Source organism: Ziziphus jujuba, chromosome 5 (assembly GCF_031755915.1).
Source record: "Ziziphus jujuba cultivar Dongzao chromosome 5, ASM3175591v1".
Lineage (NCBI taxonomy): Eukaryota > Viridiplantae > Streptophyta > Magnoliopsida > Rosales > Rhamnaceae > Ziziphus > Ziziphus jujuba.
Genome location: NC_083383.1, coordinates 16,694,129 through 16,766,217, shown reverse-complemented (window position 1 = coordinate 16,766,217; position 72,089 = coordinate 16,694,129). Strand labels below are relative to the sequence as shown.

The following is a 72,089-nucleotide window of genomic DNA, read 5'->3' as shown; positions in this document are numbered from 1 at the left end:
ATACCTAATCCTCAGATAAAATTTCATTCCTTTGTTAAGAGTTTTAGTGAAGCTCAAAAAAGTGCATACAGGTGGACCTTACTTTAAAGAAAAAGCGAAGTGCACCTAATTATTTAAGCTTGATTTTATGAACAAGCATATTGATATTTCAATCTTCGAAAAATATTCTAATGTGACAGGTGCTACAAATTTATTATTTTTTCAACTGAATTTTTAGGTTTTAATTATTTATTGAAGTATCACCCATAATTTAAAAGTACATATATATATATATATATATATATATATATATATATATATATATATATATATATATTTGTATTTTAATATTAGGATGTGAGTTATTCAAACTTGTATTATTGTATGAGAAAACAAAAGTTTTTAACGTTAGACCGTTTTAGAATTATCTCATAATATGTCAAATGTTATATGACCCCATAATATTTAAATTATTGTCAGGCCTGCACCAGGATCAAAAAACAAAAAAAAAAAAATCTTACTTACCAAAATTCCCATAATAAATCCATTTAATCATAACCTTGCTCCATAATTTTAATATCAACAATAATATCATATGAATTAATACATTAAAAAGTCTAATTTTTTCAGTTCACACCATAAAAAATAAAAACACAATAGATTGATCATATAAAGTCCATCAGAGCCAACTAAACAAAAGTTGAAAATAAATCGAAAAAATAGAATAATTAGCATTGAGTAGAAGAATCCCAATGCTACAAATAAAAAGAAAATCATAACATTTAGACTTTGAGACATACGAAATCTTCTCTTAAGGTCCTCCAACCAACTTCTCATGTTGCAAGAACCGACGAAACCGGTAGACAAAACGCTAGACAAAATGCTAGTGTAGCCTGAAACAAAAAGGTAGAAATATGAGTACTTAGAGGTACTCAATGAGTGATTTGGTAGTTTAAAAACAAAATAAATAATCAAACACCAATAAGAATAAGAATAAGAATAAGAATAAGATTGATAATAACAATAGCAATAATCCTTGATAGAAATCCTCAAATTTTAAATATAAAACAAAAGCCCAAAAATATTTTAGTTAACAAATGCCAACCAATCACGCAATTCATTTGAAAATAAATATAACTATACCCTTTGCTTAGCAAAGGCATCTCCACACCAAACTGAGCCCAGATGAACAAGCTCCAAACTGCATCATCCACCGCCTTATTTCCAATTTGCATTTCTACCCCTAGTCATTGGCTGTCCAAACCAAGCTAGCATTAAAACCCAACACTCATACCACCAGAATCCTGATCATGTAAGAGCTTAATATTCAAACATGTCAAATCAATATCCAGTATTAATAATCAAATAGCATCAATGTAATTATACCTGGCAATTCGGGTTGGTGGGTCGTGTTCGTGTCAACCTGTTTAATAATCGGGTCAAAAATACCTAACCCGAACACGACCCATTTATTAATCGTGTCAGGTACCTAAAACACTAACCCGACCTGTTTATAAACAGGTCAACACGACACGACCCGTTTAACACGATTATTTTAACGGGTCGTGTTGACCTATTAACCCGTTAACCTGAAATTGACCTATTAACCCGAAAACTAACCTATTAACCCGTTAACCCGAAAATTAACCTATTAACCCGAAATTTTTTTTATTTTTTTTTTATTTTTATGTTTTTGTTTTATTAAAGATGTATTTTTTGTTTTTAAAAATTAGTAATAGAAAATTATTTTTATAAAATTTTTAATTTATAATATTTTTTAGTTATTAAATATTATATTAGTGATAGAATATTAATTTAAAATTAAATTTAAATGGGTTGTAATAGGTATATAATCGTGTTAAACAGGTCAACCCAAAAATGACACGATTAATAAATGGGTCGTAACGGATCAATTTCGAGTTAAACAGGTCAACCCGAAAATGACACGATTAATAATCGTGTTAAACGGGTTGACCCGATTATGACCCGAACCCATTTATAATAAACCCAAACCCATTTATTTCGTGTCGTTTTCGAGTCGTGTCGCCGTGTCATGATCCAAATTGCCAGGTCTAAATGTAATGCCACACTCTCTCTCCACCAAAATTTCCGCTCGTCACAATTTATCCTAATGTATTGGTCACCGATCTTGTTCTTTTTTATTTTGTATACTTTAGGGCTTATATGTCTTATAATATATCTTTTTAGGCCCAGTTTGTTCGCTGGTACGCTTCCAATCAAGTATAGACTTTGATACCATTTATAACATCTCATTTTTTATTCATTGATATTATCCTCAATTTATCCACTGTACTCTAAATAATATAAAATAAATGAAATTTTTTGTTCAAACATCTTAAAAGGTCATCTATCTTAGGATTGACCTCATTGAAGCATGCTTAACTCCAAAGTTATTTCAAATCCTAAAACCAACAGTTTTGAAAAGACCTTGGTTGTGAAAAAAGTATCTACTTTACATTTAAAATATCACCGTTCCACATCTAGTGATGTAAGATTAGACATCAGGTGGCCTTTGTAGTAAGGTAGCTTATCAATGCTTCGTATCCGTCTATACTTACCCTAACAGCATCACATTAGTTCATCCCTAGTTGTCACAATCTGTCCTAGTATATTATTTACTTATCTTGCCCTTACTTGTTTTGCATCCTTCAAGGATCAAAGGTTTTATTATCAAAAACCAATATCAATAATCATATCTAATATAGGAGAGAGCATAACATAAATAATAACTTTTCAAAACCACACATTAAAAAATCATCATACGCAGGCAACAGTTCTAGAATCTATAATATTCAATTCATTTAATAATTTTCCAAAAATTTTTGACTCTCAGATTCTCCAAAAATTAAATAAAATACTAAAAGTACCATTCTACTTAATATGCACTGGCAAATCCACTCTTGGACCTTATTTTAATATAATTTAAGTTTAGTTTTTATATTTTACATATTTGACCCTCTATGGTTTATTAGCTTTCCTTATCAATTAAGCATTACTTTATACAGTTTGTAATTATCTATTAGTTATCATTAAACTAATTGAAATAATAAGTTAGTTGTATAAAAGTTTGTGACTTAGTTGTGGAAAACCAATTATATATATTAAATCTCTTATTGTATATTAAACTTTAATTTTTATAGTGTATAAGAATGTGGGTGTTTTACGATCACATCGATAAATAAAAACAAATAAAAATCTCCTACTTCTTTGCACTTAATTGCTGTAACTTAGCATTCTATGTAGTTTGTAGTTTTTATAACTTTCTTTTCAAACATACTTTTACTCATATTTAATAAAACTAAGTAATTTAATTTATGCTTATTTCATTTTTTTCCCCAAAAAGAAAAATAAAGCATATAAATGAAATATATGCACTAGATTATTTTAAGATGATTTTAATATTAATTTTGTTAAAAATAATAATTTAACTCCCAAATAATACTGGTTCCACCCCTATTAATATGTGTAATGATCCGTTCTAAGAAAAAAAATCCTAAATTTGAATTTTTAGCAGTGTGACTATGGCTGATCAAGTGTGACTTTTTAAGTGCGATTAAGTTTGACTTTTTTTTTTAATGAAAAAATTTGGTCTTTACTATTATACCATTGCATAAAGCTTATCAATATGAGTTCATAATGTGAAATGCCAAAATTTGAAATATAGTTTGAAAGTTATGGTTAAAACAATTCAGTGATATATTGGAACTTATGAGGCATGGAAATTAGGTTAAATTAGGTCATTTCTTCCTCTCCTCACCCAAAAATGGTAGCCATCATTTTTATCTCTCTCTAAAGCTTTTTTTCTCTTTAAAACCTTGTAAGTTACTTTAGCGACTTTTGTTTATATTGTCATTTGTGGTGTTGAAAAGTTTGCATGATGAAGAACACCTTCCAATAAAAATCTAAACCAATAGTCATCAGAGTCTTGTCAGAAAATTTATGGATTTCATTTTTCGATCTCCAAAATTCGTATACTTTTGGCAATAGAAAAAGTTTCTTTTCACATGTTCTCAAACTGGTGAGTTTATTTTTGGCATCCTCTAAGCTCAAAAATGTCTCCATTTTTTTAAGAACAAAATAAACTTTCAACAATACTTTGTCTTTCATTTTCCGATAACCTATGGCAATTATTATTTTTGTTTCAAGGTAGTTTCTTACTTTATATCTATCAAGCTTCATTTCGATACATAAATTGCATATTTTGGTTAAGTTTTGAGAAAATTGAATTTTGAGAGTTCTGAGTCAAAAGGATTTGACCAAATTCCAATCACCACAGTGATTTTTGATGACTTTGCTTAACCATTTTAGGTTCTAAGTATTTCCTAGATACTTTCAAAAGGTTTAACTAATAGAAATTATGAAAATAGTGAAAAATCTCAATTTTGTGCATTATTGGTTTCGAGTATTCTGATGAAATTAGATTGTATGATACTTGATATTAGAATTTTCGAGCTTATAAGAGTGAATTAGGAAGCTTTATGATACTTTTCAAGCTTACAAGAGTGAATTAGAAAGCTTATTATGCATTTATGAAGTTGTATAACTTTTTAGAGACTAATTTAGTATCTTAATACTATTGAAGAACCTACATCGATATTGAAGGTGATCATACAGCAGATCGGGTTCGAGCTAAAATATATTAATGAGCTTTTTTTTGGGAAAAAAAATAGTTTTGGAAATTATATGATTGATTATATATAACTTTATTATTATTTCTGGAATTATTTAATCATATTTTTTATAATATTCTATAAAAAAGTATCTGATTATCATTTTCTAGTATAGTAAAAGAATGGTTTGATAGAAATATATTTTCGGTATATGACTATGTAAAAATATATATATTAGTACTTGTGAAAATATTTTATTATAAGGTTACGGATAATATTCATAAATTATATATATAGATATTGGATTATAAATTGGATACTGCTTTGTGGATTAGTATGTACCATACTGTACCATGGTTGTGGATTTGATGGATTTTGGTTATGTCCACTTTATTGATCATCTTGTACTTAATAATGTGATTTTTTAAATTGAATGGGAGGTTTTAATCTATGGAATCTATGGCGCCTCTGGGACACCGAGAGTTGTATTGACAGCTTTTCCATTCCCCCTATAGTATGCGATACCTTAAGACACTAGGTGTAAGCATACAATAGGTTTGGCATTGGTTATGTTACGTATAAATATTATATAGTATATTGAGATATTGTTTCGAGAATAATTATGAATTTTGTGAAAATTGTTTTTTAAAATAGGAAAACTATCAAAAAATGAAAGTGAGATTTCGAGAGAAATAATTTTAAAAGGATAATCATTATTTTCTTAGTATATTTTTTGTTCACTCACTGAGCTTGTCTCATAATTTTATTTTTAAACTTTTTCCTAGACCTCAACGGACTGGTTATGTACATCACATTCACACATCTTTATTGCTCATATGTTATTTCTGCTACTAATGTATTGTTCTTTTTCTTCAACTCCACGGATATTATCTATTTTTTTCATCGATTTCCATGTATAAGTTACATTAATATTTTTAATATTTTGCATTTTTTTTTTGTACTTTTTATATTGCTTTGGTAGATTAACCTAATATATATGACTCTTATATTATCTTTTTCTTTCTTAGGTTTTGGGTTTGGAATACTTGATGCTATATTGATGATTTTGTGAGAATTCTATTAAAAAAATTTATGATATTTTATATATACTATTAAGTTATATCCAAATTACAGAAAAGTTATACTTGATTTTCGATAGAGAAATTGGTGGGACATCCTAAATGGAACCACTTCGAATGTTTAGGAAGGACCCCAATAGTAGTCCCGTCAACATACCAAAATAAATCATTTATCTAGGCAATTAATTTACCAATGATTATTTAAATATTTTATGCTAACAAAATCCCACTAGCTATTCTTACCACACCTAAGTCGAGCCCATATAGTGCTCATTTCTATGATCACCCCAAATTGTTCTTTGCCATTGGGAGCAAAAAAGTTACCCAAAATTATTACCAATAAATAAATACACAGCCAAAAATACACAATTTTAATGTCATCATCACTACCTCACCACTAAGACACATCAGCATGCGACGTGGAATGTCATGTCATTACCACTGCCCAGTCATCATCATCTACACTATCACCTTAAAACTTGATTTTGTACATCTCCAAAATTCAAGAATTTCAACTCTGTTTCTCAAGTTATATATATCAAAGTTAAAATTCATGATTTCCAAACAAACCAAACACAATTTATAATTCTTCCACACTCTACAATATTGTTAGCATACATGGTTAAAGCCATCACCATAGTCGATGGCCATTAAAGCATGCCAATCTCCAAACTTAAACTTCATGCTTTATAAAACTCAACCATAAAGCTAGATTCATTATCAAAAGATAAGGAGGAAAAGAGACTTATTGTCAAAATTTGTTCGAGGTGACATGCAAGAAATCCAAACTTAAAAAGTTTTGAAACTCAGTAATGGCATCTCTCCAAACACCCATCTAAAACTACATGCAAGGTTTCGATCGGGTAAAGAAGATAACAAGGAGTGATTTGATCCAAAAATCTAACCAAGATTCACCTAATTTTGATCACAAATCGACCATGACAATAACGACACAAGACTTGTAAGACCTGTGAGTCTTAAAAGATATAAGGTAAGAAAGAGTAAGATCAGTAACAATACATTAAGGCAAATTGTGATAACTAAGGATGAACCAATGTAATATCGCTAAGGTAAGCATGGGCAGATACGAGGCACTAGCAGGCTGCATTATTAGTGAAGGTCTCTTGGTGTTCATTCTTACATCATTTGGATGTAGAACGATGATAGTTTAAATGTAAAATTACACTCTTTAACAACCAAAGCTTTTTCGATCGATTGGCTTTAGAATTTATAAGAAATTTGAAGTTATGCATGCTCTAATAGGAGTAATCCTAAGACAAATAACCTCACGAGAAGTCTGAACAAAAACTTCTAGGATGGGTGACCTTCTAGAAAGTCTGAACAAAAATTTCACACCATTTGAAGTGTACCAAATTGGTTTCTCAATAGGGTTCTAATGGAATCAGAGGGTTGACAAACTTTAGGATGAACTGAAGATTGAGTATGGGTAGCTAAAAGGACGGATAAAATTGGAGATGAAAAACTTGTTACACTTTTCTGTTAATAGCCAAGAAAGGAGGGTGGAAGGTGAAATAAGGAAGAAGAGGACGAGAGAGGAAAAGTGTTTTCCCAAAAATAAATATTTAAATACATATATAGTAATATAAAATAATAATAAAACATTTAAAATTTTATATGTGTATATATATATATATAAATATATATGTATAGTATTAGGCTCACATTAGATAATTTGATAGTTTTTATATTAGGGTTTTTTTTTAATTAACTTTTGAATCATATTAAAATTTAAAAATAGCTAAATATGGATTTAGTAACATATTAAAACTTTATTTAGAAAAAATAAACTTTATCGGCACCTAGTGATAAATAAATATAATTTTAAATCTCAACACTTAATATAATCCAAGGATTGAAAAAGGAAGTCCATACATTAAAAACCTAAGTTGAACCTAACCATATATATAAATATATATATACACACATACATATCATGTGTTTGATTTCAATATATGTATGTGTAATAATAAAAATAATAATAATATTATAAAATTTATGTAAATAATAAAACATTATAGTTTCAAAATAAGTGGGATCTATTTTGATAAAAGATCAAAATGCCGTTAATACATTTTTTTTTATCATAACTCAAAATTAAATGTGTCACCAATTTATAAACTTGTATTAATGTACTCTATGTAATGGTACCAAATCAAAGCAAACTTTCAACTAGGAAAAAGTTAATTTTTGGCGCACTTGGTTAACCCTGTCATTTTTGGTAAAATTTTAAAAATTTGGCATTTTTTTAAGGACTGTTGTTATAATCTATTTTAGTATAAATACAAGTTCTAATAATAAATAAAATATAGAAAATAGGGATATTATAATAATACTCTAAGAGATAATTCAAAAACATAAATGTGGTGGTAAGTGATATGAATAACACCTCAATTAATAATTTTACTTTAGTACTTTAATTTATCCAATTACTAATTTTGACCAAATAAATTGATAATAATTCAATCTAGAAACCTACAAAGAGCTCGTGATAAAAGAGATTAGGGTATTATTGATCAATGAAAAGAATGTAGAACATTTACCAATTTGTTTGATTAAAATTGGAGATTGAATCAATATCCAACAATTTTAAAATTTGAAGGCCTATGAATATCTAAATCACAAAACTCTACAAGTTAAAAGCACCAAAATGCAAGTAAACCCTATTTAAAATTAAAAACCTAATTTCAATTATAACAACCTTAATACTTATCACATCACTCCATGTCTGGCATCACTCCATGTCTAGCATTATAGTTTAGAGATTGATTAATTACATTTTAATACTTTATAGTTTAGAAAAGTTTCACTTTTGACCTTCAAATAGAAAATATTTCAGTTTTGGCCTTCAAGTTTCTATTTGTTACATTTTAATACGATTGAATTTTTCTCCAATGATGATTAGCCGTTTTGTTGTATTTAATCAATATTAAAATATAATTTATTGGTATTTAGGCCTTTTGATTTCAATTTATTGGAATATAAACTCTCCATTTTTTAAAAAATTTGTCTTTTATATCCTTAAACTATTTAACTTCATTTGCCAAAAATTCAATTAGACCAAAATGAAACAAATTGAAACCTAAAGGTCTACATTGAAGTGTTTTAAATTTGATCCAAATTTTAACGTTGAATTCACAATTTCTCCAAATTAAAAGGTACTAAATGTAATGAACCCTTTGGAGAATCGTTTCTAGAATATCAAATTTATATCTATATGATATATAAAAGCTGAATAGTTAAAAAATAAACTTGACATGTGTCATCATGAGATTATTTTGGATTTCTTCTAAAATCATTATAAAAAAAACCTCATTTTCAATTCTCCTTATTATTTATAGCTATTAATATGGTTAAATAATATTTCAAAAACCTCATACATGAAACAATCATGTTTTTTTCCTTCTTATTATTAAAAATATTTCATACAAAATTTCATACACATTATAACGCATATTCATAGATGAATTTGTGATAAATGAAATTTCAATATCATTAATATATAGATTTTAATAATGAGATTTATTTTCTTGTTTGATATCTTTAAAATATATAACCATAAATACATGACAGGATCTGCCCCAAAAACTCTTTCAGGATCTTTCAAGTGGTCCACCTAGTAAGTCCCACTGGACAATCCCTAAAGGATATTCAATGGAATCCCACTTAAAACGTAGACAACAAATAACATGCATTAGAAATAATACCTCAATTTATATATATATATATATATATATATAAAATCACAATAGCACAAAAGTCCACAATAATAGTTCACAACCATCCTATCATACTATAGGTCATAACTACCTACATATATAATATTGGGCTCTATATATATTGAGGTATTGTTTCTAATGCATGTTGTTCGTTGTCTAGGTTTTAAGTGGATTCCATTATATATTCTTTAGCGATTATCCAGTGGAACTTCACCATGTGGATCGCCTGAGAAATCCTGTAAGAGTTTCCAGGACGGATTCTGTCATATATTATCTTACGAGATAAAAATGTGTATATAAGGTAAATAATAAGAATAATAATAATAATAATAATCATAAAAGTAATTAAATTATATTGTAAGGCTTTAATATAGGAAAATTAATTGCAAGTAATAAAAAAATAAATAAATATAGTTGAAATAAAAACATTAAAAAAAGATTTTATAATCTATATGTTAATATCTTTATTGGTTTGTTATATTTTATTGTTAAATAATAAAACTTTATGTAAAGTAAGTAATAATGAAATTAATATCCTAATTTATATGATCTATATATTAATATCTTTGCTACTTCATTATATTTATTTTATTATAAAATAATAAATTACTTTACAAGATAAAAACGTCTTTATAAGGTAAATAATAATAATAAAGATAATTAAATTATATTATGAGAATTTAATATAAATAACATATAAGAAATAAAAAAATAAAAAAAAGCAGTTAGAATAAAAAACATTTAAAAAAATTTATAATCTATATATTTTTATTTTTATTGGTTTTTAAATTTAGTTTATTGCAAAATAACAAGATTTTATATATGATAATTAATAATAAGTTTAATCTCCTTATTTGTATAATATAAATTAATATATTTATTACTTTGTTATATTTATTTTATTGTAAAATAAAAAATCTTTTTTACGGTACTTAATAATGATATTGATATTTTTATTTGGTTTTTTTAAAAAATTTTAAAATATAAAGTAAGAAAACATATATATAATAAAAGATATTCTCATTCTTGAAGATGTTTCATCTAAAAGTTCAACATACTAATACACATTCATATATAGATATATAATAAATAGAATTTTATTGTAAATTAATAAGATTAATGTACGGTAATTTACATCTTTTTAGCAAAAATAAAAATAAAAAATATATAAAATTAATAATAAAGAATATTGTATGTATAAAAATATACAAAATTATATTTTCTTAACTAAGTGAAAAATAAAATAATAAATTATGTAAAAATACTTTCCATATAAAAAAATAAAATATTGATAAATCGTGAAAAAGCTATACAAATAAAGGAAACCTATATCATACAATTCACTAAAAAAACTACATTATAGATGATATTAATATTATATATACACAAGTCAGTTACTTATTTATTTGAAATTTTAAAATTTAAAATTTAAAAGTGTTGATCTATGTAAATTTTTTATTTCAATTAATTATGAAATTAATTGTTCATATTAAATACCAGTTAATTTAAAACTTTAGATTTTCCATATAAAGCTCTTTAAACTTTAAATTTAAAAATTTTAAATTTAGAAATTTGGTTCACATAAATTATTTATGGATATTATTCGCAAATAGTAAATAGTTTATCAATTTAAAATAGACAATTTCAATGTAAGACTATTCAAATTTCAAGTATATACTATTATAATGAGTAACTAATAAAATTAATTAAAAAAATCATATTGAAATAAATTATGATATTGAGATGTTAAAATTTAAAATTTAAATTTTAAATTTTTTTGTTTATAAAATGAGTATTATTAATCCTAGAACTTTAAAAATGACATTTTTAAGCAAGTAAAAATGAGGATAATAAATTATAAACAATTCAATTAATAAATTAAAAAAATTCAAGTGCTTCATAATTATTAATTCAATACCATTTATATATAATTAATATTAAAATTGGTAATTAGATTGCATTTAATTTCATTTGCTTTTTTAAATATAAAAAAACATTAAAAAAAAGTCAATTATTTAAGGCATGCTGGTCCAAGACACTTAAATAACGTCTATTTTTCTTCTAAACACCAAAATTATAATTTTTAAATAGTAATAATAAATTTGAAAATTGATTGTGAAATTGACGAAGTCTGAAAAAAATTACTTTTATTTTCTAAAAGATAATAAAATAAATCTGACTGAGACAAATAATACTCTTTTGAAATAATAATTATTTTTTGGAGCAACTTAAGCTTGAATATAATTATTTATTTTGGAAATAAATAATTTTTTCTTTGAATGAATAAGGGTATAAATAAAGCTTGATTCATAATATTTAAATTCAGAAGGCTGGTGACCATACATAATCAATTTTCAAATTAATTTAAATTATAATATTTTAATTTAGAACAATGGCTTAATTTTAGGAATTAGAAAAAATTTTATATTCATCATTAAAAACAATATTTGTGCCGTTGTAAGGTTTTAAAGGTTTTCATCTATAAATAGGTAATAGAACATGTAATTTTTCAACTCCTAATCAATTAGACATACAACTATTAAAGAATATTTTCTCTTTAATTTCAATTTTTATTAAATATTTTTTTGTTCTCTAAAAAAAATTTTTTTTTTTTGTCTCACTTAGCTGAGTAAATTTATATTTAAAGTCTTTTTTGTTACATGGCATTTGAGAATTTTTAATTTGTTTGTTTTCTACAAATTATTTTAATTGCCTAATTTTTATCGAATTTGTTTTATGTAATTTTTATTATTTTATTATCATATTCTCTTTATTTTTCTAATTAAATTTAGAATGGCATTCTCGTACCATTAAAAAATATGTCCAAATTGTTTGATTTTTGTAAAACTACCAAAAAATATCAATGAAAATTGTAAAATTAATAACAACCTATCAATAATATCAATAATTTTTAGTCTGTACTTATTAAAAATAATATAATTAATTAATTTGATTTGATTTAAATATAATTAATTTTTAAAATTATCTATTACAATTATACATATTATATATCACCTGAAATCGATACTAGTATATATGTATATAACCAAATTTCTATTAGATCAATTTGATAGTTTTAGCATCAAGATTTTATTTTTCAACCATTAAACCATTTTAAATATTAAAATTAAAAAATTTATTTATGATCATATGAGTTTTCTAAAGGTTCATTTTGTTCAAATAATATATATATTTTATTAGTAACTAAATTTTAAATCTTTATTATTATTTGATTTGATTTAATGGGTAATAATAGAAGATTCTACATAAAAATCATCATTGATCTATTGTTAACTCGACTCTCTATATATAATATATTCATATATATATATATTGAACATAAGCAAGATTTTTTTTTCTTTTATAATATCATACCATTAAATTGATAGATTAAACAGTGCTTAAATCATAAACATAATTACCTACAGCTTTTCAATGTTTATAGACCTTTAATATATATAATAACAGTCAAAATAATTTGTTAAATATCTCAATACATTAATTTGTCAAAGGTATAATATCAAAATATATGTATATATACATATATATATATATATATATAAGCGACATTATTTTTAAAGAATCATTGCTCAGCATTTACCAACCATATGCCTTGTTCTTTTTCTTCGTTTTCTCAAAATCAAATATGCCTCGATGACTTGACATGCCTTGCGGACATGTAATATTTTCTGTCTCTAATATGAGTTTTGTTCAAAACAATACAAGTAAAGAAAAAATATAATTGGAATTTGTAGGTATATGATATTATCTTGCTCAACTCACCTACCTTTATCATCTCTGCTTTTCTTTAAATCTTTTTTTTTTTTTTCCCCTTGTTTTCAAGAATGTAATCTTTTTTGGCAATACGAATATGATCTGTTTATGGGAATGAAAGCTTAAATATGGTGAAAAAGGACAACAATCATTGAAATTAATGTAAAACCAACAAATAAATAAATAAAAACATGATAAATAAAATATAAACTCAAAGTACCAACTTGCACGAGCGTTGCACGTGCAGTACCTTGTAGAAGATATTCAAAATCATATAGTAATTTCGTAAAAGCAACCATTTTTTTTTGTTTGTGTTTTTTTTTTTTCTTCTTTCCTCGAAATGGAGAAACACTAGTACTTTCAGCCAGCACATAATGTGGTCCCGGTTCATTGCATGTCAATCCCAACCTCCATGCCATCCGTTCGATCAGCTTTCAATCTAACGGTCAAAAAACCTCCACGATCCTTCCTCTCAAACCTTTGATACATCCCACTCCTCATGGCTCATATCCCTCCACGCTCTCACTTGCAGAGCCGTCGATCTTCAAAGATTTCAACGGCCAAGAAACAATTTAGAGCACACTGTCTCTCTTGATTTAGTCACCGTAACATTAATATCCCGCTCTTTTTCCCTACTCTATCTGAAAAATACCAGTGGAATTCTCACTTTCTTGCTTCTCTCTTTGTTTCTAGACAAAATGCAAGAGCAAGCGACAAGTTCAATCGCTGCAAGCTCTCTACCTTCAAGCAGTGAAAGATCTTCCAGCTCTGCTCTTCAAGTTGAAGTTAAAGAAGGTCTAATTTATTTTTCTTTCTCACTAATCATTTCGTTAATTAGAAGTTGAGCAATCAACTTTCAATGTTATTATTCTTTTTTGTTTTTGATTTATTTTTCTTCTTGGTTTCGAGGAATTTGGAAATTTCCCATCTGGGTTTTGTATAGCTTGGGTTTTCCTCGAATGGGTTTTTGTAATATTTTGCCGGGAATTTCATTTCCAGAGTATAACTGTCTTTTTTATTAATTTTTTATTTTTATTTTTTACTTTTCTTAGGAACGGCCTCGTTGGATTTTTCTTTGCAGCTTTTGAGAATGAAATTTGATAATAAATATATGTAATTTTTTCTGGTCTAACCAATTAGGAATGGAAAGTGATGAGGAGATCAGAAGAGTGCCGGAGCTAGGTGGTGAATCAGCCGGGACTTCGGCCTCCGGAAGAGACACCGGTTCAGTGGCCGGTCCAGACCGGATTCAAGCCACCGGAGAAGGTCAAAGAAAGAGAGGAAGAAGCCCAGCTGACAAGGAAAGCAAGAGACTTAAGAGGTAATTGAATTTTGCACCGCTAACGTGTTTCTTCTGTACTGCACTTTTAGCCGTTTTATGTGGGACCAGTGGCTTTTTGGTAATATTGTCTTCTTCTTTTTTTGAATAACAATATTTATATATAAAAAAAAAAAAGATTGCTGAGGAACAGAGTTTCAGCACAGCAAGCTAGGGAGAGAAAGAAGGCATATTTGAATGACTTGGAAACCAAGGTTAAAGATTTGGAGAAGAAGAACTCCGAATTGGAAGAGAGGCTGTCCACTTTGCAGAATGAGAATCAGATGCTAAGACATGTATGTCAAAACTTCCATATCCCACATCATCATCATCATCATGATTCATCACCATCAATAGCATTATCTTTGGTATAATTGTCTTTTCCTAAGGGCATTTTCGGTTTTACAAAAATATAATGCCCGTTTCTCATAAATTTACTATAATGTTTCTATGTAGAAAAATCTTAGGGGGTAATTTGGGAAATAAAAAATGTAGAGGAACTAAAACGTAATGCTGAGATGGATGAAGATGGGCACCGTCTACAGTCTAATCACTTTATGAAAAAGTATAAAATGGTTATGGGCCTAACATGATTGAAGTACATGGGTGGCTGACCTGCCCAAGGACCCATTACTCAAATGGTATTATATTCCATCCAATTCTTGGTTTGGTTGTCAACAAAAAGTTAGGTACAAAACCCTTACCAACCACCATATATTTCTCCCTTTAGTCTTGCTCGATTTTGTGAAGCACTTTTCCGTTGCCCATCATTTCTGACAAGCCACCATGCCTATTGGGTTATGTTCAAGTGGGGTTTTGACATTGGAATGACGATAAAATCTTAGGGGCATTTACCAATATATTTAGTGGGCGTTGCTAGGACTGAAAACTAGCCTAAATATGGAAACACATGAATGTTATGATGAGATTGATGTTGCTTTTGGATGTGAGAGCACAGAGAAAAGGATTTGAGGTTTAAGTTTTAGGGTAAATTGTTTATGAGAATTTAAGACTGTTTCACTTTTTTGTGGTAGTTCGAAATGATTTTAATTTGAAATGTTTAGAAATAATGTGCTTTCTTCCTCATTCATGTCAAAAATGTGGGTAAAGTTCTTTTTCTTACGTATTTATGTAGTTGAATCTGTTCGAAAAAAATAATTGGGTAGTGAAACCCATATTATTCCTCATTTAGATTCAAATATCTAGAAGTAGCTTTTTTTTTTTTTTTTTTTTTTTTTGGGGGGGGGGGGGGTGTAATAAGAAAAGTAGCTTATATTTATGTTTATGTGCCAGGATTTTCATATATATATATATATATATATATATATTTGGGTTTTATCTATTTCTAGTTCTTTTTATCAATGAAACCCAACCAAGGTTATACTTGATGTGTTTGTTTTTCAAAAAACAAGTCTTGGAAGATCTAATTGTGACTGATAGATTTGTGTTTATTCTTTGATTTCAAACATTTTTATCTTAATTTAAAAAATCATAATGTTTGGGTTAATTATTTTGGCCTTGTTTAAATCAAATTCTATTCGTTTCAACAATGTCACTTTTACACCCTTTATAGCCTCTGGGGTGTGGGTGGTAGAAAACGTTATGGAAGATATTTAACAACAAGGGAGGATGAGTTTCTTATGAACTCAATCTCAAGAGTGAAACAATAATATGGATTTTGATATAAAAATAAAATTTGTTAATTTATTTTATGTAAGTTAGAAGTACTCACTAGTCGCTGAACACTTTTATTCATTTTCAGAAAACGTACATAACTACATATAAATGAGCACAGAGGTATTTGATAGTTTGTACCTATGGTTTTAACTTAGGTATTAGCCTCTGTTCTGTATCCTGAGTTTTTGAATTCTCCCAACCCCACAACTGGGCATTATATCTGGCAGCATATTTTCTTATTCCCACCCTCCTTATTTAATATAACATTTATGGTTTATAACATGTATAATGCAGATATTGAAGAACACAACAGCAAGCCGGAGAGGAGGAAGTAATAGTGCAAATGCGGATGGGGCTTTGTAGAAAGAGAGTGGATGGTTCAGGGGACATAGTAAGGGGTAATAAGGGGGAACTGAATGTATAGAAAAAGCTTTATTATTATTATTATTATTCTACCGGGGAAAAAAAAAAGAAAAAAAAAAGAAAGCTTTATTATTATTTTTATTGTTATAAAGCTTAAATTGAAATACCACAAGAATATTGGAACCTCCACATATATCCACATGCCTAGCTAAATCTAGATCACTTGTACGTTTGCTATAAAAACCCTTAAAAAGCTTACTCATTTCATCACCATCTTTTGCTGCATTTTGCAAATATGGAAGGTTTATGCTACTGTCCAGTGACAGGCTACTGTCTTTTTGCAAAGACGTCGAGTTTAAATCACCATCCTTGATATGAAAAGAGAAAATTATAAACCATCTGCGCTTTTTTGTTAAATAAAATGTAAATTTATGTTGGGTTTTTTAAGTGACGATTTTTGTGTTGTGAACTAGCCGTGAGCAATGATTAATATTTTTATTTTTTGGGGGGCTAAAAAGCAATTATTAATCATGAATTTAGCGTTAGACTGTTGGAATAATAAATCAAACTTGGTTTTTGACATTTTAAGAGTTTGCTTAAGTTAATCTAGGTTTGTTTGTTAAGTCATTAATATTGAATAGCGAAAAGATGTGATTAATGATGATGCACTTTAAGAGGCTACCATGTTGAGAGTTGTCAATGATAGTGGTGTGTTTCTTCTTGGGCAGCCTAGCAAAAGGTTGGGGAAGGCGTGTCTAGGCGTGAGGCACAGTGAAAAAGCCTTGCATATAAGCGAGCATCGAAAAAGGTGGTCATTTGAAAAGGTGCCAGTCTAGCGTCAAAATATGTGCATTTTTATTTATGTTTTTTCATTTATTTAATTTTTTGTAAGTTTTTAATTCTTTTAATTTAAATTTTTAATATTAAATATACTAATGAAGTTAAAATATACCTTATTATTTTTATAAAGTTAAATATTCATATAAAAACCAAGTAATTGTAAAATTTATTATTTTAAAATTTATTTTCTGTTGAAAACTTGAAAATTATATAGTTTAATATTTATTTTTGTTGGATATTTGAAAATATAAAATTTCAATATATATGTTATCATTAGTTATTACTAAATTATTTTAATTTTATACATAAGGGTGATATACACTTATATATTTAAGATATATATGTATATATATTATATTATTGATTTAATGATTTTAGAATAATTAAAATAGTAAAATATATATATATATATATATATATATATATATATATATATATATATATATATATATATATATATATATATATATATATATATATGAAACTCCTTATTATATTTAGGCTTTGCTTAGGAATGTATAAACTCATAAACCTTGAAGTTTGATATGAATTTAGACTTGATCTCTTTGTTTAGCCATGACTACTTTTTAGAATTTTGATTTTAAATAAAGTTAAAAATTTGATTTGAGTTTTTAGTCTACTTTTTAGAACTTTGATTTTAAATAAAGTTAAGATTCGATTTGAGTTTTTAGGAGTTACCTACATCTTCAACTATCTTTAATTTTCCATATGTTTGGCTATTTATTCTCATACAAATTGGTATCAAAGCTGAAGCTAAATAGCTTTAGCAAAATAAACGAAGAAAGTAGAAAAGAATAATGAGATTTTGGTAAAGGAACTGTATGTGGATGTGGGGTGTATGATATGAAAGGTTGTTGATAATAGGTATAATTATTTTGACCCGTTGCAGGTAGCTGCCTGAAGAATTATAAGAAAGTATATTTGGGGGGTATTATTATTATTATTATTATTATTTAAGGTAAGTAACTGCGGTCATGTGGTGTGGACAAAGGTGAAAAGTGTATATCCATATTGCCGACTATTGTCTATAAGACTATAACTTTTCTTGATCAAGGTTTTACTCAGGGCCGATCCAAAAATCTTGTAAAAAGAAGAGTAAATTTTAAACGTTAATTTTTTCAATGGAATTGGTTTCTTTAAACTTTATTACTAATTGAGTGGGTTTTGAACATATTAATTTGGATAAAATTAAAACATTATAATAAAACATGAACATTATACTCCACACATCTTTTTTAGTTTTTGATAAAGGAGGTGGAGGATTTGATTTTTGGATTCTTACATAACAAAATAATGGTTTTGCCATTGGTTGTCCCATAGAGGCCTTCACAATGTTTTTTTTTTTTCCCTTTTTTTTTTTTAAATACATTGAAAGTGAGATATTAGATTTTGGGATCATTATATAACAAAAAAAATGGTTTTGCCATTAGTTGTTCTAATAGGGCCATCAAATTATAAGTTAGAAATATTAATTTAATAATTTTTTTAATAAAACAAAAATAACATGACGTTTACAAAATTGAACCACAAACAAATATATAGGAAATAGACTATCAAAATTTTAATATATATATATATATATATTAAAATCAAAATTACCTGTACAATATAAAACTACAATATTTATCATCTATTACATTATTAAATATCAAAAGTTTTATTTTCCATGATGAATAGATGATTTAAAAGGTTAAAGATTAAATTTAGAGGATAAAAATATAATATATCTAAAAGTTTGTGGTTAACTTTTTAGCGGGGCTAAGTATGAATTTTTTGGTAAAAATCATTAAAGATCTTGGGGCTCTTACCTGCCACGCCTTGTATTCACACCTAGCTTTGCCCCATTAGCTTTTTTCTGCAAGTTGTTCCACCAACTTTGATTATAAGGTTTTAAGGAGATAGATTAGCATATATATTTAACTTAATTTCATCCATTTTCTTTGAGATTTAATTTAAATATAATTTTATTTTTTAAATTTTAAATAATTATATTTATCTTTCCTTATTATTTCATTCAAAACCTTCAAAATAGTTTTATTTATACTTTTTGTAAGAGTGCTAGTTATAATTTATAAAATTTGAGGAACTAAATTGAAATTTATGAAAACTTAAAGAGATCTAGATGAAATATTCTGCCATATTTCCAGATTAATTACATTTTGATATTTTCAACTTTCGAGATTTTACAATGTAGATTTTTAACTTTTCAATTTAGCTTTTAGCCTTGTAATTTTTTTAATTTGTTACAATTTAAACCTTATTTGACTTTTGACCATATAATTGATATTAAACTATATCATTTTTAAAACTAGAAGATATTGAAATGCAAAATATTAAAATAATTATTAGAATTTTCACTTTAATACCATTTATTATTAAAAAAGAAGTTAGTATACACGTATGATTAATATTAAATTATATTAAATTTCAAATTAAAAATGTAAATTCTTAGAGCTGGTTTTAAAATTTTGCAATTTGATATCTTCTAATTCAAAAGTTGATATAATTTAATATTAATCATGTAAGATTGTTGATAATCTTCTTAGTCAAAATTTAAAAAGGTTTAAATAGTAGCAGTTTAAATAATCATAGGTTAAAATTATAAAATTAAAATGTTAAAGGTCTAAATTGTAAAATTTTGAAAATTAAAAATTTTCAAAATAAAACTAAAGCTATTATTTTATATTGCACGAAAATCATATATATATATATATATATATATTTTTAATTTCAATATGTTATTATTTCACTAGGTTTTCCTGTTAAATTTTTAATCAAGATTATTCTACATATGGTGTATATGTTTTCTCAAACAATGTATGGTGGATATCTAAATCGAATATTATGAATATATAGATGCCACAATTGTCTTGTAACTCTAACATTGATTCTCATAAACTTAAACATTTATAACTTATGTAACCACCACTTAACGATTGATTTTCATCGTTATATCTTATAATATATAACTATACATAAGTTATATATATATATATATATATTGAAGGTGGAGGATTTAAACTTAAATCATTATATAAAAAAAAAAATTATTTTTACTACTAAACTGGTATTGCTGGAACGACTGTGTATTTTTTTCTATAAAGAGAATTGTGTAAGCTTAAATAAAGAGTACGAGATCTGAGTGGACAAGCATAATACGACAAGAAAGTTAGATGTATAGGTGCAAGGAGAGTGAATTTTTTTTCCAAAAGACATTTCAGCAAAAGAAAATAAATAAATAAATCTTTCCAAAGACGTACGGATCATGGAGATACTTTGAGTACCCAAAAAAAAAATTATATTTTTGCCCACACCACAAGAGGTACCAAATTGTGGCTGGAGCATTTAATCAGAATTCACTAGCATTCCAAAGGATGAATTTGCTATATATTATGGGTCCAAATACATCTTACATTTTTTTGGTTGTTCTTTACACTATCCAAATCTCTTCCCACAGTTCATTTTTATTTAAAATTGTTAAAACAACCTTCCATCATTTCTTTTTAAAATTTTTCAAACAATTTTTATTTTTCTAGCTTTTCATGTTTCCCCAGCAGCTAAATTTCCAATATCCATGTGTAGTAGCCATTGCGACTTAGAAAACCACCGATCGATTATAGGGGTTTGTGGTACCAAAAACCTCAATTGTTTGGGCCAACGAGAAAGATAAAAAAAATAGTAAAAAACTAATGCGTCTAAAATTCAAATACTACGTTCTTCTCCCACAGCTGGTGGCGGCCCAAATATATTTGAGAATTTGGATTTGCTTAATATTGCAAAGGTAATTTGTGTAGAGATTAGGCGTTACATATAAATATTATGAAGGGTAATCATCTCAATTTTACTGCTACTTCGTTTAAATTTTATACTTTTGAAAAAATCTATATTAATTTTTCTTTTAATTTTTTATATGTTTCAAATAGATCAACTTATCACTTTTATTAAATAATTTTAATAATTAAAAGTCAATGAAAATGAAAAATCTATATTTTATGATTAAATAATATTATAAAAATACAATTTTAATCTTTAGTTATTAAAATTAATTAGTAAAAATTGATAATAATAATAATAAATTAATCTCTCTTGATAAATTAATAATTTTTTAAAAACATAGATTCTAAATAAAATAATAAAATAATTGAAACAATATAAATGAATATTTTTTAATTATGAAAGTATTCATCAGTGATTTAAAATGGCTCGTTTAGATTTAGACCATGCCTTGGCATGCCTAAGCTCTAGGCCTTAAGAAAACGCCCCACCTTAGGGCAAGGCTTGTATAAAGCCCGTCGATGCTATGTTGATTGCTTAATATGTGTCTTAGCACCATAGGGTATGACCTTTTTTTTTTTTTTAATATCAAATTTTTAAAATTAAGTTTTCTTATTTAAAAAAAAATGAAAAATAAGAAATTAAAAAAAAATGAAAAAAGGAAAAAAAATTTAAAAAATTAATGTTTAAAAAATGGAAAGAAATATTTGGCAAAATACTTTGGCACCTATTTGGTTCACCTTTTTTAAATATATATATACAATAAATTGCATATTTACAATAAGGAACAAACTATAGTATGATGAAGAGTTAGGCAAGAGTTTGTTTAACTGCAGTTTATATCTAAATTCTATATTGTAGAAATTTTTAATTAATATAGACAGTTAATACATATAAGGATAATTTTTTTTGTTGGAAATTTAGAAATATAAAGTTTTCATAAATACATTATTGGAAACCTAGAATGTACACTATTTTTATGAATTTATTATGAATTATGTTTGTAATTGATGCTGATTGCATGTTTTTTTTTTTTTTGGGTAACATAGACTTATATATATTTTTTATATAATTAAAATAATAATAACAATAACAAAACAACTTGTTATGCATAGGCTTTGTTTATGTACGCATAGGCTTATAAAGTTTCAGGTTTAATCTCACTATTTTATCACACCTTATATCTTTTATAACTTTGATACTTATACCGGTAGAAAAAAAAATATAAGATAATAAATCAATATAAGATATAGATATTATTATTCATATTTACAATTAAAAAGTCATATATTTGAAACACTAAGATTAAAACAAATTGTTGTAAAGGATAAAAAAAAATTGCAGACATACAAAAATACGTACAATCAAATAAATTAAGAATCTTCACAAATTTTCTTGGTAACATGTATGTGATATTTTTCTTCAAATTTGTCCCAATCTATTAAGCTAAGCAATAAACTTCATTTTTGTTTGGTGTATATATATATATATATATCTATTTTAATCTTCATTTTTGTTTGGTGTGTATATATATGTATTTTAATGTGTTGAATACGAATGCAATATTACAAATAAGATAATTTAACTACTTGTATTAACGCATTTAAGTTTTTTTTTTTTTTTGAATAAGAAAAACATTACAAAACTATTGTAAAATTCACTTAAAATTTTTTAAGAGCACCGTCCCCATTCCCAACATTGCTTTTGTTGTTGAACCATCAGAAATGAACCTTATATTATGAATATTTTATTATATGCATTAGATGCATGCATATTCTATGAGTGTAATTCACAAACAATCAATATATATATATATATATATTTTACATATATATTGTAAATTGTATGAATTTATATGAAACGTTATTAGTATAATAGCATTTTTTATATAACCATTTTATTTTCTGTGTGAACATCCGCCCCCTCTTTTTCACTTGTATAACCATTTTACTTATATAATAATTGTAGGTGTGTTTTTTTATTTTATTTTATTATTATTATTATTATTATTTTCAAAAAGTGGTGTCTAAAAATATGAAAAAAAAAAAAGGCAAGGAAGGGGTATAGCTGTAATTTGAAGGAAACTGAAAATACAAAAATAAAAGCAAGGTACAATTGAGTCCACCGACAGGCACTGAAGAAGTAGTGAATAGAAGCAACTGGCAACAACCGGTGGACTAGTCGGTACAGCCTGTTCACAACCAACGTATTATTGAAAAAATAATATAATTAGTAATTTGTTAGAAGAAATATCAAAAAGAAATAATTTTATTTTGGTGAATATTATAAAATATAATGATAAGTTATTAGAAGATTGTCCCATTTCCGACAGTGACTGACTAACATGCAAGTGGGGACGTGTGAAAATTCTATTGGTGGCCTTCTTTGAAGTCAATCTGGCCGCGAACTGTTATGCGGCTTATGAGGTTGACTCGGCTTAAACGGCTACGGCTACGCAATGAACCGCTGGCTTTGATTGGAAACAATGAAACTTGCTATTTTTTATCTATACTGTTACCAGAGAAAGAAAGACAAAAAAATTATAAGAATAATAATAGGAAAAAGTGATATGGGGAACGTAAATCTAAAAAATAAGAACGAAGAAATTACGTGTAAATAATTTTCTTAAACATATTTTGAAAGTCAAAAATAAGAAAATAATTTTTAAATACATTTTTGTGATTAGTTTCTAAAACTAAAATATTTCAAATAAAAAACTATAAATGGATAGTAAAAAAATTAGTGTTCGTTTGATTACATTGATGTTCTTGGTTTTCAAAATTTTTTCTTAAAAAGCTTTTTTTACATGTAGAATTGACATTATGTATTGGTTAGTCGTTTTTCACCTAATCATAAAATCAAAACCAAAGAAAAAAGAACATTGAAAAATATCATTTCAATTTGTTCATAAAAGTAGACTCATTCTGATATATTATATATATTTTTAAAACTATTACAGATTCTTATTACAAAAATTTCATTTGTATATAATTAGTATTTCTAATAACAAAAAAACCAAAAAGGAAATGATCTTGTTTTTGTTAGGAAATTTTAAACGTAACTAAAACATTATTGAACCTGCTAAACAAACACAAACTAGAAAGAGTGATAAACACAACAAATATCTTTAATGATTATTCCATCATAACTACATGTTGGTAAAGGAGTGGGTTTTATTCAAGTTGAATAGGCATATGTATAACTATTGCATTCAAGTTTGTTTTTATGTACTTTACCTTCTGCATGAAAAGTAAAAGTGCATGATTCATCTTTCCTTTAACTCTAAGGAACACTCAGAACATGTTATCATTCAACAATGAGCATAAGGGCTTTTTTTTTTTTTTTAATAAAAATAATTAAATAATCATACTTTCAATAAGTACAAGTATTAAAAGGGTTATTGTCTTCTTATTCACGTAAAAAAAGGTTATTATCTTATTGACTACGCCTTTTCAATTTTGATTATACTTTCATGAAAGAAAATGTTGTGAAATATGGAATGAATTATTATAATAAATTAAAAAAATAAATGAATTATTAAATTAGTTTATTTCATACAAATCATCTCTTTTCATGAGTTAGTTAGAATTTATAAACATCAATCATTATCAAAAATATTGCACAATAACCATTTATAGGATTTATGTAATAGTTATTTTTATAAATTTTTATTTGAAAATTAAAAATTTAAATTTAAAATTATTGTCTAAAGATTCCCCCCAAAAAAAAAAATCTAAAAATAGTAATTTTGCTACTAAACTATTATGTTAGAACAAATTAAAAAATAAAAATAAAAATCAGCCAGCTGGAAGCAGAAAATGACTCACAACAGCCATGACCATTTTACAAAGACTAACCAAAGCAGAAGTGGGTAGATGAGTGGCAACCGGTTCAGCCGGTAAAATAAAAATAAAATAGTCCACCAAATGGAGTAATAAAAAGACAAGCAAACGGATTAGCTGCAAGCAGTAGAAAGAGAAAGAGAGAGAGAGAGAGATGGCGTCTTGAGTGGGCGAAGAATTCAGAGACTTTACCCATTTCTTTTCCTCTGCTTTCTCTCACGCGACATTGTGATCGGAAAAATAATATCATAGATCCGTTTCGATTCTGAAAAAAAGAACAATAATTAGAGGAAGCTGAGGAATCAAAGGCAAACATGCAGGCCAATGCAGGAATGGTGGCTGGCTCTTACAAGAGGAACGAGCTCGTCAGGATTCGCCACGATTCCGATAGTGGGGTTTGTATTTGTTTACCACTACCCTTGATTTTTTTTTTTTTTTGGTCCTTGTTACTGTTTCTAGATCTGACTGGTAACTGTGTTTAACCGAGTCTTAGTCGATAATTATATGTTTGCCTGCATTTTGGGTAGAAATTTGTTGTAGTTGTAATTGCGATTGGACATTTCAGCTGACATTTTCAGTTGGAAAGTTGTTGTTGTTGTTTTTATTTTTTATTTTTATTTTTTTTTCCAAATAATTTTTATATTTTCTAAATGTTTGGGTTTCGGTGCTTGGATCTGAGTGTTGATTGAGTTAAGAGTGAGTTTGAGCTCCAAGTTCTTTTATCTTTTTCTAACTTCGGCACATAAATAAGGTGTAGTGGATTTTTCTCTAAAATAATGGGTATTTGTCGGTGCTGGGTTTGATATGGGGTCGCATAGATCTTTCGATGCTTGTTTTTCTTCTACTATGGTTTATTGGAATGGTGGATGTGATTTCTCGGAGGGCTAAAAATGTCAATATCATTCTGGATTTGGGGATTGTCCAGTTTTTTCGTACTCCTTTTATTTTGCTACGCTTTAGTGTTTTTTTGTTTTTTTTTTTAATTAATTAATTAATTAATTTTTTTTTCCTTCCTTTTTTCTTTTTCATAATTTCGCTTCTTTTGGTTTGGCCTTGTAGGATTCGAGTGTTTGTAGCCAATCTGAGTTAAATCAGTTTTTACGCTTTGAGCTAGATTTTTGCATTAGTGTGACAGTTGTAAAGAGTTAATAAATTGACGAAATATTTTCTTTTTACTAATAACAAAAAATCGTAAGTTGCAGTTTTGTCAAATGAATATTTTATCTCTTTATAGGGGTAGAACACAGAATATCAATCTACATTAATGGATTTATACAGATTATCTAGACCATATATAATAAATAAGTTATTTTTATCGTTGGATAATATTAGCATCACTGAATCTTAAAATATGTCAAGTTATAATTGGTTAGTAGTGGATAGCTAACTCAAACATACGGTGATGGTATAATATATTCTTCTCTAGATATGGGCATATGTAACATATTGGCAAAAGAGAATATAAAATTGATTTGATTTTCTTCCTATCAAATTGGGGGAAAAAAAAAGATTTGCTTTCTAAGAAAGAATGAGCATGACTTAATTCATTATGGTATTTTTTCCTTAAATTTTAATATTTTGTTTTATTAGTTTCTGTTTAATTCTTCTCCTTTATTTTTATTTTTACTTTTATTTCGCTACTTGGCGGGGGCGCCATTATTTTCTACTATATAATTGTTTTTTTTTTTCCCCCTTTAAATATATATATTTCCATATATATCTATATATATATATTTATACGTATTCATTTCTAAATGGTGTAATTTTTAATCCCCCTATCGGCATTTGGAAATGCAGCCCAAACCCGTGAAGCATTTGAACGCCCAAATATGTCAAATCTGTGGTGATACTGTTGGACTGACAGCCACTGGTGATGTGTTTGTTGCCTGCAATGAGTGTGCCTTTCCAGTTTGTCGGCCTTGTTATGAGTATGAAAGGAAAGATGGGAACCAGTCTTGTCCCCAGTGCAAGACCAGATATAAGAGGCACAAAGGTTAGCTGTTGTTTCGGTATATGCCATTTGGATTAATTTTATTCTTTTGAATTTGCACCTGTTTGCGTTGGGACTGAAATTAATGTGATTAACGTTTTTCAGGGAGTCCTAGAGTTGATGGAGATGATGATGAAGATGATGTTGATGATCTGGAGAATGAGTTCAATTATGCCGAGGGAAATAGCAAGACAGGACGTCAATGGCAAGGAGAAGATGCTGATCTCTCGTCTTCCTCTAGACATGAATCTCAACAGCCCATTCCCCTTCTCACTAATGGGCAGCCGGTATCTTAATAACCCAATCTCTTATTTATTTATTTTTATTTTTTTAACCCACGTATGTCTGTGATTATCAATATAAGCTACAATGCCTGATCAACCAATTTTTGTTTGGAACTATTCTATCCTTATGATACAAGCTTGTACTTGGAACCTGCTTCCACTGTTTGTTCATTGCATTTGCACTGAATGTTCTGCATTAGCTTGGTATTCTCCGTGTTTATTATAAAATGGGTGCTTCAATGAGTTTGAAAAGGAAGATGGGTAGTATCTTGCCATTAGATTTTTATTTGGTTTATTGTGAAATGGTCGCTTCACTATATTTATTTAATGTAAAAATGTTTTTAATTTCTGTTTTGTATTGTTTATGAGTGTGTTTCTTGGCGGAGGTGAAGGGGGAGGGTGTATTTCACTCATCCAATGAGAAAGGAAATCACAATATACTTATATCTTTGTTGTATTACCATTCTGAATTTTTTACCAACCTTGGTTGAAGGTTCTTTGTGCAATATATTGAGAGGAACCTTTTGGCATTCGGAGGGATGATCTATGTTAACTTTTTGGCTTTTCTGTCAGTGATTGACAGAACAAACAAAAAAAATAAATGGAAGACGGTCTTCCTTTGGCTTGTTACATTCAGTAGGAGTAATTAATGCAACTTTACTTTTCTATTCATGTGCCCATTAATTTATTCAGGTGTCTGGTGAAATTCCCTGTGCTACACCTGATAATCAGTCTGTGAGAACTACATCAGGCCCTTTGGATCCTCGACAGCCAGGTATTGCAGTAATTTCATCGGCAGTCAAATCCTAAGGCATACTTTATTATTTGTATGGCTCATTTGAAAATATATTGACTCTATTTGTTATTGTTACAGTTCCAGTGAGAATTGTGGATCCATCAAAGGACTTAAACTCTTATGGGCTAGGGAATGTTGATTGGAAAGAAAGGGTTGAAGGTTGGAAGCTCAAACAAGAAAAAAATATGATGCAGGTTACCAGTAGATACCCTGAAGGGAAGGGGGACATGGAAGGCACTGGTTCAAATGGAGAAGAACTGCAAATGTAAGCACAATAAGAAAAGCTTTGCATGACCTGCTAATTTGATGGTTGTGATAGCTGATATAAGGATTTTTGATGCCTTGTGAATATTGGCCAGGGAAATCTTTTATATAACCTTGAAAATAAAGAATTTGAATAGCACTTGAATCTTTGTTACTGTTTTCCTGTGTAAATAATGAATCTCTTTAACTATCTAGTGTTAACTACATTTCATTATTATTTCTTATCACCTTATATCATCAATTGTAGTTAATACTTATCTGCAATAATGAAATGTTGGCGTTCAAAATTGTAACTTGGGATCCTAGATGGTAATAAACTTTTTCGTTTGTAATTTGGTCATGCATTAAATTTTATTTTATTTTGTTTGCTGTTTCCTTTAAGATGACACTTTGTATTTTGTATTTTCTTCTTTCTCAGGGCTGATGATGCTAGACAACCTTTGAGTCGTGTGGTGCCCATTCCTTCATCTCATCTGACTCCTTATCGTGTTGTCATCATACTACGACTTATTATTCTGGGATTTTTCTTACAATATCGTGCAACGCACCCAGTGAAAGATGCATACCCGTTATGGTTAACATCGGTTATCTGTGAGATTTGGTTTGCCTTATCTTGGCTCCTGGATCAGTTTCCAAAATGGGCTCCTGTTAACCGTGAGACCTACCTGGACAGGCTTTCTCTGAGGTTGGTTAACTTTGTCTTGTAATCATTGTTTAATTTCAACTTTAGGGACTGGTCTAATTATCTTCTTAACTGTGGTTCTACCGTGTAGGTATGATCGTGAAGGGGAACCATCACAGTTAGCTCCTGTTGATGTTTTTGTTAGTACCGTGGATCCCCTCAAGGAGCCTCCTCTCATAACAGCAAACACTGTTTTGTCCATACTTTCTGTGGATTACCCTGTTGATAAAGTCTCTTGCTACGTATCAGATGATGGTTCAGCAATGCTGACCTTTGAAGCCCTTTCTGAAACTGCAGAGTTCGCTAGAAAGTGGGTGCCTTTTTGCAAGAAACACAACATTGAACCTAGGGCCCCCGAGTTCTACTTTGCCCAAAAGATAGATTACCTAAAGGACAAGATACAGCCTTCTTTTGTGAAAGAGCGTCGAGCAATGAAGGTAAAGTATTCATGTGCCTGATTACATCACCTTTAAATTTCTATGGTGGACTAAAATGTTAAATCTGCTTCTGAGATGTTATCATCTATGCTTTCATTATGACATTACTCTTAGATATGGTATGCATGTAATTATTTACTATTGTCGAAGCCTGGTTCTTTGGAGTTATTCACCTATTTTATTCTGTTTTAAAGAATGTAATCAAAATCATATAATTGATGTAATACTCTTAATCTTAAAATATTGATTTTGAGCAAGATTCATTTAAGTCATTGTGAGGTGGATGCTGGTTGCCAATTCACATCAATAAAATTTGGCTTGAGTAAGTGTGCGAGGTTTGGAATTATGATTGCCATAAAACATCAGTGGTTTCTTTTTTCCTTGATAGAGTATAATTGAAATTCAATTTAAAGTTCAAAGAATGTTAAATGGCAAATTATGATGTCTTCATAAAGCGTCATTTTCTCCTGTACAGAGAGAGTATGAAGAATTTAAGGTGCGCATCAATGCTCTTGTTGCCAAAGCACAAAAAATGCCTGAGGAAGGTTGGACAATGCAGGATGGCACTCCGTGGCCTGGAAATAATCCTAGGGATCATCCAGGAATGATCCAGGTAATAACTAATATCAATTTATTTTTCGTGTACATATAGGATCCCGCATCACTTTTTTAAATTTTCTTACAGAAATTTTTTTTATTTTTCTGAGGACAGGTGTTCTTAGGCCATAGTGGAGGTCTTGATACTGATGGAAATGAGCTCCCTCGACTTGTTTATGTATCTCGTGAGAAGCGTCCTGGCTTCCAGCATCACAAGAAAGCCGGAGCAATGAATGCATTGGTTTGTTCTTACTTCTCTTTTGCTTAACTTACAGTTCTCTTAGAAAATAGTAATGCTAATTCTATACCTTGTTTGTGCAATCAGGAGTCATGATAGGCATTTCCACTATTGGCTTAAATTCGCAGTGTAGTTTTTATGTCCATAAAAGCACTGAAACTCACAGGAATCATAATTTTATTGTATGGTGTCAGTAATTTGTGTTGCATGGACATGGATGTTATACATTACCAAGGATTTCATATTTTAGTTGATCAATTATGTCATAGCATGTGATGATGTGAGAGATGCTGACATTTTTGCTTATGGTGAAATAAGCTGTTATCAAGGATGATATCGTGTCTATAGAAGCATAATCTATTTGTACTTTTCTTTTGTGAAATGTGCCTTGTCGCTCTGTTTGCTTGATAAACCAGAGAAAATTAGAATGGGTCGGATCTATTTGATTTTGACTTGCTTTTTATCATGTGTAATACAGATTCGAGTTTCAGCTGTTCTGACCAATGGTGCATATTTATTGAACGTTGATTGTGATCACTACTTTAATAATAGCAAAGCTCTTAAAGAAGCAATGTGTTTCATGATGGACCCTGCCTATGGGAAGAAGACCTGCTATGTACAGTTCCCACAGCGATTTGACGGCATTGACTTGCATGATCGATATGCCAATCGCAATATTGTGTTCTTTGATGTATGCTTCTCTTGATTCCTGATTACCTTCTAAAGTAGCTCCTCCACATAATGCTTTATTATGCTTCAAACTTGCTTAGATTTGACCTTGATATATTTGCAGATCAACTTGAAAGGCTTTGATGGCATCCAGGGTCCAGTCTATGTGGGAACTGGTTGTTGTTTCAACAGGCAAGCTCTCTATGGGTATGAGCCCGTCTTGACTGAGGAAGATTTGGAACCAAACATTATCATCAAGAGTTGTTGTGGTTCAAGAAAGAAGGGAAAGGGTAAAAATAAGAGCTACATTGACAAGAAGAGAGCAATGAAAAGAACCGAATCGACTGTTCCTATATTTAATATGGAAGACATTGAGGAGGGTGTTGAAGGTTGGTTTTCTTTGAAGTTTATTTTCCTCCTAACACCCATAAATTAATGTATTCTTTATGTGCACTAAATTTCCGTAATGCATATCTAGCTGTGAATTATGGTGGTCCTATTACATCTTTCTAAGACATCAAGAACATCTTTTGGGGTTTCTTTTGGTAATTTAACTTTTTTGCGAGCATCATGCTTTTTAAATTTTTTAGTTATTTTATATTTTTATTTTTTAAAATCGTATGCTAATAATGAAACCCCATGATGGAATAGTGCCTCCATGCTATGCAATGTTGATGTCGGTTCCTCTATTCTGCAGATCCTGCTGAAATTATCAAATGAAGCTGAATGATGGAATAGTGCATCTATATGAGTTGATATGCTTTGTGCGTTTTGCAGGTTATGATGATGAGCGGTCACTTCTAATGTCCCAGAAGAGCTTAGAGAAGCGCTTTGGACAGTCCCCAGTTTTTATTGCTGCCACCTTCATGGAACAAGGTGGGATTCCACCTTCAACCAATCCTGCAACTCTTTTAAAGGAAGCAATCCATGTTATTAGCTGTGGGTATGAAGACAAGACTGAATGGGGTAAAGAGGTCAGTTAAAAGTTATATAGCATCAAGTTTATATTTTCAAAACTAAAATACTTTATAGCATTTAGCTGCTCATTTATGAGAGTTCATTTTTGTTGAGCACTAATTTGAGCTTTCTTTGTTTCAACAGATTGGATGGATCTATGGGTCAGTTACGGAAGATATTTTGACTGGGTTTAAGATGCATGCCCGTGGTTGGATTTCAATCTATTGTATGCCTATTCGCCCAGCATTTAAGGGATCTGCACCCATCAATCTTTCTGATCGTTTGAACCAGGTGCTTCGATGGGCCTTGGGTTCAATTGAAATTTTACTCAGCAGGCATTGTCCCATATGGTATGGTTACAATGGAAGACTGAAGCTTTTGGAGAGAGTGGCATACATCAATACTATTGTGTACCCCCTAACCTCTATCCCACTAATTGCATACTGTATGCTTCCTGCGTTTTGCCTTCTCACAGGAAAATTCATCATTCCTGAGGTAAGACAGTTTCCTCATCTAAAGATACTTATTTTCAAGTGATTCTTGCTAGTTAACCCAAATTGCATTTTCTAAATTTGGTCTGGGACTATTTGTGATGTCAAAGTTCTGGCTAGTGATGTGTGGTGCAGGCTTGATGTGATGATAAATGTTTGACATGAGCCTCACATCAACCTATCTGTGTCAACTTAATATTATTTTTCAACTATCATCTGGAATGCTTTTCAATTTCCGCCCACTTTGAATAACTTAATATATTTGTTTTAAACAAAATTTGTCAGCTTGCACTTGTTTTGGAACAAACTCTCATATTCTCCTGCCTCATCTAGATTGTGGATGCTTTTGTAGTTACTTTACACCATTCCAATGATGTTTTGAGCATGGGTTTCCTACCCTTACAAGTGGTGTATGTTTTATTATGTTGGATGCTAGTTATGAATCATGTTTTATGGCCCTTGTCCCATTAATGAGTCATGATTTATATGCCAGTTATTCATCCAGGCACCCAACAATGAGTTTGTTTTTTTTGGCAGATAAGCAACTTTGCTAGCATGTGGTTCATTCTCCTCTTTGTTTCTATTTTCGCTACTGGAATTCTTGAGCTGAGATGGAGTGGTGTCAGTATTGAAGATTGGTGGAGAAATGAACAGTTCTGGGTCATTGGTGGCACATCAGCACATCTCTTTGCTGTCTTCCAAGGTTTGTTGAAAGTGCTTGCGGGGATCGATACCAACTTTACTGTCACTTCCAAGGCATCTGATGAGGATGGGGATTTTGCGGAGCTTTATGTGTTTAAATGGACATCCCTTCTCATCCCTCCAACTACGGTCCTTATTATCAACTTGGTAGGTATAGTGGCTGGTGTTTCATATGCCATAAACAGTGGTTACCAGTCTTGGGGTCCGCTGTTTGGCAAACTGTTCTTTGCCATATGGGTTATTGCCCATTTGTATCCATTCTTGAAGGGTTTATTGGGTCGACAAAACCGTACACCTACCATTGTCATTGTGTGGTCCATTCTCCTTGCCTCCATCTTCTCCTTGCTGTGGGTGCGTATCGATCCTTTCACCTCTGATGCCACAAAAGCAGCATCGAAAGGTCAATGCGGCATAAACTGTTAGTTCGATCCAAGATAAAATTTTCTCCCTTTTTGGATAAAACACCGTCACTCACCTTCACTTTTGTGTGTATATAACAAGAAGTTGAGGTGTTGAAGTCATATGTTGGATATGTATTTTTTATTTATGTCCAAAAGGAAGTCTGTGAATGAAAAACTGATAGTACCTTTTTGAATCACCATCTACAGGTGGTCTTATGTTTGGTCCCTAGTAAATTAGGTTTCCCAACTTTGATCTTATCATTATTGTGCAGTATTTGTGTTGTTTATTGTCTAGAACATATAGGAACTATTAAAGGAAGTAGTTCGTCTACCAAAGAACGAGAGATTTGTTGAATTATTGCCAATGTATGTGTTAAAATCATTCTACAACTGGTTATGAATACAGATTTTTTCTCAATCAAAGTAGTGCGCAGGAAATATATAGATTTTTTTTTTTTTTTTTTTGTTTTTTTTGGGGGGGGGGGGGGGGGGGGGGGGGGGGCAAGAAAGAGGAAGATAATAGGACTGTAGGAGTGATACTAGAAAAGATAATTCATCTTAACCCTAAAGATTTTAGCCATGATGGTAAAATTCTTTGAGTATTTGTGTTTTCCTTTTCGTTACATGTTAGATCCCAACCTCCAAAGTACGAAACTATCATGGGTTTCCAAATTTTTGCTATGCTTAGTGTTGCATCATCAGTTTTGTTTACCAACTTATTGGAAATATATTAATGGTTGAAAAATCAATATAAATTTGTACCCAAAAAAAAAAAAAAAATCAATATAAATTAAAGGGAAGTTTCCATGAATTCATCCTAGCTGTTAATGGATACATCAAATAGTGCTGAAACAATGAGAAGTTGTGGTAGTTATGATTATGATTTATGGATTGTCAGATGTAACAATTCAATTGTCTGGATGATATTTGTAAAAATTAGAGTTATTTATAAGTTTGAAATTGATCTAGTTTGAGAATAACAAATCCAATCAAATTACCAGTCTTTTTGGTTATTTTCAAATCCAATTTAAACCAACCTAGAACATGCCATCCAAATCGAGCATTAAATTTTGAACTATTGAAAATTTGGGTTTTGGAATTTATTTTCTTATATATCCAAAATTTTTGTAAATACTATATAATTCAACCTTCTAATATAAACTTATTATTTTTTTACAAAAAAATGAAATAAAATAAAACAAACTATCTTTTAAATACATTGGAATTTTTTAACTAAATAATAAAAACTTATTTAAATATTAAATAAAACAAAAGGCAACATAAATTTGGCTTAACAATGCATCAATTTTTTTTTAATAAATTTAGTTTACTACAACCTTTTGAAATATATATTTTTTAATTATTTATATTTAATTAGTTTGGTTTTTGATGAGTTTCATCAATTTTTTAGTTTAGAAATCGAATCAAATTAGATTTCGATTTTGAAAATTCAAAGCCAATCTAATTGAGTAACAATAAAGTAATTAAACCAAATAGGTTGTATTGGATTAGTCATTTTAATTGGTTTTTACACACCTCTAGTACAAAATTTTTGACAAATGTGCAGGTATATTGAAATGTGAATGAATAAATAGATAAATGTAATTTTATATAAGCCAACAAAATAACCATAACATCACAAACACCAATTTTTTTTTTTTTTTTTAACCAATTGACATTCATTGGATTTCACCATTTTAGAATTTAGTTTATATTATTTTTTTAACTATTAAAATATTAAGACATAGATTAGATCTTCTGTTTCAATTATTTTCTATTATTAATATAATGCCATATAATTTTAAAAAATATTACAAAATAAATACATTAAATTAAGTTTAAAAAAGGGATAATAACATAAACTTACCTTATAGCTTGGAAGTTTTTCACATTTATCTTTGTGTTTTCGTTTTTTTAAGATAATGCCCTGTTACTTTCTTTTTCTTTTCAAATAATTCATTTTTAACATAAATATATAATCTGATCTAAAATTACTAACAATACTCATCTAATTAAAACAAAATGACTGTGATAAGAAGCTTCGTCTTCTTTACCCTCCTAATTAAACAGAGTAATCTTTGTTGCCATTGTAGTTAGTCAATCTGGATATTTAATTATCTTAACATTTTGAGGAACTATTGATTAAAAACACACAGGTTTTGATTATCTAGCTCTAATTTCCTTAAAATAATTGCCCTCTAAGGTATAAAATTCTCCCCCAAAAACTTTAGGATCCATCCAAGAGAACATCGAAGTAGAAAAATCCAATCCACATCCATATGTTTAATAATGAAATTCTTTTTTTAAAACATTAACAATAAAGAAAACGTTTAATAAAAGAAAATAATATAATAAAAACATTAACACAAGATTACAAATTTAAATTTTCAAAACAAAAATAGTTGTTGGGTTACTAAGCAGATCCTTTATTGGAACCTACAATTGATTGGGAAGAAGAAAGGGGCAGAAACAAATTTTGGATTGGATTATGTATTTCAGTAGATTTTTATGTGAAATAGATAAATCAAGGGTAATAGTCAGTGTTTGGTAAAAAGTTTTATGAACCTAATGGAGTTTGTTTTGGTAAATCTTGTGTTTTAACTAGATGGACATTATTGTTTTAAAAGGAATAATGTGTAAAGAAAAGAAAACTAGAAGGAAGCCTTTCAAAAAAATCAAAACATAAATATAAATGTGAAAATCTTTCAAACTACTAGGTAAGTTTGAATAATTATCTTAAAATAATAACTGCTTTTTATAAAATAACATTCTATTACTTATTAAACAAAATTAGGAGGCAAAATTGAGAAAAGAAGATCTCCATCTATTAAGATATCTTATATCACATTGATTTTATTGGGAGATAAATTGCTAAACAAATCAGTATATATATATTGCCTTACTCATAAATAATACCATATTAGTTGGTATACAAAAATTTATAAGCAAATTGTAATATTATTACTAAAATTACATGCAAGACTGTATTTCTCAAATGTGGGATCATCATAAGTGGAAGAGCAATAATTGGTATTCTTTCTTAAGAGAGCTAATTAGCTACTAAACTACCCCTTTTGAACCCCTATAAATTCTTTCAAAAGAATAATTATGTCTAAAGAAGTATCAGACAACTAATTATTTCTAAAAAGTCTCCCATCAAAGAATATATCCAGTTCTCTAAAATGAATAGCTATTTAATTCCAGCATCAGAAAGAGAGTAGTTCATAGATTTTGAGATCTCTCAAAATCTGATAGATATCTAGAAAAGAGAAGGGTATAAACACCTCCATTTTGGAGTTGTGAGACCTATTTTCTCTTTTCATGGAAGAAGAGGTATCCCAGTAGCTACAAGAATGGCACTCCTCAACAACACTTTCCTGAGATACGAGCATGCAGTGATAGGAGCAATACTGTCAATATTAAATGCTGGTAGGATCTTGTTATCTTTTTATCCAAACTTCCGTGTGCCTTTACAAGATTCAAACCTCTCCAAAATTTTAAAGAATCAGATCCAAATTACTGGAGCCCAATACATGGAAACAAATTATGTAGTAACTCTGCATCACCAAATCACTTTCAAACTACAGAATCATGCTACAGATTTGAGCAAACCAGGCATTACTTATGATGCCATTTATGTTGAAACACAAAGAGCAGACCTTCCAATGATTGTGTAGATCCCAAGGCAAATTGCCAAGGATAAAATTAAGGAGATTATTCCTCCTAGATGGATTACCAATTATGAGAAAATGCTGCACAACATCAAGCCGTTACACACCATGGACCCCACATTTAGAATCATGCCAGATGGCACGGTGGTGACAAAATTTAAAGGGTTTGATGAATGATTAAGCTCCTCAATCTAGATAGACTCAATCTTTCCTTCAATGGTAGTCATACATGTTCAAGAGACTTACGAACAAGATGATATCCCTATAGCAACCTTTTGGCTCGACGGGAAACATTCCTATATAGACAAGGTTCACGGCCACTTCATATGAGATATAGCACCAGAGATGTGTGATCCAGATTGTGATTGCTAGATGCACGATGATGACTTTGGCTCCGAAGATGAAGAACTTTGAAGAAGGAGGAGAAGAATGAAGAAATCTTATGTGGTGACTTGCAAACCTCAAAGAAGGCAGTACCATCTTGATGACCCAGATTCTCTATGGATCGGGGATCCACAAGAATAGAAAACCCTTGCCGATGTATGAAAAATGACTGAAAATCCTTTACAAAGAAAGGTGCAAAAACAAGGAAGCTTATCATGCATTGAGATGAGAAGAGACAGCAGCAATCTCAACACTAGTCACAAAAAGAAGATAGAGGCAAAACCAGAACCAGTTTCTTGTATGAGGTTTACCCCGTACTGAGTTGAAAAAGGGATTTGTTTGTAGGGCAAGCTCTATGTGTGTAACTATGTCATAGGCCTTCATGGTACAAGGCCAATTCCAATAGTACAATGCCTTAAGTAAAACCTATCCAAGGCCCATGGTTCACCTTTGATGATATTGAACTAGCCTAAAGACGAGATAAAGTCCATAAGTTTGGTGTGTGGATTAACACTCAAATAACCAAACCAGGTGCAAATCTTGAAGCTGTTCTAAAAGATTTTACATTAAGATTGTGAAAACTCTAAGAGATTGGTTTTAAACCTTGGGCTTATATAAACATCTGCAACTCTTAAGAGTCTAGATAGTACAAGAAATTCTTGGAGCAATTTATGTAGAATTCTTTGGTGATCCAAGCTTGATAGATGCGCAGATGCCAAGAGAATACTTTGATATGAAGTGTTGTTCGATGAAGAAAAAAAGTTAAGACTTTCACTTCAAAAGGATGTCTCATCATTATTATATGCATGGAGGAATCAATGATCCTAATCTAAAACAAGTTTATGTATCATCCTTACCCTAACAATTCCAATCTGAATTAGATAGTATGATAACTGCAACACATGATGGACTCAATAGTTTAGCACTTGGTCAGATCCATCAAATGACTTTTGAAGTCGTAGACAAGCTTTATGAGCAGGAAAAGTTCTTCCAAAATTTCCTAAAAAATAAACCTCATCTTCACCAAGCGTGCTCAAAGTTTTATCTGAAGATCAAGTGTGGAAAGGATAATTGTAGCTATGGAACAATAAAAAGAAAGAAATCATCCAAACACCACAAATACAAGATGCTGAGAAGAGGAAAAGGAAGATATAAGTTCTTCAAGAGAAAACTCAAAAGAGGCCAATATAAATTCGATGTTTACTTCATTTTTGGAAGAAAAGGTCATTACTCAAAGAACTACTTGAAAAGACAGAAGAAAGCGGTCAAGCTGACCCAACAACTTTAAGCATCCGTTCTTCTTCCTAAAGAAGAAAAGGTAGATTTAGAATCTATCTTTTTTGAGCAAGAAGAAGCATATGCAAATACTATCCTTGCTTTCCAATGAGGAGATAGTGATTCAGATTCAGAATCCTCAAAAAATTTTAGTGAAAATGAAGTGCAGTCTATCTACCAAACTCAACTAGTTTTTAACACTGAACCAATTCCAACGCCCAATGTAGAACTTACACTGCTTCGAGACAAGTATGCCACACCAACTAAGGTGATTGCTTACATGGACAATGGAGCCCACAAGATGATGGTAAATCTTGAAATATTACTAAATCTTTAGTATTGTCTAAAAAATACCTCCAATATTTGGAGGAGTTCAAGAGAAGCTTCATACATTATTTGCAGATGATCATAGCACCTTTAATGATTCCTTGCCTTTATGGAAAAATGAAAAATTCTTCATAAAGCTCCCATTTAAGCTGAATGAAGATATTAATTCTATGAAGGCTACACATCCAGGAATGACACCAACTGATTTGGCTCTAACGAAGGATAAATGCAGATCACTACGACAGCAAGGGTTAATTGATCCAACCACCTCCTTATGGGCGTGTCAAGCATTTTATGTAGGAAAAAGATTGGAGAAACCTAACAGGGAAAAAGAGACTATGATTGATTACAAGCACCTAAATCAATTTCTTAAAGATAACAAATTTCTTTCACCTAAACTCAACTCACTATTTGTCCATCTCTAAGAGGTAAGGATATTTTTCAAGTTCGATTTCAAGATAGGTTTTTGATAAATAGGGATACACCCTGAAGATTGTTACAAGATTGCTTTTTGCATACCAAATGCCTAATATCAATGTAAAGTCTTGCCATTTAGAAGATTACACTATCATTATTTCAAAAAGTACAATATATTCATAATGATTCGTCTGGATTATGTTGTAGCTGATTTATAAAATGAATTCAATATTTATTCCGTGTTAAATTTGAAAAAGAGATTTGTGTGTAGGGCAAACTCTGCGTGTAACTACAACATATGCCTTAATGGTATGAGAGCATTTGAACTATGTTGTAGTTAATTTAGAGAAAGAATCTAGAGTTTACCGTGTTGAATTGGAAAGGGGATTTGTTTGTAGAGTAATTAATTCCACAAGTCTTCAATTTGTTTGCCTCAGTAAACACGTACCTTTGGGTGCAAAAAATAAATAAATAATAAGGACCGATGATGAATGTACTAACATACGGTGGAATCGTTAGGGGTGTATGCGTCAATTCAAATGAGTGAAACAGTCTGCCTGACGACCTGGCAAGAGGTGATCGGTTTGAGCTGACCAAAGGGATAGTTCTAGACGCAGTACTTGTTCCTACTGGCTACTGTCTAAATAAATTAAAAAAAAAGGTAATGAATTTACCAAAAAGTATATCTATAAATATTAAAAAATAAAATAAAAATTTCAATCAATGAGCAAAACGACGCCGTCTGTACAGAACGAACTCTAAAACAAAACCCTTCGAGAGGAGAGCTTGATGCAGGGTTTTGGGACAATTTAAAGCCCCTTCCTGTGTCCAAATCCTTCGTAAAACCCTTCTGTGCGTACACAGAGAGAGAGAGAGGGAGAGAGGGAGAGTTCTGGTTAGGGTTAGGGTTAGGGTTTTCTCTCTAGAGCTGAGACGACGACGACTGCTAGTTATGGAGGGAATTACAGACGGAGTGAACAACATAAACATCTCTGATTCATCCTCTGTCTACAGCAAGAAGAACCGAATCCAAGTCTCAAACACCAAAAAACCCCTCTTCTTCTACGTCAATCTTGCCAAGGTACTCCTTTCTTACTCTTATCTCCATCATTTTCCATCTTTTTCTTCCTTTTTTTTTTCTTTATATATATATATATATATAGGTATAGTTCTCTCTCTGTTTGGTTCATGAGAAAATCAAACAAAAAGGATAAGAGGAGAAAAAAAAAAAAAAAAAAGGAAGTGGAGGTGTTACGGAGTAACTCTTTGACCTTATGATCAATAATCTAGTTTTGTTTTCTTGGAAACTTGTAGGGATGAAAAAAAAAAAAAGAACGTAGAGGTAGTTTGTAAATTTTGTAGGAAGTGTGGTCTCTGTTCTACCTAAGATTTTTTCGGTTACTATTAATTAGCAAATAGCATAGGTGATTTGGTGTTGATTTTGGCTTTCTTGCCCTTAAGAGTTATGTTAGGAATTTTATTTCTTTCTCTATCCTCTGTCGTTTTGCTGTCGATTACGTATGGAACTAAGAAGCCTTATCATTGGGAAAATTTGTCAAGAGTGGAGAAAATTAGTTTCTGAACAAAGCGCCATCGAACTGTTCTTAATGCTATCTACTGCTGAATGGATAATTGATACTTGATATAAATGGGGTTATCCTGTTTCAGCAAGAGAAATTCCAATTCGTACCTTATATGATACCTAATATTCATGGAGTTATACCAAATCGTTCAAGTTCTCAATAATATATAGTTTAGTGTATTTTATTATATGTTACTTATTAGGTTATCGATGTGCTTCTGTGACTACTTTTGGTGGTCTTGTTTGGTTATTTGATGGTTGTACTTGTCTTGGCAGAGGTACATGCAGCAACACAATGAGGTGGAACTCTCTGCTCTTGGAATGGGTATCATTATGTTAACCTTTCCTCGTTTTGTATATATGATAGTGATGCATTGTGGATTCCCATTATCTTCTTTTTTAAATGCTGAAAAAGATTATGGCATTTTTTATTGTAATCAATATGCATATATACTTCTCTTATGTTGTTTGTGATATTTCACATAATTTTCCTCACTATCAAATTACTGAAGGTGTCAAGTTCACCTCATTTTATGCACTGTTGAACTGGCATTTGTATTTCTCTATAGCTATTGCTACTGTTGTGACCATTGCTGAGATCTTGAAGAATAATGGATTGGCTGTTGAAAAGAGTGAGTTTCTATGAACTGCCATTTCTTATTTTCGTCTATTTTGATTGTTTCAAACTGGTTCTTATACCGAAAACATTCAGAGATCATGACTTCTACTGTTGACATGAGGGAGGATGCTGGAGGAAGGCCAATTCAAAAGGCAAAGGTAGAATTTGAATTCATTTTTATTTTTTGAGTACTATTGGATGCATTAAGTGTGTTATTAAATCCCTGCAAGGTGAAAAATGGGAAATATAGGATTGGGGAATGGGGAACTGTGAATTTGCTTATACATTAAATATATTTGATGTCTTTAATTTCCATCACTCAATTCTTTTTTTTAGGTTATATTATTTGCTAAAAACCAGGTGTATGTCAACCTTTTAATTGGGTGGCATACTCTCAAGTCCTTCAAATTGGGGATTAATTGATAGATTTGATATGTTTGACCATTAAAGGTAATGTGATCAGCACTCATCTAATCAGGATGCGCATTTTGAGTCTAGAGGATTGGATGGGGAATTTTAGTGTAGAGGATTTGGTGGGGAACTTTAATGAGTGTGAGGATTGGAGGGTACCTTAGTGAGTTTAATTCTCAAAATTCATCATATAATGTATGATGGAAGTTTCAAAAAACATCAGTTGGTCCATGAGTTTTTATCCTGGAAGTTGTGTGACAGATGTTGTCATGTTGATTTTCTTCATTTTGTAGATTGAGATCCTGCTGGGGAAGTCAGAGAAGTTTGATGAACTGATGGCTGCTGCTGCGGAGGAAGCCATTGAATACGAGGAGTAGAGTTGAATTTGGTCTACCCTGAAATTTTGCTGCTTGATGAACTCTGTTTTCAAGTTGGTTATGTCGAGGACTATGATGACTTTCATATTAGGTTTTTATTAGTGTTGTTTACTAGTCGATCCTGTCTAGGAATTCTTGTACAATACATTCTTGTTTGCTAGTGAAAAGAATTAAAATTCGTTTGTAGGTTATTTTTTATAGCTTGATGTTCATTCAAGTATGTCTGAATTTGTTGTAAAAACTGCATTTGTCTTCAGTCTTTATGGAAGCGTTCTTGCTTTTTGCCAACTATGAACTATTTTTGCAACATTTGGGAGTGCTGCTATGGTTAAAACGACTGATAAAATATGCCTTTTGTTACCCTGAAGTTCTCTCTATCTCTATCTCTCTCTCTCTGCAGGATGCTGTAAAGATCTTATGGTGAGGATGCTCTATTTGGTAAGATGTGTCATGCTTTTGATTTTTTTATTTATTTATCATTTTACAACTATTCCCCATTTAGCGTCTTTTAGCACATCATAAATGTGAATAGTATACCAATTAAGTTAATTTTATTTGATGTGTTTATCTTGATTATTTTTAAATAATTTCTAATTAGGAACTAACAACCATGTTAATTGTTATGAAAGGTTAGTTGGATATTTGTAGATTTGATTAATGATTTATTTATGATTTGTAGAATTATATCCAAATAGGATAACTATTTGATTTTAGCATGTTAATAAATTTATATAATGTATTAAAACATTTTTTTAATTCTTATCACTTGAAGCAATTTAAATACTAATATAATAATATAATAAAGGTCTTGACGAAAAACCTCCTCGTAGGAAAATGACGACATTATACCATATAAATACAGTGTGCAGATGGATGGATATAACTATGGTTGTCTTGTCTTGTGACTGGGTTAGCCGCACCATTTGGTTATCAAAATCGCATGCAGATAGATGGATATAAGTATAACTAAAGTTGTCTTGTCTTGTGACTGGGCTAGCCGCACCATTTGGTTTTAAAAATCGCCGAAGTGATTAGCTTAAATAGAGACAACAAAACAGACAAAAGGAAAATATTGCAATTGTGTAATACAACCGGTAAAAAGGAAATGGACTTTGAGCGGTTTACCGTTCAGCATAAAATCCTGGACCACTGAATTAGCTATAAGCTAATATCGACAGAAAATATTTATAAATATATATATATATAGCGACAGAATTATTAAAACGGTGTTCTAAATAAATGATGAATTCTTATTTTACATTAAAGAAACTCTTCAAGTTCAAGCCTAAACCACAATCAAGAACACCCCCACCTTTTATCGTCGTTTAAACCGATGAAATTTTATTTAAAAATGCAACACAGAAGCTCGGAAACAAGAAAAACCACTGACTTTTAAAACCTAGAAAATAGCAATGTAGGAACTATAATCAGATTTGAGCACCATAGCACGTGGTGCTCAGCTGACCTAGAATATTCGCTTTACACCTCTTTTCTCCTTTGGAGGAAGAAGGGATTGAACCCTAAATTTTTCATCATCATCATCATCATCATCACACAGCCAAATCCGAGCCAAAAAATCTTCTATTGTGATAAAAACAGACTTCATTCTTTAACAAAAAAAGACCAAGGTCATAAATAACTCTCAGTAACATCAGCTCTAACCTTAAAAACGACAAGGCTCCCTGAACTGAGTAGGTAAGAAAATCCAGTTGTAAAAAAATTGCAGAAAAATAAATAAAACCCGTAGAAACTATCCCCAGTTCTCCTCTCCCTGGTTCTGCAAACGCAGAATACAAACATCCATTTATTTCTTCTGAAGTACTTCCTATGCTTCTTCATCATTCTCTACCAGTATTCTTTTGCATGCCTCGTAACACATAAATGAAATTCCAGCAGCAGGGACCAATTTCATGCAGCTAGGACCCAGCCCCTTATATAAACCCTGAATACCTTCTTGTTCAAGTATGCTTGCAAGTGCGTGAAGTACATCTCTGTACACCTGCCTTCCACTTAGAGCGCCAACCTGCATGTGCTTGCGAGCTACCTCAAGTGGGAAAGTTGCAGAACTCGAAATAGCACCAGCTGCTGATCCAATTAGAAGGGTCTCAATGTTACCAATCTTCTCTTGCTTAAAGACTTTTCGGTAGGTTTTCCGTAACGTGTCGTAAGCAAAGTAATTGGTGGCGGCATATGGAATTACTCCAATGAGACTTGGGGCCAGACCTCTGTAGAGTTCTGCTGGCCCCTCTTCTCTAAGTATTTTTAAGAATGCATCAAAAAGACCATCATAAACACCTCTCTGCAAATTAACAAAAATACATTTGCGGTAACATGCATAACTAACGTAAGCAATGAGACTTGGTTATTTTACAAGAACCTGTATGGTTAGTCGGGTCTTGAGTAATTCAAGAGGATATGTGCACAATGTCGAGCTAACTCCTGCACAGGCACCAGCAATCAGTGAGGCAGGAATTGGGAGTTTATGTTGCTCTCCAGGTTTGGATGATAACTGCTTGTTAACTGTATCATAAGCAAAGAGCTGCAAAAAGAGTTAAACATGAAACATCAAGTTGCATTTCTTATAACCTGATGGTAAAATCCTAGACTGACCTACATAGGCAAGTTAAAATATTTGCTTCCCTAATTTGCATCTTATAACAAGTACATAATACCATGTAACACACTATTTAAAACTAAACAAATGCACCTTTTATCTCTTTCCACACAATGTAATACTGCAGGAAAATTACAAGAAGGTTGGGGGAAAAAGGAACTCAAAACTGAAAAGGTTTAAGAAACTGTGGTGCCAGTAAGCGGTAACGGTATGAATATGCTTTTTTGATCTTATTTAATAAATTTATCTTTAACTGAGAACAAAAGTCAGATAGGCTTACTGGAAGAAGATATTACTAGTTCTCAAGAATGAGAGATAACATTCACTTTTGCTCTTAACACTTACAAGAGGGAAAAGATTTGCATTCCAATGACACAAGTCGCAACATCCAGTCGATGCTTTCTCCAATCAGAAGAGACCATGCATTCAATACAATCTCTGCAATCAATTACATTGCCCTTCATTTTTTGCCTAATGAGTAGTCTGATTACCCAGCAATTCAACGTTGAAATACCGGCTCATTGAAATATTAGAGAACCAAATTGTCAATAAGAATAGGCTGAGGCATACATTCCTAGATATAGCATATTGATTTACGAGGCCCACTTGAAAAATATATCCACAAGAACAGCAAAGGCTGAGTTGTCAACTACAGATACACACAGACTAGGGGCATCTGAAAGTTGTATGGTGGTTAACAACATAGACCTATATGCTTCAAGAAAACACAGCATATGATGTGCTTAACGAAATAAACTTCTGATTGCACAAATTATTCTTTTTTGTCATTCAGATGGCAAAACTGAAGCACCTTATATGCTAGACTGTAACAGATTTCTCTTGGGAAGAATAAAATTTATGCAATAACCATCCATGCAGATTAAGTTGGAAAGACATTAACGACCTCTAATACCACATAGATGATCTAAACCTGTCTAGCAAGGGGAGGTAGGGGCCATGATTCAAATGCAAACAAAACAAGTAGGGAGCAATGTGTTTGATATGAGCATCCTAGTACCAATTGAAATTATCACCAAAGTCAATGGAGAAATTAGCTCCCAATAGGCTTCATATACAAATTTGCTCTAGGGGCCTACTCTAACCACGCAAGAATCCAAAAAACAAAAAGAAGATAGAATAAGGTAATTCTTTTTGCGGCAGAAGAAATGAAAACTAGTTAAGATTGAAAATTCCCATTGGCAAGAAAACAAGAAGAAATTGTATGAAAAAGAAACATGATATTTCTAAACAATAATTTTTCAAAACTAAAAAAACATAGGAAATACCAGTCTCAGAATAATATTAAGTACACTAACATAATGTGCAGCGTTCAACTAAATGGAAAACTATCCATGCAACAGACAACACTTTTTGCTAATAACTAGTAAAGAATTCAATTTTAATATTTAAGAAATAGTCAACTAACAATTTGATAAATTTAAAGAAATTCTGTTAAAATAAAAACTTGATACATTAGATCAAAGCAGGTAATGCAGTGAAAGCAAAAGCAAAAACTTGCAGTAGACCCACATAAACATATATCAAAAACTAAAAACACGTTAATACAAAAATAATGAAAACAAAAGAGTAAGCTAATTCAAATGATAGTTTCTTTCTAAAATAATGGGAGCTAACCTTTAACATAGTTGCTAAAACACTGAGATAATCACAATGAGGTTCTCCAATCACCTAAAAAGTAATGCATACTTCCTCCATGTCACATAAAACGAAATCAAAATTTAAATATGTATTTCATAATTATGTCAGCAAACATTTTGCTCATGAATCTTGTTCTTATACTCTGTTTTGCAAAGAACTTTTTCCCCTCTTATTGAAAAGGAAAGTAAAGATTCCATCCAAGTAATTCCAAGAAGATTTGAACATAATTTCAAATAGCGGTAAAAGGAGCTCTTAAATATATTGCTTTTTAACACAACCTTCAAATTGTTTTTCAGAGTTGCTTCTCCAAGGTTAGCTTGCACAAAATAAGACTACTGCCAACTTTACCAAACGAGGTTCTTCAAAAATAAAAACCGAATTTCAATTTTGATTCACAATTTAATTTAACAAGTCAAATAACATTTAAGAACCTGTCTTTCACAAAATATCTAAAAATAATAAAAGATTTTGAACAAAAATAATGTAAATGAGAATAGCTTGTCTTACTAAGTAGAACTATAAATGGCCAATATACAATGCCAAAGCAAATACTTTCCATTGAAATAAACTTCCATGAGCAACAATTAAATAAGCAATGACAACAGGAGAAACATATAATTAAGCTACACATCATATCATATATTAGACAAGCATCGTGCACGCCATTTATTAGTAAGAATTTAAGAAGCTCAAATTCGCCATTGCAAAATAGAATATGAACGTGGCAGTAGAAATTATAAGCAGTCAACTAGAAAACCTATATCTAGAAATCAAATGTGAATGACGTATCATGTAAGCTAGCAAATTAAACTTGACCAATTGACATCAAATAAAACAACTCTAATCAGAAAAATTGCAACAAATGTAAGGAAATTAATACTAAAATCTTGGGATTCCATTACCTCTATCGCTTTGCTTGGTGCAACCCGAATCACATTAACAAAATTTCCTCTAAACAATCCCTGCCACCCATCGGTTTTCATAATATCATGGAAGACCTCAGTAGTAGAATGACCACTACTCCCAACCATCAAATGAGTCCTTATCGTCTCCAACGGGGCAACAGCAGTTCGGGAAATCGCCCCAGCTATCGCACCACTTATCAACCTCCTCAGTGAAGGATTCGAAATCTTAACTTTCAATTTAAGACCGTTCTTCTTCTTCTTCTTTACCACTCCTTCCTCTTCCTTAAACCCACCATTCCTAACACCATCCACATATTTAACGTACAAGTCGGTGAACGGAAGTTTCATGCCACCACCACCGCCGCCGCCACCACCATCGTCGTCTCGGGGATTCGGAGTATTCGGTGAAACGCCGAACCCCATTCCCACTTGACCGACGCTCGCAAATAAGCCTCCGGGGCGGTAAGAACCGTCCTGGAAACTCCATTGAGACCCCAAATTACAAACGGAGAAAAACCCTTCTCTTCCATCGTCGAACAGTTGGATTCCTTTCTTACCCATTAATCAGAATCTCGGAAAAACAAGATATTATTTATTTATTTTTTTTGGGCTAGGTTTCAGTGAATACCCAAATCCATTTCTTCCATAAAATTAGGCAAATTCACAGCGCCTAACAACAAACGAATATTTGATTTTTGGGCAAATGGGTATCCAAAGAAACCATTTTTAGAATTTGGGAAATAACAGAGAACTCAAAAAGAATATATATACGCATACGATTCCGCAGAAAGTGACGAGAACAATATGGGCTTGTGACAATGTATATATATATATATGTAATGAAAAATAAAAGTGGGTTTTGGATTGAAGAATCAGACAGAGGAAGCGGTGAAAACGAGAGAGGGACTGTAAGCTTGAAGAGGAAGGAAAGTAGGCGTGGGAAGAGAGAGAAAGTGGTTAGGTGAATCTCTCTTTCTTCGCCGTGTGCGTATGGGCGGGCAGCGAGTGTAAGTGTTACGTTATATATGGTTGGTTTTGATGGTCTCTTTGGTGGGTTTGAGAAGTTAGGTTTTTTGTTTCAGCGGAGCGAGGAGTATGACAAAAAACTGGCCTCGCCAAATAATCCTAAGCCTCTGATGAAGACTCTGTTTGGATGTCCTCCAAACAATTTTCCCTTCTTTTTTTCGGTCCCGTGATTTTGCTGGTCGGCGTTTCGGACTTATTTTTGGCCCATTTAATGCACGTGTTTGTTTTGTTTTGAATATAATTTCAAAATTATGAGAAAAAAATTTGTGTTTTTCTCTTTTTGGTCAATTTCTTATGAGATTCCCTATTTTTTAATGTCAGTTTTCAAGTACTAATACAATGTACCACCATATTTACCAATTCAAATTATGAACTGATATGGAAATTAAGGCTTTTTTGTAGCAAAGTCCAATGGTGCCAAAAAAAAAAAAAACCTTATTTTATTAGTTGAAGTATTAATATAATTTATTTAATATAAATATATAAGTAAATTAGAAATGTCAATAAAATAATAACATTTCATCATTTATAAATATGCATATGATTTTTCAATATATATAAAGGCGCTTATAGACTTTTACATCTTGAATTTTTGAGGTGATTGCATTTTACATCTCAAATTTCAAAATTGGTGCGTGTCCTATTTGAACATTTACAACTTGGTTTTTGTGCCCAAAATTCTAACTTTAGACTAAAATGGAGTTTTAAATGGCATATACATGGCACATTATGTTAATTCTCAAATATTTTGGAGGGCAAAATGGTTTTCTCAACAGTTATATAGCGACTATTGGTGTATTGAATCAATATTAGTATCAATCTGGTGCAATTTAGGACTGAGAAGCTCAACATTTTAAAGGTTTGAAGAAGAAGATAGAGATACTTGAAATTAGGGTTTTTTCAACAGAGAAAAGAAAAACAAGTTTAGTGCATCCTTAGATGGAGAGAGTAATTTGTGACTATGGGAAAGATGCAGCCATGACGACTGCCATGACGACTTCATGCATAGATCAAAATCTTGGAAGATGATTTTATGGATGCCACAAATTCAAAGTATTTTGTGTTTTCAATATGGGCATTTGGGTGATGAGATATCAATTCAATTGTCAAAATGGTGTTTTGGAGTCATAGGTTGGAGTATATTATTAATTGGTTTGCTTGGATGATGCTGGAATGGTGTTCTTATATGTTTTCACATTATGTTTATAATTTATCTTATAGAAAAGGCTTTCTTGCCTCTATTGATGAATAATTTACACACACACACACACACATATATAAATATCTATATGCATGCTATGCAAACCAATTTGTTGTAGGTTGCAATAATTTTAGATAATATGTATACTACATCAAGGGATGAAAAATTAATATGTTCAAGTTGAACCTTGAAATTATCAACTTGGGTGACCTATAGATTGATATAGTTAAATAGGTTTTTAATTGTGATTCAAATTGGGATAAATTGTGTAGTGAACAAAATTGTTATGCAGAAGGAGTCACTAACTTGTTTAAGTCAAATAGTAAGATTAGGTTTCTTTGATTGTATACATATGAACTAGCTTAATAAAAAATAATTTTCATGATTAGCAACTTTTGTTTAAATTGCTTATTTTTGTATATTATTGCAAAAATCTGAGCATAGTTGTAATGGAATAAGAACTGAAACTGGAACAAAAAGTTTTAGTGGAGGAAGAAGAAATAAAGTGTATGGGAATGAGAAAGGGGTGCAATTTCTTTCTTCGGGTTGACCCAACAATGTGTGAAAGATAAAAGGAAGTAATTTTAAGCTTGTTGAATCATATTGAAAGACTAGAGTATGACAATGCAATGGTTAGAGCTAGGGAGAAAAAATTGTGGTTTGGCTTGATAATGGCAAGGTTGTCATTGTTCAATATGTCATTTGGAAAATAGTTGTTGCTAATAACTTGATTTGAAATATGTTTGTTATGTTTGGGAAGACAGAAGACAATGTTGGCCTTTATGTTGTTATGTTTTTGTTTGGGCTGTTTACCATATATATATATATATTGCTTGAATCAAATTGTTTTGTAAGATATTGTAAAAACATTTCAATATAATGACCTTTGTAAGTCATATATTATTTATTTGTTATAACTTTGAATTAATATTATGGCTTTGAATCAATATTTGATCAAATAGGTTATATTTTGGCATTTTTGTTATTAGAAGACATTGTATTTTAATTAATTGTGTGAAGTTAAATATTGCTACCAAATTGAAAAAAAAATATAATCAAGTTATACCATTTAGTTCATACAAGCAACAAAATAGTATACAAACAATTTGCAATTTACATTTACAATTAATTTTGCAGACTAATTTGCAAATAACAAAACAAAGTAACAATATTATCAATGGATTTCCAAATTGAAGATGTTTGATATCATTTATCACATGCAATAAACATTCTTACATAATAGTATCATTAACATAAAGGTACTAAAATCTTACAAGTAAAAACCTAAAAATAACATTATTTTGGAAAGTTTGAAAATAAAAATTCAAAATATAATGCCTATGGTGTAAATACTGTCTATGCAACAAAGTTCTATATAGCTACATATATACATCCTTGAATTTACATCAAAATGTACATAGCTCACATAAGAAAATTACAAGGTGATTTAAAATAAAGTTTCATAACCAATAAAAGCATCATTCAACATATATATCTCATCACCCATACTATAATCTGAAACTATTGCCAAATCATATCAGATTGGCTGTTGTATTGGTTTGTATGAGGCTGATAATTGGTTGTAGTGGAGGATCCCCTACATTGGTGGCTTGAGTTGAAGTAGAAAAATCTAGTGATGGAGGTACGTTGACATGTGCATTAGTCTTATATGTGGAGGGAGGAGTTCCTTTGATACGAACCTAGGTCGACTTGCGCCTAAACCTGTATTATATTAACCCAGATCTAATTATGTTCAAGTTTTAATGGTCACCTCAACCTCTAACTAACATGTGATTAGAAACCTTGGTATATTGAAGACGCCACAATAGGTGATGGATATCCTATTGATAAGTCAAACTAAAATACTCATTCACTAATGGTGTTTTAGGTGTTCAAAGATAATAAAGAGAATTCAATCTCACAAATAATTTTCTGTATGAATAATGTACTGAATATTATTGATAAAACAAGTCCTTAAATAAGCTAAAAAGTTACAAAATAAAACCCTAATTATCTAGGTAAAACCGACCACCAAAGAATAGGAAACCCAGTTTGGCCGAAAGTCACCTCCTTTTCTAATCTAATTTGGATTAATTAATTCCTTTATTTTGAATTAGGAATTAATTAATTTACAATGAAGATGATAAAATAATAATTTTCCTAATTTGATTTGTCCAGCAAATAAATAAATAGAAACTAAATAAAAGATTAATTTCCTAAAACAAAAAGTCAAAATCAAATTAGGAAACTAGTTGACTAGGTTGACTACTAAGGTATTTTTGACCAATCTCCAGCTTGTTTGGGCTCCAAATCAGCTTCCATATGCTATGTAGGATGCTATATATGATTACTAATGATTCCCACATGTTTCCCCTTGATTGGAATAAGTCAAACAAGAAGAAAAGTCAAAACCAGCAGCTAAACAACACATTTTTGGCCAAATTAAGATGCTGTCCATACAAGTTTTTTTTAGATGCTTTTGATTCTGCTTTGGCTGGATTCCATGTCCTCTTAATAATATTCATTGATTTCATAAAGTGTTGGAACCATTCCTTACTGCCCAGAGTCCAAATTTGCATGAAAACAGCTATCGGATTCTGTATTGGCTTCCACCACTCAGATGCTTAGAACATGCTTTGTATCTTTAGGTATGGATAAGCTCTTTTAAGAATTAACTACTCCCGATATAAATGCTCCCAGGTTTTCCTTAAACCTTTTGTCTTGAGCTCTAGTGATCGGCTCGATCTTCATCCGTATCGGGTCAGCACCCCAACGGGTTGTCGGTTGTGCAAGCTCGGGCAGATTTTCATCATTCCCCTCCTCTTGAAAATGATTTATCCTCAAATCAAGATCATCACCTGCAGAAAAAGGAGATATATCAGCAACATTAAATGTGGCACTAACAATGTATTGAGCTGTTAAATCAAGTTTGTAGGCATTTTCATTATTCCGCTCCAAAACTTGAAAAGGTCAATCCATAAGCGACATAAGCTTTGACTTTATTTGTTTTGGAAATCTCTCATTTCGTAAGTGCAACCAAACAAAATCTCCTGGGTCAAACACTATCACAACAAAATCTAGAAATACATACTCATTATGGCAAAAATTAAATTTTTTAAAGTTAGCAACTAATCTCTTCTAAATTTTCAAATTTCTACTACGTAAAGCTCTGAACAATGCATAAAAAGTTCTATACAACAAAAGAATCTTTATAAATCATAACAAGCAAAGGTTTATCATTAAAAAATGCTTTTTTAACCTCATCCAAGCTTAGATAAACATTCTTTTTCTTCTTTTCTTTTTTCTCTCTTTCCTTCCCACTCACGAATTCAATGGGTTTTATATCACTCTCGGCTTTTGCACCAAATTTCTCACTCTCGGGTTTATTATAATTTTTCCACGCAACTTGGGTTTTAGAGGACTTACCTTGGATAGTAAGCTCACCTTTTTCCTCTTGAATAGATGGTGAAACCGTTGGTGCCATTCTAGCCTTCTCTTTGAGCCTCTTGGCTTCCCTCTTTTGTTGCATTTGTAATTGATCATTAAAAACCTCCTTCAGCTTAACCTTCTTGCCTTTAAACTTAAAAACAATACAATTCTCTTGACCATAATGAATAGAATCTTTATCAAATTTCCATGGTCTACCTAATAGAATATGTCCGGCATGCATAGGCACAACATCACACAAAACAACATCCACATATTTATCTATGCTAAATTTCACTTTGGCTTGTTTATTCGCTTTCATCTCACCACTATCATTAAGCCATTGTAATCTATAAGGTTTGGGATATTTAATAGTTGTTAAGCCTAATTTATCAACCACAATGTTACTAATTACATTTGTGTAACTCCCACTATCAATTATCATACTACAATTCTTACTTTGGATTTCATATCGGGTGTGAAAGATGTTTTCTCTTTGAACTTGATCCTCATCCTTGTAAACAGCTAGCACTCTACTAGAAACCAAATTTAGTTTGGTATTGGGTGCATGTAGAGTCTCGGCTTCATCCTCAAAGTCTTCCCCTTCTTGCTCGTACAACTCGCCATTGTCCTTCAACACCATGATTCTTCTATTTGGGCATTGGCTAGCGATGTGTCCTCATCCCTAGCACTTAAAACAAATAATTTCTCTAGATCTTGAAGGTTTAGGATCAGATTTTACCTCATTCTTTGGTGCTTGAACAGATTCGGCTTTTACATCATTCCTTAGCTGATTGGAGCTTTCTTCACCTAGCTTTGGTTTTTGTTTTGCTTCAAAGATGAGATTGCTTCTCCAAGCACTTGGACTTGATCTTCCACTGTTGGAAACTCCTCCAAGCCATGTACTTGTGCCCCTCCTCTTGAATTGATGCTCAAGTTTGATAGCCACATGCAACATCTTCTCCAATTCTACATATTGTTGCAATTCTAGTTGATTGGCTATCTCACAATTTAAACCATCAAGAAACCTTGCCATGGTTGCTCTTCTATCTTCATTCATGCTCAATCTCATCATGAGCATCTCCATCTCCTTGTAATAATCCTCCACGGACCTATTTCCTTGAGATAAAGGTTGAAGTCTTTGATGCAGCAACCTATGATAGTATGATGGTACGAATCGCTTCCTCATGGCTCCTTTCATTTGTTGCCATGTAGTGATCAATTCATCACCTACTCTCCTTCAAGTATTTTGCTCATTGGTCCATCATTGGAGTGCATAATGTCCAAATTCCATTGCTGCTAATTTCACTTTCTTAGCCTTCAAATAGTTGTTACAATCGAAAATCATCTCCATTCGCTCCTCCCACTCTAAATATGCCTCCAGGTCGCTTTTTCCCATGAATGGTAGGATGTTTAACTTGATATTCCCAATATCATCATATTCATTCTTTGCTGATCTCCCATAGTTTTACCTAGCTTGGAGTGCAAAATTTACCTAGCTTGGAGTGCAAAATTTTCATCAAACCCCTCCTCCAAGTCATCTTCAAAGTTACCTTCCCAAAATTCCTCTCTAAGTCACCCTCGGCCTCCATGAGTATCAAACCTTGTATTCGGCCCTCCTTGTGATATTTCTAACCTGTCTATCCTTTTTGATTTATGTGATCAAATTGAGCACGCATCCGCTATAATTGTTCCAAGATGGCCCTCATGTCCTTTTGCTCATCTCCCATTCCTGTAGCTCGGGAATCACCTTTGAATGCTATGGATTCTTCTTCATTAATCCTTAGTGGTGGATCTCCCCTTCTTAACCTTGAATTTTCCATGCTAGTATGAATAACACAAAAATAAAATAAAACCTCACCAAATTCACTCCCTTACGTGTTTCACTCAAATAAGGTCTCGACACTCGTGTTTACACACTAGTTTCAGCTTTTACCCTCTTTAAAGCTCACACACTCTTACCTTTTTCCACTCAAAGAATTATCTCAAAGTTCTAATTAAAATTCCCATAAAATAGAAATTAGATCACATATATAATTTAATTACACTTATCAACAAAGCAGTAACAAAAAACAAGCAATACCGAGTGAATTAACAAAACCTAGTTCTCGGATTTTCTAAGCTAAACAAGGTAGATCAATAAACAAATTTTTAGAATGAAATAAAAGTTGTCCAGAATATGAATGAAGTAATAATTTCAAGGATAAAACATAGAGAAAGAATTCAAACACAAACAAGAATCAATTTGAATAAAATTTTAAGATAGTTGTTGGTTGTTGTTCTTTGTAATTCAAGTTTTTGTATCAAATTCTTTAACTAATTTTTAATCCAATTAATTTAGCATCCAAAATTCAAATATCCAGCAGCTAAATCAATCTCCAGTAACTCCAGATATTGAATAGATAATTAACAACTCAGCAGTTCAAAGAAATTTCTAGCAACAAATTTCAACACCAAATTTCAACAAACCGATTTTTTTTTTATTCAGCTTTTTTTTTTACTCACAGAATTTAAAACACAAATCCAGTAGCAAAATCAACACCAAAAAGTGCAGTTCCAACTCCAAAAACTACCAAACCAGTGACCTCCAACAACGAAATACAAATTTGCAATTTTTTTTTTGGTAAATTAATATATGTTGCCACAAACCCTCTCTCTCTCTCTCTCTCTCTCTCTCTTTTGAATATATGAATGCAAATATTGAAGATCAAAAACAGCAAAGAAAAATCAACAATAAACTAAATTACTAAGAACAAGGATAAAAAACAACCAACAAACTAGGAAACGAAAAAATACGGTAAAACTAGGAAACCTAATTTAACAAGGAATGCGTTTTTTTTTTTTTTTTTTTTAATATGCAGAATGTGTATGATAATAGAAGCAACCTTAACCTAATGCTAAAATTTCAGATTAACACAAAAACAAATAAAGCAAATTAAGATAGATCAAACCTGAACAAAATCTTGGCTTTGATACCAAATGATACGAACCTAGGTCGACTTGCGCCTAAACCTGTATTATATTAGCTCGGATCTATTTATGTTCAAGTTATAATGATCACCTTAAACCCTAAACAACTTGTGATTAGAAATCTTGGTATATTGAAGACACCACAATAGGTGATAGATATCCTATTGATAAGTCAAACTAAAACACTCATTCACTAATGGTATTTTAGGTGTTCAAAGAGAACAAAGAAAATTCAATTTCACAAATAATTTTCTGTATGAATAATGTAATTAATATTATTGATAAAACAAGCCCTTAAATAGGCTAAAAAGTTACAACATAAAACCAAAATTATCTAGGTAAAACCAGTCACCAAAAAATAGGAAACCTAGCTTGGCCGAAATTCACCTCCTTTTCTAATCTAATTTGGATTAATTAATTTCTTTATTTTGAATTAGGAATTAATTAATTTACAATGTAAATAATAAAATAATAAATTTTCTAAGTTGATTTGTCCTGAAAATAAATAAATAGAAACCAAATAAAAGACTAATTTCCTAAAACAAAAAGTCAAAATCAAATTAGGAAACTAGTTGACTAGTTTGACTACTAAGGTATCTTTGACCAATCTCTAGTTTGTTTGGGCTCCAAATCAGCTTTCATATGCCATTAAGATGCCAAATATGATTAATAATGACTCCCACACATTGCCCCTTGATTGGAATAAGTCAAACAAGAAGAAAAATCAAAGCCAATGGCTAAACAACACATTTTTGGCCAAATTGAGATGCTGTCTATACAAGTCTTCTTTAGATGCTTTTGATTCTGCCTTGGCTAGATTTCATGTCCTCTTAATGATATTCATTGAGTTTATGAAGTGTTAGAACCATTCCTTGGTGTCCGGAGTCCAAATTTGCATGAAAACAGCTACCTTTGTTCGTATTGGCTTCCACCACTCGGATGCTTAGAACATGCTTTGCATCTTTGGGTATGGACAAGCTCTTTTAAGAATTAACTACTCCCTGTATAAATGCTCCCATGTTTTGCTTAAACCTCGTGGCTTGAGCTCTAGTGATCGGTCCGGTCTTCATCCGTATCGGGTCAGCACCTCAGTGGGTTGTCGGTTATGTGAGCTCGGGAGATTCTCATCACCCTTCACTAGTGCTTAGAAGTATATTGACATCTGCAGCCTTTACAACCTTTGACACAGCAAACAATGTAAAATGAATATCATTAAATCTTAGATAATGAACAAATAAAAATTTGATAAACTAGACACAATAAGGTTATGAAATTACAACTTATGGACTTCCTCTGTTTCTCCTTTTTCCACAGTTTATTTGATTGTGATATTCCTCACCATATTTACTTTACATAACAATGTTAATCTCTCTAGCTTGGCCTTCCCCTTATTGTCCTTCATATACATTTTCTTTGGCTCATTTGTCATAAGTTTTTTGGGTCTCGTTGGTTGCTTATGGTACTTTAGTGGCTATAAAGGAGGCAATGGTAGGTCATAGCTTTTGACCATTCATTGGATACACAATTGGTGTATATGCCTTCAAGTAAGTATCTTAGCGATAACAATCATCAACAAAATCTTCTACAAACAATTCTCTCATAATGTATATAACAAAGATGGTGTGGTGACATATGAGACCATCAAGCTACCATTTCTTGCCATTGAGATTTGTCATGTACCTCATACCATCTGCGACCTTCACTTCAAGTATCCTATCTGCAGAGCATGTGATGATGCAGTATCTTTACTCCAATTTGCTTGTCTCTAAAATCTTCACAATTCTAGGGCAAATATTTAGATTCCACTTACGTGCTGCTTTTTTCTTGTAATTTATCTTTTTTGTTGTATACACTTTCAACCATTTTAGAAAAGATATAATTTATTTGTCCCTAGCATTAAAGGCTTGATACATGTTGTTTAGCAGCATGTCACACTTGTTGAAGTGTGGCAATTTTACCACTTGATGGTGCATGTCACCGGCTAGCATGCATACCTTGGTATCAAATCCTTTCCTTTTATGAGTTTATATTTTTTGTATGTTTTTAATTGATGCAAGGTACATTTTGATAATGTTTTGTGCCTAAGTTATGTATGCAAAAATATAGGCAAAATTATGCACAAAAGAGTAGGAATGTTATGCTTGAAATGCCTATGGTGCTGGATTCATAATTTCCAGCAACATAGTTCCACTATTTATATTATATCTCAGGTTGCAAATGGAGTTTTGGGCTGAAATTTTGAGGGATGTCTAAAGACATATATAGAAGACTATGGTTCAAATTTCAGGTCAAAATAACATGGGAAAGTTCATTTTCTATTCCAAACAGATTGCTGTATCTGATGGGCCCAGTATGCAGAGTATGGGTCAATTTTGGAGCTGTTTGGCCCATGATCCGGTTCCAGAACTTTCCTAGCTCTTGGAACAATATTTATTGATGACCAAGGATGCTTCAAACCAAGTTTCAGAAGTAGATACAAAGGGGAACTAAGTAGATGAAGCTAGTTTGGTTGTTTACCCAAACTAGTTAAACAATAGGAACTTAGTTCAAACCATGAGCCACTTTTTACTATATTTAGAATAGACATGTTGCAGCTGGTTTTTACCTCTTTTGTGTATGAAAATTTAGGTTTTGACCATTTTACTTTTTAAATTTCAAAGACTTTACTCATTTTGTAAGCTCACATGCTTGGCATGTGTGAACTAGTTGTAATTTCAAACTTATATTGTAAAATGAAAGAAATGGCTACACATCTAAACCTCATTTTTCAAAACCAACGTGGTCCCCTTCTTCGCATCTCTTATTCAACACCTTAGAACACTCTAGGAACCCTAAAAACCAGAAAACACCATAACCAAAACCTAAAAACACAACTCACACAGAACCATTCCCAAGAGCATCACCAAAAGCTTGCTTGTTGCTAACACTTCAAGCTAGCTTGCTCTTGGTCATAACCTTCTCACCCCAACAACACTTTGAAAAGGTTCTAAAATCTAACTTTTTCTTTTATCCAACACTTTGAAAAGGTTCTAAAATCTAACTTTTTCTTTTATCAGTCATCCATTCAAAAGTTGCAGTTGACAGCTCTTTAAACATCTTTAGTTCATCTTTAAACCTTAGTCATAAAGCAATTAGATTAATTAGATATCATTGAGCTTTGAATAAATCATCAATACTTATTTGTACTATTAAAGGCTTGATACATGTTGTTTAGCAATATGTCACACTTTGAAAAGGTTCTAAAATCTAAGTTTGTTTTTTATCAGCCATCCATTCAAAAGTTGCAGTTGACAGCTCTTTCAACCTCTTTAGTTCATCTTTAAACCTTAGTCATAAACCAGTTAGATTAATTAGATATCATTTAGTTGTGAATAAATCATTAAGTTGTAAAGAATCCATTAATTAGATAGCATAGCTTTAATCTTTAAATAAATCATATAAGTTGTAAAGTAAACTATTATTTAACTATACCTTGAAATAGTAGTTGTTTTGATTGCATTCCAAATAATTTGTTTTAATACTAGGCCTTTGAATGATGTTTTGAAGCTGTTGTACAGATGTCTAGCAGTGTATGTGCTTCGAGTAAGGTTCCAAATCATGAAGTGCTTTGATTAAACCCTTTTGCTTATCAATGATGAACGAATGACCATACGTATTGACACTTCAACATCTTCGGTAAGCCTTTCCAAGAACTAATACCATGTATTATATGACTCAACCTCTACCACTGCCCATGCAGTTAGGTACATTTGGTTGTTCCCATCAACACCAACAACAACTAACAATTAATATGGATGTGTACCCATGATGTGGTAGCCATCAAGACCAATGAAGGGTCTGTAGCCTTCCTTAAACCTTGTTTACATGCTACAAAATAGATATACATATATATATATATATATATATATATATATATATCCATATCCTTTTAAACACAATGAATCACATTTCACCACCATTGTACTTCCTTTATTTGATCTCTTGATCTCTTCACAGTAATCCTACATCCTATGATAATGCTCCTTTATACTACTTTGTAACATAGCAGTGGCCTTCTTTTTTGCTCTATGATACTACCAATTTGATACTTTTTTCTCATGCTCATAATATACTATTGACTTGAATGATTTGTAACTCCAACTTGTGTCTTCACTAAATCTTGAAGCATTCTTCTTGTATAACCAAGCAGAATTTACATTCCTATTATCAAAGTATAGTCCATATATGTGTGTACTGTTAAATGTCACTCGTAAAGTACTATCTCTAACTTAAAAACAGAAGCATATACAGCTTATTTACATCCTTCATTATTGCAAGCAGTTCTAATTTTCTTTTTGTCATTTCTCAAAAACTTCAAATTCCTATGATTCTTTATGTTATACTCCTTCATAACAATTCTAAAGTCCTCGACACTATCAAACAACTAACTAATACAGAACATTGGGTTCTCCATATTTGATCTTGTTGGAAAAAAATCCAACACCGAATGTCTTTGAGCATGCATGCCACTTTCTAGATTGAAGGAAATAAAGAATATAATAATAATAATAACAATTGCAAAAATAAAATAAAACCAAATGATTGTATTTAATTGCAGAAAACAAACAATTAAGAAGGTTTGAAACTAAATAATACGTGGCCTAAGGGCCAACACTAAATAATAAGCGGCCAGAAGGCTTGCTCTATATTGAAAAATAGAATTAAAAATAAGAAAATTATTTTACTGTAAAGAGATGTAGTAGAAGTTGAGGTGTGTTTCAATGAGCAAATGAGGCTTCAATATATAGTAAAGGAAGCCATCCACAAATCTCCTACTTTTTTGATGTGGGATAATTGAAAAACTTATAGTTCTAAAATCCAATTGGATTTTCTTTTTCCTAATCTATGTGAGATATTTTTCCTTATGCTTCCTTATTATCTTAGACTGAAAATATTGGTACCAACAGATCTCTATAAAATCCAAGTCATCACTCTCATCCTCACCAGGTTCATTTATTTCAAGTACGAGATTGGTGAAAGGTTGAGTGTGTTATGTTTTTTATATAGGATCAATAGGAGGTTGGGTGTGTTTTGCTTCCAATATGAGATTAGTTGGAGGTTGAATGTGTTTTCTTCGATATAGAGGATGTTTTCGTTCAATAATTTCAAATATTGGCTCATTCTTAGATTGAGATTCTTGTGTTTATGATACAAGCTCATGCTTAGGCTAAGTTTGTTTTGTTTCATAGGTTGTATGAGTTGGAATCTTATTTTGAGTTCCAAGTTCAATTTTAAAAGGTACTATTTGATAAGTTTGGTACTGTGTTTCAATAAGTAATTATTGGGTTTCAAAATAGTAATAAGTAGGTCCAAAAGTAAATGTATTTAAATCCTTACCTAGACCATTATCACCACCTACTTCCATGTTAATTTGTGATGGACCCTCACCAATATCTCCACCATTATCACCTATATTTTCATCTATTTCTAATGCGGACATATGCCATTCTAAATGTGGAACTCCATGCATAGCTTTAGCAAATACATTAACCACTCTATTCCTAGGTAGATTAATAGACATTTGATTACACATATCATCTAATACAAGATATAGAATACCTTCTATCAAAGATTCCCCTAGAGACTTATAATAAAATATTGTTCTAGTATCATAACTTAATAACTTTGCCATGTAATTTGGGTCATAATAATTATAATAATCTATTACCCATTCAAATACATTAAAGTACTATTCATAAAATTGTTGCCGAGGTGGAATCTAATTGTGAAAATTGTTGAGTTTGGCGCTACATTAAACGAATAAAACAATTTTATATTACATATGCAATAAATTCTCAAGGACTAATGCTAAATGCATGTCAAACGAAAATAATAAATTTTAAAGTATTAATGTCAAGTGCAGGTAAAATAAAAATAATATATAAGACTCATAAACTTATTGTTTGATTTCAAAAAAACTCATATAATATTGACAAGTGTAGGACAAACTACAAACTTAAATAGTAACCCATATTAAAATATATACTGTATTAACAAGTCTATAACAGTCTAACATAAATAACAAAATGGAAAATAAATACTTAAATATTTCAAAAAGCAACAAAACCAAAAACAACTCAGTAAAAGAGACAATGACCATTTAGAAACACTTAGCTGACAATGACCCATTTATTGGAGCCATCCAGCACCAATTTCCAAACCTACAAGGAACACATAACCCCATACCACAATAAAAAACCTAAACAAATCAAAATGCTTATACATTTAACAACATAACATACTCCATAGCCAGTCCCTAATAAACTTATAACCAATCCCTAACAATCAGTCCCTAATCCATAGCCAAAATAAACTGCATTTTAAAGCCCCCATCCAGTCTCTAACTCAACATCACTCTTTATTTCAAAGTGGATCCCATAAATCATATTACAGATGATATAAGAGGAAAAAGTTAAAAAAAATTGTTAACTTATGATATATTGGAGCTACGTACATCTTCCCATCTATGTCATTCTTCCTAAGCATCACATTTTTAAAAGTAACTCGTCTTATCTTCAAAATTTTTACAATTTTCACAAATTTTCTACAAATTTTCCAACTATTTCACTTTAGAAAACCATAATGATTGCGTAATTTGGTTGGAGATCAACAATTTTGCACTAAGCAATTTGGCTGCCTAATGATCATGTAACCCTAGATTTGGTATCAATATCAAACCAATTGGGTGTGTGGAAAATTTGTATTCTCCCTTCAAATGATGTAGTAACTAGCACATGTGCCTACCATATGCCATTTTGGTGCCAAATTTCCCTGCAATGCATCAACAGTTGGGAACATCATTTTGTCCTCTAAAATATTTTAGAACTAACATCACATGCTACGTGTAAGAGTTGTACACACCTCCGCATTTTGATTGTAAATACCAAGCCAAGTTCATCCAGGGTCATTAGTCAAGCCCATTGTCACTTTCTTGGATTTCTAGCTTTTGTTATACGAAATAGTGCCATTATTATTCCTTGCATATTTTGATATATATTCGTGTCGGAATGAAAATGGCTCAATAAGCTCTTTAGAGGGGGGGGTGGCTAGTCGGCGAGTTGTTGGGCTAGACCACTGGCATAGGTGAGAACTCTTGATAGCATGCTTGTAAACCTCTCTGCTGTTCTCTCCATCGAGACCAAATAAAACGAACGCATTTCCATTTCATTGTGTTGTTGCCTTGTTTACTGACCCTTTTCTAAGGATTGTGATTACATGCTTTATTTTATTGCTTGCTTGATGCTTGCACAATACTAATATCGTGTGGGTTATTTGCTTGCAAGAGACATTAACAGTTGGCTTACTACCCGCGAGGGGCGAGTAAGCACCGCACGGCCCCGTTGCACACTTAGAACGGTGAGACTGTGACACTAGGCACATGCCATTTAACGTCCCATTTTGGATGGAAGTTAAAATTTGGGGCATGAGAGTGAAGATTTGAAAGTTTAGATTGAATCTGTTCCAATTTTAAACGTCAAGATGTAAAATGCAAGTGGCTTAAAAGCTTAGGGTGCAACAATGTAAAAAAACCATTAAATAATAATTTTGTAAAAATATTAATACAATAATAAAAAATCACTTTATTTCATTATCTTAGTAAAATATTTTATACTATGTTTGGATTGAAAGCAGGAAAGAAAAAGAAAAGGATGAGTTTAATGAGAAAAGTATGGGAAAATAAAGAAAATGAAAGTTTTTATTAAAATTGTTGTTTGAATGTTAGTAAATGGGAAGGAAAGGATATGACATGACAAATAATAAATATTATATACAATAATAAGGGTGATTTTGGGATATTACAAAAATTCTTTAAAAGCTTTTGAGTGGTTCTATTAACACTACACTTTTTTCTGCCTACACTATATTCCATATAAACTCATATTTAATTTTATTTTTACTATCTACACTAATAAAACTTACCTATATTACCCTTCCTTCAAAATAAATAATATTAAAATTGGGATTAAAAGGAACCTTATGGGTGCATAGTCGATACCTTTTGAGTTTTTTTCCTTTTTTTTTTTTAACAAAATAAAAATTTTATGAAATAAAAAGGTTTTGAGAGGCTGAGACAAAATATCATCCAGCTTTAGTTGGTTATAGGGTCCCACCATGGTGGGAGAGCCCCATTTCTCGAGTAGTGGAGCTAGACACATTTTTTAATGTAAATTTTATTAAAGAAAATAATTTTCAGATGGAAAATATCAGCCACTAGAATTCTAAAATCACAATGAAACTCATTTGAATGGGAGGTAATTTCTTGAAAGGCAATGTCCTTCTTCTGCCTTTGAAAGCTAGGTTTAAAAAGTTTAATTGAGATTTAGAATGGGTTCCAGAGAGAAGCAAATTGGCAACTTTGGTAGATAAAAGCACTACTTTAAATGGAATTTGGTTTGCTTTTGATGTCTTATTTGATGGTGTTATACCTTCTATTTTATTTGATCAATTGTTGTTAGATAAACTATCTGTAGCTTTGCAATTCCTCCTTTTATTCGATTCTTCTTCGCTTTTGTCTTTTGTAAGATTTTATCAAAATTAGAACTTTACCATATAGTGTATTGTATTTTCAATTTTTTATTATATTAAGAGTACTATTAACTTTTTACAAATAGATAAATTTGAAATATAAAAATATTATTAAAATGGTAGTATGTGTAGCAAAAGATGTAGTGTTAATAGAATCATCCAAAACTTTTCCTTACCATTTGTTTTCTATCAATTTTGAGAGGAAAATAAAATAGGACCTTCCTTTTCCTTCTTTTTCTTTTCCTTTCACTTCATTAACTATCCAAATAAATGATTTAAATCCTTTCTTTTTTATTCCTTCCTATTCCATCAATTTAAACATGACATTAGACTTCTTATTACCTCTAGTATTATTAATAATATGGTATTGTTTTATTGGTATGTTTTGAGTTTATAAAATTTTGAACCACTAACATTATTCTTTTTTATGTGACATAATTTTAATTATTGACATGATTTTAAACCTCTTTAGCTTCATTTTTCATTAGATTGTAATAACTTGTGATAACTTCTTAAATTTTTGTCAGTTCTTAGACAAAAGAACGGACTAAAATCGCATGTAAGATCGATGTCTTACAATACTAATAGTTATTTTACTTTTCTACATCACTTTTTTTTTTTTTGGGTACTATACTTCTTTGTACATGTTGCATTTTGGTATTTCCAACAAGTACTTCTTCCACTTGTTGGAAAGAAAAAATGCAACTTTTTTATAATTTAAAGGACATGAGCACCGGTGCTAAAAAAATAAAAATGATAAAATGATAAATTTTTTAAAAGAATTGAACTAGCAATTAAAAATAAAATTTTTAAAAATAAATTGTACAAAAAGCCATATAAAAAAATTAGAAAAATATGCAAATATATTTTAATAGAGAATAAAAAATTTAAAGTTATTGCAATAAAAGAGAACATAAGGCTTAAAATTTAAAAGTTTGTTATTCCAGGTGTATAATAATGGAAATGTCAACCTCTCATGAAAATCTAATGACATTGATTTTCTTTTCAATATTGGATTTTCTAAAAGTATAGATAAAAAATAAATAAACGATTAGTATGTAAAATCAAACGGATAAGAGAATAAATAAAACAATAATAAAATAAAAAAGAAACTGCTAAGTGACATGGACTCCTATCCTTTTAATATTTGCATTAGCATGTCTCGCTTAAAACCAGAAAATATCTAAGATTAGCGTTTTGAGAGTCAAAGTCTGTGTCACTGATTGATTATTGCAAGTGCAAGGATCACTTAAATAATAAACTGATAGAGTAGAGTATCGTTCCCTCAAAAATTGGTTAAACTTATAAAATTAGGTCATTTGCCATAATAATCACGACTAAATTTTATTTAGGCGGCAACTATATATATAAAATTATGCTAATTACTAAATATTAATCTAATATAATATAGAAAATTGGAAAGAATAGGCACACATAAATGATTATATAAGAGAATTTATGAATTCAAATAGATAAGACCTTGATTTTAAACTTATCACATGACTATCCAATTGATAATTAATGATCAATTCCATCTAATTATCCATAAAGGATTTTTAAATTCACTCACTCTTTTTCTTAATGTAAGTAAGATATATAGAAAATTTACTCAAATTAGAATCTCTTCCCTATTTTACCAATTAACCATGCAATTAAGTCTCCTTTTTAATTACCCATGCTAAATTGATTTTTTCAAACGCAATTCAAGTTTAGATTTGGGTTACCTAAACTAGTTCTAATTTTGCTCTCTCAAGCTCAATTAGTGCTTAAGTTGTACATTCCTAGTGATCAATTTGCAAATTATGCTTTCTAAAGCTAATATTCACAAATCTAGACAAAGACATTTTATCGAATAAATCTAGGAAAAACAAATAATTAAAAGGAAATGAAATCATTAACAAACCAAATTAAGTCATCACAATCAAAAATTAAATTGTATCAAGGTCCTAGATCAATGATCTAACACATATTCATAAGTATAAAAAAACCTAAACATTATAAAAGGGAATGCCATATTAATCATCATTTTAATACAAAACCCTACGAAATCTCTACACAAATTAAAAGATAGAGTAGGAAGATTAGAGAAAATTGAGAGATGAATGCCCTTGATGCTCCAATTCCTTGGTATCATCAAGTAAATTTACAAATCCTAGAGCTTTTTTCTCTAGAAAGGACTTTCTCTCTCTCTGAATTTGGTGGTTTGATGTCTAACTCTTCCAAAAGTTCCTTTAAGAACTAGATCTTCTTTCTCTAAATGTGCGTGTCTTCTTCAACATATTATCACTTCCAAGTGTGTGTGTGTGTGTGTGTATGTGTGTGTAGCCAATTAATACTCAATGTCATGCTCTTGAATGAACTCAAACTAGTCAAGGCCTTAAAATTTTAATATTTTAAATTTCATAAGCTCACATAACCTAATAAGCTTCAATAATATTGAATATATGCAATGCCTCAAATCAATAGGTCTTTAATTACTTGTAATGTCAAGGCTAAAAGAAAGAAAAAGTAGAGAAAAATAAAAGTAAGAAAACAACTTAGAATAAAAAATTAATGAATCCATGCTTATACCACTACCTGAACTTATTTACCTCCTTTACGTGCTCAAATCTTCAATTCTTTAGACTTCCCATCATATAAACCATGTTAACATCCATTTTCATTTTCAATTGAACCTTAGGAAGACATTTTGAATGAATGCATGCTTATGGGTTACTTTCTTTCCTATACAAGCCCAAAACTTACTCTTTTTCACTTTCTTCTTCTTCTTCTCTCTCTCCTTTTAGAATGCTAACTCCCAAACTTAATTACTTTAGTCTCTTTTATACAAGACTTAATTAGGTAAAGCTAGCTATTCAACAACATGGTTTTGTATTTATTTCATTTTTTTTCTTTTTCTTTTAATATATATATTATATTGTTTTGAAAATTCCCCAAATAATTTGGAAAAAGAATGATTAACAAATAATAGAATGAGACGAAAGTTCAATTTAGCATGGCAGAACATAATCTGGGATGTCACAACTATTTATCTCTCATTCAACAAGAAAATTTAGTTTCATGAATTGATATTAAGAGTATCTCCAATGGCTTTCTCTAAATTACTAAAACTCTTTTTTTTTTCTTTTTTCCTAATTGGTCAATCTAAGGGCTTTGTCAAGCTGTTGTGGTGAAAAAAAAAAAAAGAAGAAGAAGCCATAAAAGAGATTGCCTACTTCTAAATGGTCTATTAAATACTATGACTTAACATATATTTAAAACCAATCATCATCGAGAAAAAATCTTTCAAAAACTATCTCTATTAAGAAATAGGGAAAAAAACTTTTAGAAAGAAAAAAAAAATGACACATAATTAAATAATTAACACTTAAATAAGGTTATTGGAGATCCTTTTTTGGGTTGAGTGTCTTTTAAATAACCATTCATGTCAAATATACAAAAATCCTTCTCAACTTTTTTGTCAAATAGATAGCAATCCAGAACCGGTAGAGGTGTTCTTGCTTTGTAAATTGCTATCTATATTGCATAGATGTTGGAAGGGATTGCATTTTAAATAGCATAAATGTTTATTTGAAAGGCACTCAATTTAAAACTTGATCTCCAATGGTTCCACCTAAATCTCAATTAATTAATAATATATCTATTATTTTTCCCCTAAATAACAATTGATATTACTATGTTTATCTATTTTTCTTTTTAAGAAGAGATTGTTGATGATAATGGTTGTTTTGATCAATTATACTGTATAACAGACTCTTTGAAAGTAGACAATTTCCTTCATAGTGTCTGTTTTTATTTTTTTACTATATTAGTTTGGCAAAGTTTATAGAAAGAGCAATTTGATATTTTTTTTTTCTTTTTTCTAATCTCTGTTTTATATTTCTAATAAAAGAAAATTTAAGTAATTCATGAAGCCATTGAAGATAATTTAAAGATCTATAAAATTAACTAGATTTATTTTTAAAAATAGGTTAAATCCAATTAAATAAACTCAAGCAAATTCAACGGTTGTAACTAAAGATGTTAGCATATGGCTATTAGGTAAAACTTGTTGTACAAACACACACACACACACACACACACAAATATATATATATATATATGTAACATATAGTATAAATTATATATAAGTGTTGTTATTACCACATCAATTAATAAGTTAATACGAAAATTCTAATTGGATAAATAGCAACCTTTAATATTTGCCACATCACTAATTACTTGACATAAGATAGGAATTATGTTTCCAACATATGATATTTATGCTACGATGTGCATATTTAATCCATAAATATATGTAACTGAACTTTAGGTATCTACCATGGATAGAGCGATCTTATCCATCATAATAAGATTGTATATACCAACTTCGACCTTTGTAAAGCTCTAGTTTAGGATATTTAAATATTTAATCTCAAATTGACTATATATTGTTAGTGCTAAAAATAAAATAATCAACATGCTTATCATCTAAATATAAATAATTAACAATATACAACACTAATTTCCTATGGAACCACACATAGTCACAAGTCTGTATTCTAATAGGCAAGGATCAATTTGCATACCTCTAAATACAGCAACCATTGATGCTCAAATTTAATTGTCCTTTACATGCAAAGTAAAACATCCACAGCTACCAATAGAAACAACAAATTCCAACTTATCTCTCTGGAAGTTTACACTTAGTGAGCGTAGTGTTGCACTCCAAGCCTTAATTGTATATCTATATCATATTGCATATTTACCCACCCATATCCTTTTGTCTTTTATAGATAAAAGTCATATGCTAGTCTCATGATCTATCCCCATATTTTTTTAATACACACCAAAATAAATAAATAAATAATAATAATAACAACAACAACAAAAATGACAATGACGACGACGACAACAACAACAACAACAACAAAACAAAAACATTAACAACAAAAATAACAACAATCACAACAACAATAATAATAATACATATTTATAAAATTGAAAATATATCAATTGAGCTTATAGAGAAAATAAGTTTTTAATTATAATGAACCAATTGAAGTATTCCAAAGAGAGCGTGAGTGTGCTCAAGGACTTTACTACAAAAGTTAGTAAACAAAAATCCAGTCTCATTAATAGCACAAATAAGCCCTTTAAGTGAGTTATATAATTATGACTAGTTCATATATAAAATTTTCTAACATTTTCCACTTACATTGCATAATCATCACATATATCAACAAACTCACTTATTACAAAATCTTCCAAAAAGAAATATCATTTCATCTAATTATATGGTATGCTGATAAGGCACAATAATATACTAAACTAGGTAGTAGAGTTTCTCTCATTAAATCTTTCAAAATTAGATACCATTTCAATCAAGCATGTTGCATGCCAACACTTAGTCTAAGCAGCAAAGATTTACTTTACCATGTTCAATCTTCATTCACACAATATCATTCCATTCAAGCACATTGCATACTGAGAGAATATATCAACATACTCAAACTATCTAGTAAGAATTCACCATGGTACTTGTAGATCAACATACACATATATAGAGAATAAAAGTCTCAAATAGGCTTGCTAGCACAAAGAACAATAATATGTGTAATAAACATCTCATTTATAACAATGATCCACATACATACATGTACTGCTCATAATGTAATACATAATAAGATATAACATACAACATGGACATTATTTTAGACTTTAAAGTCCAATTGACTCACTGCAGTCTTAGCTATTGTATAAGTCATGCAGGATACATACTCCTAAAATGAGTTTATAGGCTAGCCTTTGGTAAGGCTCTACTATCATCTTGTAACAGGCACGTTTACAACAAAACGAGACTCTCAATAGAATAATATAGTTACAAAATCACTATAAAACAACATTATTGGCCATAAAAGAAAAAATATGCACCTAAAAGCATGTATCATAATCTTAAAAAGATGCCACACACTCTATCTTCACAATCAATGAAATTGTAAATGTTTATCCAGCACTATTTCAAAAAATAACTTCTATTGCAATAATAAGAAACAATCCCCATGGTGGATCTTTAATCATCTACGCAACCATAATAATCAGCATCACAGTACTCCACTGCATCAAAGTGGTGGTGCATCAATCTCCAAACAAACATGGTTGTTTCATAATATATATAATTCGGACTACTCAAGTATTTACTAGAACACAACCACAACATGAACAATATTTGATGGTGTGCAGTATTGAGTATACATCAAACTGCCAATTGTAGAAGAATATGTGACTACTCTCACTTATCCTTTTCATTCTCATTCTTGGGATACATGCTTTAAGAAAGCTTGTCACTTTTTACCATTGATACCACACTAGGAGAACTATTGTACATATAACTAATTTTCATAATCCCATTAATATAGACTCTTATCGAGATAATAACAATGCACAATTAACCCTATTTCAAAGAATTTTTATACCAAATACAAATTATATAGCCCCAAGAACTTTAATATTAACATGGTTACAAAACATTGTTTTGTTTTATTTAAAAGGTCATCAACATGAAATATTATAGATATGAAGCTGTTTTCACTAACCTTTTTATATATATGTATTGATTAATAGTATTTTTCTTAAAACCATTCTTGTTGACAATTACACCTTACTAAAGATAGCATTGCCTCTAAGCTTGCTTAAAACCATAAATGGAATTTTTAAACTTATAAACCAAAATTTCATTCTCTATTGTTTGAAACCAACTGGTTGGATCATATACACATCTAACAATGTGCGGTTTCTCTTTTGAGCTATGTCATTTTGCTAAGAAATGTCAAGCATTGTATACTGCGTATCAATGTCACACTTTTACAAATACAATGCAAATGGCCATAGGTTTCTATCATAGTATTCACCACCTCATTTAGACCTTGTAGTCTTCAACTTCTTATTCATCTGAAGTTTCATCTTCATTTTAAACTTTTTAAAGGCAACCAAAGAGTTTGACTTCTCATAGATAAAGCTTAATACATCCATAATAAGAGATCAATGAAGATAGTAAAGTACTTCTAACCTCCCAAAATAGATGTGTGAATGATTCATAAATATTAGCATGGATTGGTACTTCAGCCTCTCTACTCCT

General features: G+C 30.5%; 4 protein-coding genes across 7 annotated transcripts; 3 read left to right on the top strand and 1 right to left on the bottom strand.

Moving 5' to 3' along the window:
* The first annotated feature begins 13,759 nt into the window (after positions 1 to 13,759).
* LOC107421189 (transcription factor HY5) lies at positions 13,760 to 16,828 on the top strand. 2 transcript variants are annotated; one of them, XM_060817790.1, is made up of 4 exons: positions 13,760 to 13,995; positions 14,341 to 14,521; positions 14,658 to 14,886; positions 16,490 to 16,828. In XM_060817790.1, exons 1-4 carry the CDS (start codon positions 13,899 to 13,901, stop codon positions 16,556 to 16,558), a joined length of 576 nt encoding a protein of 191 aa, XP_060673773.1. In that variant the 5' UTR covers positions 13,760 to 13,898; the 3' UTR covers positions 16,559 to 16,828. The 2 variants fall into 2 exon arrangements, with proteins under 2 accessions (XP_060673773.1, XP_015885857.3); XM_016030371.4 differs by having other exon boundaries at positions 13,790 to 13,995; positions 14,658 to 14,814.
* Positions 16,829 to 25,142: 8,314 nt separating this feature from the next.
* Positions 25,143 to 33,966, top strand: LOC107421191 (cellulose synthase A catalytic subunit 1 [UDP-forming]). The gene is made up of 14 exons (XM_016030374.3): positions 25,143 to 25,430; positions 26,833 to 27,028; positions 27,131 to 27,312; positions 28,003 to 28,084; positions 28,184 to 28,370; positions 28,788 to 29,054; positions 29,143 to 29,488; positions 29,964 to 30,101; positions 30,201 to 30,326; positions 30,802 to 31,014; positions 31,117 to 31,381; positions 31,770 to 31,966; positions 32,094 to 32,444; positions 32,978 to 33,966. The coding sequence occupies exons 1-14, from the start codon at positions 25,350 to 25,352 to the stop codon at positions 33,563 to 33,565; spliced, it is 3,219 nt and encodes a 1,072-aa protein (XP_015885860.2). The 5' UTR covers positions 25,143 to 25,349; the 3' UTR covers positions 33,566 to 33,966.
* A 6,437-nt stretch (positions 33,967 to 40,403) lies between these two features.
* Positions 40,404 to 42,894, top strand: LOC107406945 (uncharacterized protein At2g34160). Of its 3 annotated transcripts, none has more exons than XM_048475356.2 (5): positions 40,404 to 40,698; positions 41,476 to 41,524; positions 41,712 to 41,831; positions 41,912 to 41,976; positions 42,523 to 42,894. In XM_048475356.2, the coding sequence occupies exons 1-5, from the start codon at positions 40,570 to 40,572 to the stop codon at positions 42,604 to 42,606; spliced, it is 447 nt and encodes a 148-aa protein (XP_048331313.2). In that variant the 5' UTR covers positions 40,404 to 40,569; the 3' UTR covers positions 42,607 to 42,894. The 3 variants fall into 3 exon arrangements, with proteins under 3 accessions (XP_048331313.2, XP_048331314.2, XP_015869648.3); XM_016014162.4 differs by having other exon boundaries at positions 40,410 to 40,698; positions 41,769 to 41,831; XM_048475357.2 differs by lacking the exon at positions 41,712 to 41,831 and having other exon boundaries at positions 40,405 to 40,698.
* Positions 42,895 to 44,169: 1,275 nt separating this feature from the next.
* On the bottom strand, positions 44,170 to 48,988 carry LOC107406946 (adenine nucleotide transporter BT1, chloroplastic/mitochondrial). Its single transcript, XM_048475355.2, has 3 exons — positions 47,782 to 48,988; positions 44,984 to 45,145; positions 44,170 to 44,905 (listed from the first exon to the last, which is right to left on the bottom strand). Exons 1-3 carry the CDS (start codon positions 48,343 to 48,345, stop codon positions 44,432 to 44,434), a joined length of 1,200 nt encoding a protein of 399 aa, XP_048331312.2. The 5' UTR covers positions 48,346 to 48,988; the 3' UTR covers positions 44,170 to 44,431.
* Positions 48,989 to 72,089: the final 23,101 nt, after the last annotated feature.

What these genes read in the sequence shown, in the direction of transcription:
- LOC107421189 (XM_060817790.1), top strand. Translation starts at nt 13,899, where the DNA reads ATGCAAGAGCAAGCGACAAGTTCAATCGCTGCAAGCTCTCTACCTTCA. An exon ending in TCAAGTTGAAGTTAAAGAAG is followed by an intron (nt 13,996 to 14,340) that starts GTCTAATTTATT and finishes CTAACCAATTAG; the next exon opens with GAATGGAAAGTGATGAGGAG. An exon ending in GAAAGCAAGAGACTTAAGAG is followed by an intron (nt 14,522 to 14,657) that starts GTAATTGAATTT and finishes AAAAAAAAAAAG; the next exon opens with ATTGCTGAGGAACAGAGTTT.
- LOC107421191 (XM_016030374.3), top strand. Translation starts at nt 25,350, where the DNA reads ATGCAGGCCAATGCAGGAATGGTGGCTGGCTCTTACAAGAGGAACGAG. An exon ending in TTTGGATCCTCGACAGCCAG is followed by an intron (nt 28,085 to 28,183) that starts GTATTGCAGTAA and finishes TTATTGTTACAG; the next exon opens with TTCCAGTGAGAATTGTGGAT. An exon ending in AGACTGAATGGGGTAAAGAG is followed by an intron (nt 31,967 to 32,093) that starts GTCAGTTAAAAG and finishes TTGTTTCAACAG; the next exon opens with ATTGGATGGATCTATGGGTC.
- LOC107406945 (XM_048475356.2), top strand. Translation starts at nt 40,570, where the DNA reads ATGGAGGGAATTACAGACGGAGTGAACAACATAAACATCTCTGATTCA. An exon ending in TCTACGTCAATCTTGCCAAG is followed by an intron (nt 40,699 to 41,475) that starts GTACTCCTTTCT and finishes TTGTCTTGGCAG; the next exon opens with AGGTACATGCAGCAACACAA. An exon ending in GGCCAATTCAAAAGGCAAAG is followed by an intron (nt 41,977 to 42,522) that starts GTAGAATTTGAA and finishes TTCATTTTGTAG; the next exon opens with ATTGAGATCCTGCTGGGGAA.
- LOC107406946 (XM_048475355.2), bottom strand. Translation starts at nt 48,345, where the DNA reads ATGGGTAAGAAAGGAATCCAACTGTTCGACGATGGAAGAGAAGGGTTT. An exon ending in CACCAAGCAAAGCGATAGAG is followed by an intron (nt 45,146 to 47,781) that starts GTAATGGAATCC and finishes CTCTTTTTGCAG; the next exon opens with CTCTTTGCTTATGATACAGT. An exon ending in AGACCCGACTAACCATACAG is followed by an intron (nt 44,906 to 44,983) that starts GTTCTTGTAAAA and finishes GTTAATTTGCAG; the next exon opens with AGAGGTGTTTATGATGGTCT.